At 41.8% G+C, this 55,793-nt stretch overlaps 1 protein-coding gene and 2 long non-coding RNA genes across 11 annotated transcripts; 1 reads left to right on the forward strand and 2 right to left on the reverse strand.

The window, feature by feature from the left end:
- Positions 1–13,263: 13,263 nt before the first annotated feature.
- LOC119012190 lies at positions 13,264–22,390 on the reverse strand. 2 transcript variants are annotated; one of them, XR_005072391.1, is made up of 4 exons: positions 20,195–22,390; positions 18,289–19,449; positions 17,904–18,015; positions 13,264–16,356 (listed from the first exon to the last, which is right to left on the reverse strand). It is a non-coding gene; the product is annotated as an uncharacterized LOC119012190 (long non-coding RNA). The 2 variants fall into 2 exon arrangements; XR_005072392.1 differs by lacking the exon at positions 18,289–19,449.
- An 815-nt stretch (positions 22,391–23,205) lies between these two features.
- On the forward strand, positions 23,206–37,713 carry LOC119012159 (sarcoplasmic reticulum histidine-rich calcium-binding protein-like). Of its 8 annotated transcripts, none has more exons than XM_037085765.1 (12): positions 23,206–27,744; positions 29,326–29,421; positions 29,681–29,776; positions 30,036–30,131; positions 30,391–30,486; positions 30,746–30,841; positions 31,101–31,196; positions 31,456–31,551; positions 31,810–31,937; positions 32,680–35,465; positions 35,553–36,239; positions 36,838–37,713. In XM_037085765.1, exons 1-10 carry the CDS (start codon positions 27,669–27,671, stop codon positions 32,779–32,781), a joined length of 978 nt encoding a protein of 325 aa, XP_036941660.1. In that variant the 5' UTR covers positions 23,206–27,668; the 3' UTR covers positions 32,782–35,465; positions 35,553–36,239; positions 36,838–37,713. The 8 variants fall into 8 exon arrangements, with proteins under 8 accessions (XP_036941660.1, XP_036941631.1, XP_036941614.1 ...); XM_037085736.1 differs by lacking the exon at positions 23,206–27,744 and having other exon boundaries at positions 27,751–29,421; positions 36,838–37,155; positions 37,439–37,713; XM_037085719.1 differs by lacking the exon at positions 23,206–27,744 and having other exon boundaries at positions 27,751–29,421; positions 35,553–35,892; positions 36,122–36,239.
- An 11,944-nt stretch (positions 37,714–49,657) lies between these two features.
- LOC119012054 lies at positions 49,658–51,171 on the reverse strand. Its single transcript, XR_005072353.1, has 3 exons — positions 50,583–51,171; positions 49,949–49,984; positions 49,658–49,769 (listed from the first exon to the last, which is right to left on the reverse strand). It is a non-coding gene; the product is annotated as an uncharacterized LOC119012054 (long non-coding RNA).
- Between the last annotated feature and the right edge of the window lie 4,622 nt (positions 51,172–55,793).

A 55,793-nucleotide genomic window follows, 5' to 3' on the forward strand; every position in this document is an offset into this window, starting at 1 on the left:
TATTTCATACCCTGTATATCATCTGACTATTTATTTACTCAAACACATAATGCATAAAAGACAGAGCAGCACATGTTTTAATGTTGAAGCTCTTTAATCATACTGGACCATCAAACCTCAGCATCCAACATACTGTGGCTTCATTTCTCTCTCGTGGTTTTCATGATCTCCCACAGTAACTCAAAGTGTCTCCGAGCCTCCAACATCAGTGTCCACAGTTCATAAAGTTTTGCTCCAGACGCTCAGCGTCTTGTTAGAGCTGAACATACGCAGTCTAAACCCAGAGGTCACTTGTTGGTTGGAGTTGTTTGCTGGTGAAGTCGGCCTTGATGCTCCGCTCTCTTCTTGCTGTCTGGCTCCACATAAACATCAGAGGCGATTTGTGCCGCTTCGCTGATTCTGTTAATATCTGAGAGAGCAGCAGACGTGTTTGTACTTCAGATGGTCCAGTTTCTGCACCTGTGTGAGCGGTATACATGTCACCTGGTCCTGATGCATCCACCCTCCTTCTGTGTGATCACCAGAGAGCAGCAGGCAGTCAGAGATTCTCTCTGAGCTCAGTTTTCTCCTCCAGGACCAGCAGCTTTGTGAGTTTTAGGGTCATTGGGCCTCCTCAGGGACACAAAGCTAACTATTAGCCCTGTTTCTCTGGAGGACAGAGCTCACCTTCAGTTTATCTGAGCCACTGGGGACAAAGTGAGAGCAGGGTCAAGGAACCAGCAGAGGTGGCTGAGAGTAAAATAATAAATGAATGATGAAAAAAGCAAACAGAATTATGTTTAAATCTGTCTCAGTCTGGCTCTTTCATCAGCCCAGATGGAGGCTGCCAAGCTGTTAAATGATGCCTCGTTCGTCTCTCGCTGGCAGCAGCCTTCATGCTGAGAAACACACAGATTAGCTGTCACACAAACACACAAACGCACACAATTTCATCAGATCACTGGACTCATTAGCCTCTGTTTGTGCCGTACATAGACAGAAACATGTTGCCTGAGTGTTGTGCTCCTGGATCGTGAGGACTTTTAAAGCCGTCAGCGTCGGTGGCTCTCAGGCTCAGTGACACTGTGAGACTCTAAATATAGAAGTGGTTGGATCGCAGCCACACAAAGCTCCGCTGACTGTATCGATCACTGGATACTTTCTTTTACTGGGAACCATTTAAAATGTCCTCGGGGAAAACAAATGACTGTAACTGTCAAACTGCAAACACACGAGAGGCTCGTTGTCTCTAAGAAGCTTTTTATAATCTCTTTACTCTCCCCTCTGCTTTTCATAATTACCTCAAAACACATCGACAAGTACAAACTGGAAGGTTAAGGTTCTTTATTTGTTTCATTTCCTCATTTTCTTTTTCATTTTGTGTGTTTTTTCAGCTTCCAGAGGCACCAACACAGTCTCCAGTCATCACTGCGCCAGATTCATCCTTGAACATGTTATTATGTGTTTTCTGGTCATTTAGCTGCCGACCTTTTCCCCGCCTCCCTCTAATGATCCATGTGTTCCCCACACAGACGTCCTCACCTGAGGCTGCTCTGCACAGCTCTGCTGGAATCTCAATTAAATGTGTCTCCTCAGTTGGATGTTTACCAAAGCTATGAGGCTGAGTGCCGTGCTGGAGGACTCAAAGTTCTCAGTGAAATGAAGGATTTTTATATTGTTTAGCTGCTTGTTGTCTCATTAAAACTACTGGATGAGGTTTGGAAATGAAACAAGTAGAAATGGAGGCACGTTCAGAAACCTTTACTCATGTATGTCTCAGACTAAAGTGTGGTGGAGAGATCCTGCAGGGTCACAGCAGCTGTCTGTGTTTCACTGTGTGTGTGTGTGTATGTGTGTGTGTGTGTGTGTGCCGTCCACACACTGTCAGTTATTCTCTCATGGGTCGTTTATTGATATCACGCTCGTCTTCTTTGCCTCCATCACTCTGCAGGAGCAGATTGAGAGCTGAATTGGCTGTTTTACCACAAATTCATATTTCAGTATTCAGTCATTATTCTGCAGTTGTTTGAAATATTTTACTGATTTCATTACTTTAACAAAAAGTCAATGATCCATTTGCTTTCCACTGGTGAAGCAGCTTTGATTTCTTCACCCAGCAGCTGTAATAAGATCACTGAACATTCACACTTTAATCTGACAGTAATTAGCTCATAACTGGCTGAATGTCATAACATCCTGAGAAGACGAGCTCTTGTAGCGTGAGACTTTTCTCTGTGTAAAAGGTCAGACCTCTCTCTCTCTTTCTCTCTCTCTCTCTCTCTGTTTCAAAGATAATATCAAGCATCCTGCTGTTTTTAACTGGATCAGAAAGAATGTTATTTCTGAGTTTTTCTGTTTCTAGATGTAGTGTTTGTTGGTCGTTATCTGCCGGTCATCACATGAAGGCTTCCGAAAGTTAAATCTGAAGGTTTTCTTATTGTTTAAAATGCACTTTAAAAATTCATGAAACACAAAACACAATCCAAAGATTTGTGTCTCCTCCAGCAGCATCAATTTTAGTTTGACTGACAAGTCTTTTAATTTGAAAATGTTTTCTGAACTTTTGTTGAAGTGATGTCGGCAGTGTTTTTGCACCTTTTCCCAACTCATTATATTTTCATTCAAAAACGTTTTTTCTGTCATTCTCTTTTGAGAAAGTCTTTTGGTCTTGTTCTCACACCAAATGTCTGAGCGTGTCGTCGGGTCCGGGGACAAAGTGAGAGCTGCTAATGTGCTCATTAATCTCTGATTGCTCGGAGGGTCTCAGTTCTGAGCACAGAGCAGAAATGTCAGAGCGGCCGTGATCACTGTGAGCCAGGTTAGATAAATCACATGAATCATTCCTGCTTCTGTCACATTCTCATCTTCAGTTTTACACCTCAGTCTCTGTGCAGCGTTCACACACTTCCTGTTCATCTGAGCCTGAACTCTGAGCTGTCCATCATCTCAGATCAGAATCAGAAGCAGATGCGGCGGTCATTTACAAAGATATTGTAGCTGGATATAATTTCCACTTGATGTGAGTTCTGCGTAAATTGCAGTTGGAACATTTCAGGCTTTGGTGGAGTCACAAAACATGTCATTGCATCGCTGATGAATCTTTTAATCAGTGATGATCTGCTGATAAAACTCATGTGTCAGTTCAGTCTTGGAGCACTTCTTTTCTGGCCTCTCAGGATCCACAACAGACACAAACTCCTGCATGTTGTCGAGGCAGTGACTGCCGTCTGACAGCAGGAGAGTTTAAAAGCAGGCGGAGACAGTCGGGTGGAGGAGACGGAGGCTGTGGAGTCGGAACAGTGGAGTTTCTAATGACTTACTGAATAACAAGCGTGTCTGAACACACCTGGAGCAGCTGCCAGTCAAACCAGCTGCAGCAGCCGTCACTGTCATTTCAACACTAACACACACACACGACTTGTTGGTGAGTTGTGTGTTACACAACAGACTGTTTATTAACTGAGCAGTTAACAGATGACATCACTGCTCAGACAGATCAGTCGTACATGTTAATGGTCATCACTGTTGTTTTGATATAATTGAAGGAACAGACAGCTGCTGTAGACTTACTGGACTTTATCATGCTTATAATAGCTTCATGTGTGCTGTAAATGGCGAGCAGTGTTTCAGTGTGTGTTATACAGTGTCGGGGCTCAGTCGTGGTCACTGAGGCCTGTCTGTAGCTGTGATCTGGTTCACTGGAGGGAGAATCTCTGAGGGTCACACAATTATTATTATTGTTTGCCTCTTTGTCTCAGTTCAGTAATACAGATGTGTTTCCATCTGGAAGAGTCACTTTGTTCCGTCCTACATTGTTTTTTTTTTTCTCTGTCTCAGTCTCTCTCCCTCCTCTTCCTCATCTTCTTCACTGTTTGTTGAACTACCTGCTCCGTCAGAGGTGATCTTTCTCTCCACCCATCTGTCTCGAGTTCCCAGCCCCGCTCTGTCTGCACCACACGGGGGGAGACAGAACAAGCTGAGCCCCTTTTGACTCTGCAGGCTTCACCATTCATCTCCATCTGTCCCAACACACAAAACACACGTTCACACTCTCTTCCAAGGCCTCGGCTGCGTCGGCATGAGAGTACAGCCTCTCCCTTTCTACCCGAGGAGAAGAGACTCCGGGTTCTCTGTGTTTCTGACACATGTTGTGTCTCCATCCTCAGCTCTCTGCTCTGAGTTTAGACTCTCACATCTCAGATCAGACTCAGAGGAAGTGCTCACCGCGCTTCAGATGGACACTCACCAAACACTGACCCACATCACAATGTTTGTGTACCACAGTCTGCTACTGATATGACCACATCAGATCATATGATCCTGCTGTTATGTTTTAAGTGTTTAATATCAATATTATTGTGTGATGTTAAAACTCACTGCAGCACGAGTCGCCGATGTCCAGTCCAGTGTGACGTTATTGTTTAGAACATATAATGTTTCTGCTGGGACAGTTTTATGAGTTCAGCTCCTTTAAATATTTATCACATCGCAGCATGAAGAGAAAGTGAGTTCAAAGGAGGATCGTGCTAATTGGAACAAATGTGTTTTCTCTGCCTGCGAGACAGAAGAGACCTCAGTGAACAGAGCGCTGACTGAAACTCAGATGGTAACATCTCGTTAGATCTCTAATAAAGAAAAGACTTTTATGATGGAGTTGAAGGGAAACATCTCATTGTTCAGAACAGTATCACTGTTTAATCTGTCCTGATTCACCAACCAGCATCACATTGACTCTGAAAGTTTCCACATGTATAGATTAGTTATATATGAACATCCTGACAGTCAGTCTGCATCAACATCATCTGACTCAACATTTTAACACCACGTCCCACTGAGTGAGTTAACTTGCAGTTTATCTCCTGAATAATTCATTGACTTCACAGCACATGCACTGTGACTCCCACACATGAGGCCTGTTTAATGGACCCCAGGGACAGTATTACAGAGAGACTCCACAGAGGAGAATACGTGGTCATTCAGAGACAAGGTCAAACATGTTGTTAGAAAGCAGATAACGTATCTTTTTAAAAAGCTAATACATATTAGATCTATGAGTGCATGAGTCAGAATAAGCACCATTTAAATTGTTTTACCTCCATCAGGAATCATAAAGTAAAAAACAAGATGAAAAAAGCAAAAGCATCAAACATTAATAAATGCTTGAGTTAATAATTCAGGAGGGATGTGGCCTCATCTGTGTCCTGCAGCTCAGTTCACAGCTCATTTCATGCACACGTCTCTGTGCTGCTTGGAAACTAAAAGACACGTTGTTTGATGAGGTGCTGCAGCCCTTCCTGACTGCTGGGTGAAGAGCAGCAGCCCTCGCCCAAAGCAGCACGCCTTCACTTTCACCTGGCACGTTTCTTCTTCTCCTCTCTGTGGAGGCAGAGCGATGAGGTCCTGCCATAAATGACAGCTGGGATAGTAGCCAGCACCATCAAGGCAGAAAGGCAGACACCATCATTCAGCCGTCCTCTCCTTCCTAAAAGCCTTTGTGCCTAAAAATACAGAGCTGTCCTCCTGCTTCCTGCTCACTCATGTGCCCAAGGCAGACTAGATGACGCCTCCACCCAAAACCCCACTTTTGGTGTCTCACTGCTCTGTCAAATTGTTTTCACAGATGAGATCAAACCTGATGACTCTGACTGGATCTCTGAGCACAGACATGTTAAATTATGAAGTCACATGTAGAGGAATAAAACTCTGTGTCCTCATAAGAATGTAAAAAAAAAAAAAAAAAAAAAAAAAGTCCTCAATGATTTATTTTACTGCTCTTTTGATTATTGGTCCTGGAAAGCGTCTGAACCTTCAGGACCAAGTGAAGTACACACTGCAGGCTTCACTTATCTCCTGTAGCCTCCTGCACAGACCCACAGACCCTTAAAGACTCCATCATGAAGATCAATATAACAGAGTCCCCACAAGGTGAAATAATGCCTCGTCTGTTTCCGGGACGTGCTCACGCTGATGTCACTGAAACCATTACAGTATCCTGATCTGGCATCTTTAAATGTCCTTCTGTTAAATGTCAACTCACGCAGCCTCAGAGACAGATATCAGTCTCAGCACCGAGCCTCGTCACGTCCCTTTCTCCAGCAGTGACAGGTCCGAGAGACGTGGTGTGACTCCTGCTGCTGGGGACGAGGCGGATCAGAACCTTTGACAGCTGATTAGATCAGAGCTTCAGGGTGTGTACAGGAGCTTGTTTGTGTCTCTTGATGGAAACACACAGCTGAATGAAGGTTTTAACTCCAGCAGGGCGGATCTATCGTCGTGGACAAAGAGGAGGGTCGGTTCAGTTCTTCGTCACAGTTCACCAGGTTTAACAGCTCCCTCCTCGCTGTCACCGATCAGCTGGAAGAGTTTGTGTGTGTCGGCTGGACAAAGCTTTGTGGTGGATGAGGCTGTGTGCTGCAGCAGGGTGTGTTACTGTAATACACACTGAGTCCTTTATTATGAAGCACACACAGCCGTCCATGCATATTGTCTCTTACATCACACCGATGTGTTTCTGCAGATGAGTTACATGCACTCACTGCGTTCACAGACGTTCATTCTGGTCAGTAGACGATACATAATTCTTTATTATCTGTCTGACAGAGATGATGGAGACAGATTTATTCAGACGTCGTCAGATTTAAGCTCCACAGCTTCAGCCTGTTTGTAAAGTGAGTGAGGATTGATTTCTCTGTGGAGGAGAATAGATTGAATATTTGGGCGGTGATAGATGTGATCACTGCACTTTATGAGATGCCTGTTTGTGCAGTTTTAAATCACAAGATTTGCAGTGAAAAAAAACAGCAGAAGACGAGCGGTCGTCAGTACAGAATCCTTTAACAGGTGTTTGAACGTACAGTAACTGTTAAATGAAGCTGACAGCTGGAAAAATCAAATGTGTGTGGAGAACATTTTCAGACAGTGGATGTCAGGACTTTACAGCAGAAGTTCCTGATCATGTGTAGACGACTGGCTCAGCTGTAAGACTGTCTCCAAAGAGTGTTTAAAGGACAGCTGGTGGATTCAGTCGATTCTTCCGTCTCTCTCTTTGTGTCCTTTCACACAGTGAAAGTGAATCAGCAACACAAATTGTATTCTTCCTGTTCACGAGCCAAGCGGATCTTGTTTGTGGAGAGGCGGGTGGCTGTTAGGGAGATTTAATGGCTCTAATGTTGACTTCGATGATGTGATTTGTCAGAGATATAACTGAAACACTACGAGGAGCCATTAAACTAAACTGTGGTGTAGCTTTTGTCTTTATGGGCGATGAAGGTGAACGCAGAGGATGGATCATGACGGGAGCAGTCCAGGTTAATCACTTTCACTGAACTGCTGTACAGCGACAGGCGACAGACTCAGAGGAGAAACTAAACTCAGGTTGTAACCAGCTGGAAGATTTCTCATGTCTCAGTGTAGTGAAGCTGTCAAACAGCCTGCAGCCTGTGGAAACTGTGCTCACTGTAACAGTGACAATATGACACACATGTTACTGCACATTACATCACACAAACAGTGAGCTGATTTTTCAGTGAACAATAGTCTGTTGTTCATTGATTACAGTGTTAATTTCCTTCCTTGTGGACATGGACTTTTCCATATCAGTGTTGCTCACAGTGACCAGGACAGTTTCTACATCGTTCATCAGGAGTTTGAACCGAAAGTTCTCATGTTTTAGCCTCATGGAGCTGAATACAGTTCTGTTGGCTCATTAACTCTCATCTGTGATCCTCTGAGTGTCACATTAAACCCAGTGTGATGCATTATAGTCATTTCACTTATAACATAACAAGTATCATGTTTGTCCTGATTCAGTTGCCTCTGTGTGAAGAATCATCAAACAGCAGCAAACCACATCAACATATATTTCACTTCTACTCTAACACGTATTTTTGTAACTTTTCCAGAGTATCTTTGGCTTTGATCTGAACCTCAGCTGGTACTTTAGAAACACAGATGAGGAGAGAGATATCCACAGACTGAGGTGTGTGTGTGTGTGTGTGTGTGTGTGTGTGTGTGTGTGTGTGTGTGTGTGATGATATCTCCACAGTGAAAAAGTCTCTCGTCCTGACTTTCTTCCTGCAGCAGTTAGTGTGAGGAGAGAACCACTGCTGGCTGTTTGATCTGGTTCCTCATCTTCCTCCTCCTGGCTCGTCTGCATGTTAAAGCCTCAGGCTGGAGTCCTGCCGGCTCTCCCTCACCTCATATACACTGACACTGATCTGTATGTTGGAGAGGGTTGTAGAGCTTCTGATTAACTCTTCATCTTTGTGGTCATTAACATGAACACATGTAGCTGAATTATTCAAACAAGCTCACATTATCTGTTCCTCTCTCCAGTACTAATGACTACAGTGATGATGTATTTGATTCAAACAGCCACAGACTCTGGATCAGCCTCACAGTAGATTTGAGCTCATGCAACGTCTCTGAGCTTTAGAAGAAAAACGTAGAGGCCATCTTGAGATGAGAACAGCTGTGATGCAAGATGATATGTATGCTGCAGTGAAACACATGAAATGAGAGAAGGAAGCAAAACAGATGAACTGTGCCGGATTTATTCAATATGCTCGACCACCCTCACGTGGTCAAGCTGAGATATCGTTCTCTGAGTTCAGTCACCTTCACAAAACCTCCAGAAAAACCTTTGTTGGCAGAAAATGAGCTGCTTCATCACTCGGCCTGGTGACTTGTTTAGAGAGAAGACTGAAGAATTGATCACATAACTCACTCACTGTTCAGACTGTTGACACTCATGTTCTCATGAAGCCTCTGAGCCCTCGTCACTCTTTATCATTTATCTTGATCAGTTAGCAGTAATGTGCCGGCTCCAGCCAGTTGTGGATTTGATGATAAAAACACATGAATATCTTCACATCCCAGATAACACCTCATACTCATCCTTTGCCAAACGCTGCTGCACTTTTTATTTTGTCCTCTCTGTCTTTCCTCACACTCTGCCTGTAACATCCTCCAGACAGGTTTCATATCTCTCTCCATCTGTTTCCCTCGAGACTCTGCTCAGGTAGAAGAGCTTCTGCATCCACAAACAGCCTCACACACATTCACTCTCACACACACACACACACACACACACACAAATTCACACTCACACAGAGGTTCATGTGTGAAGAGAAATAGAAGAAACACATTTCAGTGCAGAGCGGTGTCAGTGGGCTTCTCCTCATCACTCCGCTCTCTCTTTGCTTCATCCTTCTGACACTTTTGGTGGATGGTGTGATCTTTCCTGTTGCTCTGTTTCTGTGTGAAGTGTTTGTCTCTTTATTTAAAGGATCATTTCACGGGCCACTCTCGTTGTTCATCCTCAAGCAAAAGACAAATAGATAATCTGCAGCTGATGATGAATCCCTTCTATAAACTCCGTCTTTTGGTCTCTTCTCTGAATCCCACTGAGCGTTACACATCAGTGTCTTCAGACTCCATCTGCTACGTCCTTTTCACCTCATGTCAACCTGACCTCAGGCCAGCCTCTCTCAAGCTGCCATGCCAGGCAGAGCTGGCACACACACACTGTCTCAGCCTGGCACAGATGAGATCCTGTCAGCCTCTGTTACTACAGGAGACGTCAGATCATCACTAAATCAGCTAATGACGAAAGACACAGAGAGAGATGAGTTTTCAGCAGCTGGACTGAGCTGCAGCAGAAGCTCTGCTACATGCTGATGTGAAGCTAAATGGTCATTTTGCTGTTTAAAGTCCACATGTGTATAAATCTGTATCTCTGATCTCTTCTGTATGTTTTTCATGCTCCTACTTGTAACATCAGTTTTCTTCCTCTGAAGCATTTTAAAAACACTGCTGCTTCATGTTCAGCCTGGATGAGCTCTGTATCTCTCCTCTCTCCATGTTGTTGCTTCATTTCATAAGTTCAGAGTGTCTCTTGATACTGTTGCACCTCTGAAAGTTAAAATATGAGCTGCCAAAACACACCTTCAGATGATTTAAGAGGACAGGGTGCTGATGGAGGAGGTTAAAGCTGACACTGTATCATCTGGGAGGAGAAGTTGTAAAATTTAACCAGGCAGTGTGTGAGGAAGATGTTTTTACTGCAGTGACTTGAAGCTGATCATGAGTTTGTATATGTTTTAATTGCATTTTTCTTTTTTCTCCGTCTTCTGTTTTTTCTCTCCGGAACTCATTGTGAATCTTCTTCTGTGGATCCTGAAATGCAGGTAAGACATGATCAGTTCTTCTACAGATGAAGTGTGACAGTTCACACACAGGTGTGTCTGTGTGCTGTGTGTCACTGTGTGGTCGAGTGATGGGAGGATACTTGTATTAAGAGGATTTCCTACATCAGTTGGTTGATGCAGGTGGAGATTCACAGGCTGTTACGTGGTGGGAGTGGTGTGTGTGACGTGTGTGTGAATTGAATGCAGTGTGTTTTTACCGTCCTTGAAAAGCAGAAGCTGTTATGCTGCATATATTTGAATTGGGGCACTGCTGAAATACACATATCACCAGATTACATTGGTATTACAACACTCCTGTGCTCATAATGTAGTGAGGTGATAACTCTCCCTGTGGAGTGAATCTGACTGACAGAACAGACTTTAAAGAGGATGTAAAGCAGAAAGCAGCTCTGTAGTTTTGTCACAGTTCTTCCTCCCTGTGTCTCTTTGTCTTTGTAAACTCGAGGACAGATGTCGTGACTCATCAGACCGACCTCTGTAGTGATGCAGCAGACACACACACACACACACACACACACAAGTGGGCCGACACTTCAGCTCTGTGAGCAAGTGCTTTGTAATGTGGGCTCCAGATGAGACAGAGCGAGACAGAAGTGCACTGTCAGCAGTGTCTTTACACACAATCAGGGGATCTTAACTCGTCCAGTGTATTCTCATCTTGCTCAGAACAAGCAGGAGAAATCATTCCAGCCTCTCCACGTTTTCTCCAAATGAAACACACACTATTGACTTCAGCTTCATGGAGCTCTGTGCTGTCAGCAAACCTGAAGCACTTCAGAGAAGCCACATGTTGTGTTTGGATCCCAGACGCACTAAAGAACTGTCTGAGCATTGTGTAGTGAAGCCAAGCTAATGAAGAGCCAGGCATTAGACTGAGCCTGATGTTTTCTATTGGCCACATCCAGCCAGACATTACCGTCAGTATTTCACCTGTCACTGTATTTACTCAGTGTGCAGAGCTCAGCCAGCTGAACAGGTCCTGCATGTGTACGTCCTGCACACTGTCCCTCATCTGTCACTGAATGTAGGTCAGACTTTTACTGGAGTTCTCACAACACAAACAATCCATATAATCAAATACACCAACATGTTTCCTCCTCCAACAACTCCAGTCATGAGCTCCTCCTCAGAAATGAAACTTTTACAGTCAGACAGTTTTCTCACCAACGTTCATCTGGAGGACAGAAACACTGTGAGCTGGACGTTAATTATAAATGAAGACACCTGGAGGTCAGCAGCTCTCAGCCTGGTGTTCAGTAGAAGACGTGAGCACACTGCATTAATGTGAACCTTCTCTCTAATGAGGGAGTGTGATGAGGAGCGCTTGTTTTCCCTCCAGTCATCAGATTGTGATCACAGAAGTGTAAAATCCTGAGGAACTGCCTGTAATCAGAGATTTTACTGGACTGGTAGCTTTGCTGCAGGACTTGTCCTGTCATGGCGACTGTCTGCGTTTGAAGCTTTAATCTTTTGTAGAAAGTATTCTGACACTGTGATCTGTTACCTGCCCTCCATGAGGTGAGTCATTATGAAACTACCTACTGCTCAGCGTGTACCTAAATGATGACACATCATGGCTTTAACATCACAGATTGTCCTCGGGACACCATGAGCACATAAATATGTAAAAGTGAGCCCACACATATAAGTGACTTTCTCCAGAGAAATCGGCTCGACTCTCTCTGAACTGCAGCAGATACTCGAGGCAGAGGAACTCTATAAATCCTGTATTAGCTCTGTGGCACTGAGGGGAGATCACTCTGGCGAACAAACGTTCATCCATCATCAATTTGTGCCGTGTCATGTATTAACAATGGTGGGAGTGATATGTCACTGATCATATTCAGGTTGTTGGTCAAAGGTGACCAACTTCAGTGATTCAGTCTCAGAGCTTGTGTCAGTCTTCATCATGAGATCACATATTTAATATAAAAGCAGAGTGCTGACTCTTCCAGATTCTGGTGGGAAAAGAAAGGCAACGTTAATCAAAACAGATCATGTACACATGCTGACAGGAAGTTGTTTCGTCAGAGCTGAATGTGTGGAGTATAAACCCAGAGGTCGACTGCTGGCTTTAATTGTTCAGTAGTGAAGACGCCGCTCTGCTCTCCTCCTGTCTGACTGGTGTGGTGTGAGGATCAGAGGTGATTTGTGCTGCTTCACAGGTTCTTGGAATAATGTGTGAGCAGAGTCAGAAGCTGTGAGCTGTTCTTGGTTATCTGAGCGTCCTCAGTGTAAAGCAGCTTCAGCTGGCTGACTTTCTTGTGCAGTACACGATGCAAACATGCTGCTGGTGGTGATGAAGAGACTGAAGAAGCTGCTCTGCTGGCTGTGAATGTAGATGGAGTCTGATGTCTGACTGAGAAACAGATCAGCAGAGACATCAAGACAAACTTGATACTGGATGGAGATGATGGAGAAGAAGGAAGGAGGGAGAAAATGGCTGCCAGGAAGCGGGAAGGCTTCATTTATTAGTTGAGAGAGGAATGGAAGTGTGCCTGAGTGAGTGTGTGTGTGTGTGTGTGTGTGTGTGTGTGTGTGTGTGTGTGTGTGTGTGTGTGTGTGTGTGTGTGTGTGAAAAACAGAGAGAGAAAATGTCTCTCTCACAGCTTCTACATTTATTATCTCTGTCCCGTCTTCCCAGACGGATGCTGTCAGGCAGTTTAATGATGCCTGTTTTTCCTTCACTGGTTCTGTCAGCGGTCATCATGCTGAGAAACACACTTGTGGTCTCAAACACACATAAATACACAACTACACACACACACACACACACACACACAGACACACACACACACACACACACACACACACACACACACAAATCATTATCAGAAATAACTCTTTGTTTCTAACGACATGTGTTGTGATGACTGCGATCAGTAAACTCCACTGACCTGTCTCACTTTTTCATTCATACAGAGAACAAACATGTTGTGTGTTCTGACATCACTGCACACAAAGATTCCTCAAAGGTGAGAAAGCATCGACACACCACAGGGACAACAACGAGCAGCAGAACCATTTTTACTGAGTTTCCTTTAGCAGTTTTTCTCGACGTCAGCGAGGTAGAAAATATAGAACAGATGGAATTTACAGCCACACTGGAGACGTCTGCACTGGTCACAAGAAACTGTATTTCTACTGAGAAACACTTGAAATGGCCTCAGTGGCTGTAGCACTGGTTCAAGGCAGCACTCTCAGCATCACACACTCACCACCCACTCTCCCAGCAGAGCACCCACTCTTCTTTTACAGCACCCGGCTCTCTTTTCATTGCTCTCATTCTTGAGCAGCCAGTCTTCCAGTGTCGACCGGTGGGACTCCTCCCAGAAACATTTATTCCACTAACTTCACACAAAAATGTGCCTCGCTCTCTGCAGGAGGTTCAGATGGCCAACTTTTCCTCTGCTGATCTGACGTCACAGCCGAACTGAAATACAGGATGTTGATGAGATGAAACAAACGTTGCTGTCACTGCATGTCTTTGAGTTTGAGGACTCATGTGGAGCGATGTCTGACAGAAACCAATGAGAACTTTTTATGAAGCTTTAATAACAGAACTGTCTGTTGCCACTTTAATTAAAACTGGAACACTGAAAGATGTTGACATGACATTTATACTATTATTTTTTCAGGACATGTTCTATCACTAAAGGTTTTAGTGCTGTTCAGTATTTCAGCCTGCAGTCATCAGCACAGCAATGTGTCTGTGATCACAGTACAGTGAGATCAGAGCAGAAGTTCTACTGTATTCAGTGTTTGTCTCCTTCTGATCTCTGGAGCAGAGCTCCCGCTGGGATTAACACTTCATGTTTGACTGCAGGAAAGAACAAAAACACCTCCAGCAGTCTGCTGAGTGAAGGTTTTCCCCGTTCAGATGAAGACTGAAGGTCAGGAGCACATTCTGTCCTCACTAACTCACCAGTGCCATTTTCCTTGGCAACAGTCTTACCACGACCTTCCTGAGGCTCCTTGTCATAAACACAGGAGAGAATACAATTTAGAGCAGACTTCAGAAAATCAGAAAAAAAAGGTTTCTTTAAACTTATTACAGCAGAAGCAATGAACAAAACAATAGTGTCCATCAGTTACAGTAATTCAGTGATGATTGTGATCGGCTGGATATCTGTAGACACGTAAAAAACAAAACAATTAAATGTGTAAAAATACTCTCTTGTGTGTATTTTACATACTAAACACCTGAACTTCACCTCTGTCACTGTTCTATTTGACATGTAGAGCAGATGAGTCATTTAAAATGTCATTTCAGAGGTCTGTTGGTTATATTAGGATTATTAATCATGCCCATTATAAACAGTGTTTGAGAAGAGGATTTAAAACCTCCCCACAGCACCACATCTGACAGATCAAATGTCATTTTAATCAATCAGACACTGTTTGAACTTCTCTTTACCCTCTGCTGTCCTCCTGTAGGCCGACGTGACCAGACATAATGTATTAAACCTTTAAAACAGACTGGGAACATTTCTGCTTGGTTTTAATCAGCAGTGGTGACTGTTTGACAGTGAAGACAACAACTCCCATAAACCCACACAACTTCTGTCCTCTGATTTCATCAAGAGACTCAAAGCAGCAGAACTTATATACTGTGTGATTACATGATTCAATCAGATCATTTCAGCACAAGAAAGAACTAAAGTAGAGATGAGCTGGTGGAAGTCTTTCTATGTGATCACATGTATAGATGGTTTAAAAAAATGGTACAGATGCTGTAGATTGACTGGAAAGTTAGTTTTAGTGGGGAAGAAAAAAAAAAAAAGATGTTGAGAGTGTGATATCGCTGCAGAGAAGTCATTCTTAGGTTGATGCATTTCTAAGTTATTTCAAGTCAGCACCTCTAAGAGAACTGAACATTAAAGAGTTTCTTTTTTTGTTTAAAGATCGACTCCTCTGGTCTTCACACCTGCATGTTTGCCTTGAAGAGGAACTTGAAAGCTCTTCCAGCTGAAGTGTCGTGCACTTCAGTCCAGTGAAGAACAGACTGCTAATTCCAAAGACACCTCCAGAGATTTCACTGGATGTCTGCAAACACTGTCCATGTTCATGTCCTGATGGACGCTCTGTATCAGATCCAGTCTGTTGTATCACTGACAGATGATGTCCACTGATGACATCAACAGTTCAGAAACCACTGAACATGTGAGATGTAGCTCTGTGTCTGCTGACACTTGTCAAAGTAACAACAGTGAGTGTGGGGACATTATATTGTAACACACACTATGATAGAGGGTGGAGGTTACCACAGTTTAACCAAACGCTTCACATTTCTATCACTGACACAGCAGCTGCCTCTCCTGAGGCCATCACACACCATGTAGACACACAGATGGAGCCCTGAGGGTTAAACATGTCTCCCTGACTGTCTCCTTCTCTAGTTTCTCTCTTTCACACTCTGTCTTTCTCAAGTCCACCTCTGAGTAAATGTTCCCTCCAGGTGAGCTGTTCTGCTCACCAGCCACCGTCACACTGACTTATTATCACAGGACATTAAGAGAGACGTTGCACCTGGAGATCAGGGCTCCACTGACTGTTCTCTGATGAGACAGTGATGAAAGGTTGATGTCACTGTACAGATGCTCTCTCCTCCTCTTGGCTCTGGGTCGGGGTCAGGCTCATTTGATAGGGGTCACCCCTTCAGACCAGAACTGTTGAATCTTCATTCTGAGGTGAATTTAAACTGTAACACATCTGTGGACACTTGATGTGGTTTGACAGATGACTGACACGTTTCGTCATGAAGGCTGCAGAAGTGATGCACAGCTGAATTATTTAACCCAGAGTGTTCATTCTGTGGGTTGTCACTTTGTCACCTGTTGGTAAACTGAGTGATTTCCAGCCACTTCACTGGCTGTCAGTCACTGTGACATCCTAATAAGATCTAAATCCTCACAGCTCCGTTTGAAAACCATCCGGCTGCTGTCAGGAAGGAGAGGACAGGAAGTGCCGCCTCGGTCCGATCCATCCGTCTGTCCGATGTGCACCACGCCTGCATCGGCCTGGTTTAATGCTCCTGCCTCAGCTCAGTGTCACTTACTGTCGGGGCAGTGATCTGATTCTTTTCTGATGTGCAGCGTCGCTCCATGGATAGATGTTGGGATGTCTGATTGTGGAGCTGCTCTTCTGTCGTTTCCTCCACTCTGTAGAGCTGGTGGAAGAAAACAACGTGCAGAGTGAGAAGTGACGGAGCTCCAAAACCTGAGGCTTGATTCAGACCACATCAGGTGGTGCAGAGAAACTTCAGCTGGCTTTGTGTAGACAGAGAGGAGGTGATGAACAAAGAGAGAAGTTACACCTTTAACCATTTCCCTGTGTCGTCTGACAGACTTCTGTCTCTCAGCTGAACGCTGAGTCATGCTCTGCTGCCAGGCACCAGTCAGCATTAATAATGAGTGAATATATCCAGAGACTCCCACTTCTCCCCTCTCTTATTAAACACACAGCTCCTGGAGCTTGTGTACGTCATGCAGAGCTCTCCAGTGGCAGTAAAGCTTTGTGGCAGAACAGCTGGATATTATTACTCACTCACAAAGGGAAAACACTGTCAGCTGTTCACTCAGCAGGACCAGGTCTACATTTACATGTGTAAGTCAGGAGGCTAATGTGAGCTCATGTGCTTTCCACTAGAAAATCTAATTAGTGCTTATTATTGTCCTCATGAATTCATTGTCTGTACAAGAAAGAGCTTTAGTGACTGAAGAGCTGCTGCAGGCTCAGCTGCTCCTGGACTGAGTTTGGTTTGGATTCTGAATGCCATTAAATCATTTCTCTGTTGTTTGAGGCTCATGTTACTGTGGCTCTGTGTTCAAGTTAATTTAACAGATGTGTCGGCTTCTTGAAATCATTGTAAAATTATGTAAATTGTTTAAATCAAGAAAACAACATTTGTTCATCCTATGAATAAAAGTGTGTTTTTGTAATTGAGCTGACTCAGTGAACAGTCTAATATTATCACCACATCAGAAAACCCATGAATTAAAGCTCAGCTAGTCTTAAACACAAATCGTCCTGTGAGGATGCGTGTTGTGTATGTTTATTGAGAGTTTAAGCACTGATCTCCATTTCAGACACTTGATCCTTTTTTAAATCCACAGTAAGTTCAGGACTTAAATGTCTTCATGGAATATGGATGCACTGCGTGTTTTCCTCCGGCCTATGTATCCTCCCACACGACCCACAGCCTCTAAAATCCTCCATTATTAATATTGATGTAGCAGAATCTCTCACCAGGTGAGATCATGTCTCATCTATTATGCCAGGTCTCGCTGCTCTCAGCCATGTGGGACTAAACTGTTTCTTATTCAGTCTCAGTCAGTTTCCCATTTTCACTGGAGATGAAAACCCACATAAAAATATTCATCTGAACATCCTCTGCTTTTTAACTTGTGCTGAAGTTATTTGTCTCTCAATCAAGCACCACATTCTTGCAATAATAGCAACTCTCTGCTGTTAGAAACACAAAGTTGTCATCCTCCCTCATTGTTGTGTTGTTTACCAGGACAACAGAACTCAGTGACGGTTAAAGCAGTGAAGATCTGACCTGTACATGAGCTCCTACATGAGCAGGGACAATGTAACCAATCAGTATTAAAGGACTTGTTCTGTGAGACGTGCTGAACAAGTCTGATCCATGGAAGCTCCACCATGGATCAGACTTGGCTCTGACCACAGAGCTGTTCCTGTGTGTGGTCTCACCTGAACAGCTTCATACTAAAAGCTCTAATTCAGACCTCCATCTGAACCGCTTGACTGTGATGGACAGCTGAATGAATAATAACCTGGTATTATAAACAGCTCCGCCTCTCTGCTGGAGTTAAAGAGAGAGAAAATGTTACAGATCTGTCAGCTATCAGTGACCTAACATACAGACATTACAGAACCAGCCTGGATCATCATGTGACAGGACACGTCTTTGTGTTTTAATGAACTTGTTCTGCTTCATAGAGATGATTATATTCTGTGTCATCTTGGTAATAATTCTTTGATGGCGTCACATCAGCAGCTGTCAGGCAGCAAAGAGTTTCTGTCCAAAGTCAATGAAAGGCATCTTCACAATCCTCTTAAGAAGATTAATGCTGACCAGTGATTTATTTTTGATGTGGACTGAAGCTGATTCTGGCTCTGCTCTCTTGGCACAAGACTGGTTTCCTCTTAGATGAGCTGGAACAAGTTGTCTGGCTCAGAGGATGAGTTCTGTCCAACAGCTTTATGTAGCTGCTTGTTGTTCATTGATGACATGGTTGTTAATAGATGTAATATTCACTGAGGTCAGAGACACAGTCACATGCACACAGCTCCCTGGAAGTTGCAGCTTTGCTGTGCATTGACCTCTGGACGGTGTTATGATCTTTCTTATGACTGAAAACAAGAGATGCTCTTCTGGATGCTGAAGGCTGTGCACAGTCAGAGGTGAAATTAAATTCTGTCTGTCTTAGTAAAGGCCACGCTGGGAACAGGGAGCGAGCCAAGAGCAACAATCTGTCCCAGAGGTGAGATACGAGAGTGGAGAGGGCACAATGATAAAGGTTTACAATGACACCCTGGCACTGTGGATGGGACTCTGTGCTGTAGGAGAGAGACTGGCTGAGAGTTGTGTTACAGCTCTCTGACTGACAGACAAAGACCAACGTTGTTGGCATCCTGCCTAGAAGAACACAAAGCTTCAGGCAATGTGACTGTGATTTTGGGCTGTATTCATAAAGTCGAGTCTTCTTGACTTTACAAAACTTCCTGCAGGTTTCTGCCTCTGCTGAGATTCTTCTGTCCCACTGAGACACACACACACACAGCGACATGGACCAGAACACGCTGATGTGTGAGTCAGTGCAGCAGTGTGAGTCTGTCTCCATCAGTTGTAGAGCAGCACACACTGTGTGTGTTCGGGTGATGGAATCACACACCCACTGCTCTTATTAACATGGTGACAGCTCAGCCTGCTGATCTGTGTGAGGAGACTCATGAGGATCAGATGCAGAAGAACACGATTCTAATCATTATTCAGTCCTCTTAGATTTCTGTCAGGGAGAATAAAACAAGGATTTTAAAGTTTCATTCTGCTCATTCTGTTCACACTGAGTGCTGATTCAGGTGAGCTGCTCTGCACAAACTCTTTAAACCCCAAAGGAATAAACTGAAGGTGTCTGTGCTCTCTGACTCTGATGTGGCTTCTGAAACTGCTGAAGTTGTTGTTGTCAATTCAAGATCAGTTGATTTGATCTGACTGTAGAAGAATAAACTCCATCTTAACGAGTCTGTTTTTCATTACATTAGTAAATACCAAGCACTCAACACTAATTGTACCCATCCAGTCTACACACAACAAAATTAAACTCAACACTTTAGCTCTTGTTCCCATTTTTCACAAGTTGCAGTAAAACACAAGACTTCCAAAACAAGTAAAATGGTAGTTAACACTCCTTTTTTTCAAGATACTCCATCCACCTGACAGATGTGGCATATCAAGATGCTGATTAAACAGCAGGATTAGTGAACAGGTGTGTGTTGGACTGGTCACAATAAGAGGCCACTTTAATATGAGCAGTTTAATCACCCAGTATCATTACACAGATGTTGCAGGTTCTGAGGGAGGATGTTGTTGGCAGGCTGACTACACGAATGTCACCAGAGCTGTTGTGTATCTCGACAAACGAGGAGAGCTCACTGATACAGATTTTAACCAGTTTGTGCTCAAACTCTGAGTTCAAGAAAAAGTCTCAGATCTTTAGATGACAAACAGATGTGTTGAGTTTATGTTTTCTTAATTGTATTGTAGGAAAATGTGTTTTATTAGAAGATACTTGACTAAATGCTCGATAGAGGGTGGCTGAAAAATGTGTTGCTAGAATCCACAATTTTGAGTGTTAAACACAATGTCTAGACAAACAAAGTATAAAGCAACAGAAGCATGATAAATATAGTTAATGGAGATTTTACTAACAGATTAAACAGGTTTACATCCTGCAACAGGTGAGCAACGTCAAACTTACCTGAGGATGAGAGAAGCAGCAGGCAGACAGGACACAGTGAGCTGAACAGTAAATTGAAAGAATGTGACGACGTGCTGAAGGAAGAGTTAGGACTGGCAGTCTGACAAGCCAATCAGGTGCAGCTGGGGAGGCGGGTGCTGTAACAGGTGGTCAGGAGGCTGATGGACAGGTGAGACATGACTGATCCTGTCCAACATCACAGACATGAGACAGCAGGAGAGAGCAGCAGGAGCACAAACAAATATGAATCAGCGGTAAACATGTCAGACAGAGGAGACGGTAAAATTCAGGGTAGATTCTGGAGGGTTATCTGGTCGATCAATGTGGGTGAACAGTTTTCCTTTCAGATGAATCGTTAAAAATATCTCTCACCTTCTCTCTCTGCATCGCTCACATTCAGTGGGATAATTACAACAAGCAGAAAGGTGGAAGCAGAAAACCTCCACCGGCCTCCCTCATACCTCGTCATAAATATTTATGAAGACATTTGAATAATGTGATTTTGTAACAACAAAATATCATTTGGAGGGAGGAAGAGTGGAGAGTGGGAAGGTGAAGAATGTCAACAAGCAGAGGAGGAAGAATCTGCCAGAGTCAGAGTTTGGTCTTCTGGGGCTGATGAAGGAGACACAGTCTGGAGGTGAAATTCATTTGAGTTTTCGTGGTGACACACTTTGAAACCTGTTCCCCATCTGATCTGCTCCTGACGGCCTGCTGTGTGTTTACAGCCGCTCTCCACTTCCACTGACTCTGTAGTTTGAAGGTTGTAGACACTAAAACTCTACAACAAGTTCTTTTCCTCCGAATCAGCCTCAGGAAACTAAACAAAACTCTGACACATGAGCTGGTGGTCAGAGGACATGAGAACAGAACAAACATGGTGTGAATGGTAATTATCCACGGTCTGTTCTATTTGTTTGGATAGAACAAAAAGTGAATACATAAATAAAATCATGACATGTTGTACGAGCTGATGTCCTGGTACAGACGGTACAAACAAATTGATTTTCAGAGCCAAGATGACTGTCTTTTTTAAACATGTATCATATGTTCCCCCTGTTGAGAAGTGCTGTTCCTCTGTTTGTATCTGTTGACTGGAACTGGAAAAGGTGCACGACACCGTGAATGTTACTGAGTTAGGACCTCACAAAGAAAAGGTCATTATGTCAGTGACTCACAGTTTATTTTTGCATGTCAACATTAACGCTGTATTTTTTTATAATCATCACTCAGATGTGTGAGTCCTCTGCAGATGATATTAATACTGACAAAATGAACAAACTCAGGATTCATATCAGAAAGATGCCTCTCTGATGGTTCAGACTGTCTCCACTCACATTATTCAGGATATAATGACAGATGTGAGATTCAGTGTGTTCCCTGACAGAATGTCAAATAGATGGTGGAGGAAAAAAAAGTTCTGCTGGTGTCTTTGAAACCGTCACAAGAAGAGGAAGGACAACTTTCATCACCATGACTCATACAGAGAGAGAGAGAGAGAGAGAGAGAGAGAGAGAGAGAGAGAGAGAGAGAGAGAGAGAGAGAAAGGGGAAGTGAAAAGACAACTCTGGACTTTTGTGGAGCTTTAATGGTAACAGATGATCATCAGTCTGAATGATTTCATCTGGTCATTAATGTCTCATTAACATGTGTGACAGGATGTTTCTGTGTGTTGTTGTAAATCCTGTATTTATTGTGTTATGATGAAGTGAGGTTTTGTGGTCTTTCTTCTTCACTGTGCTCATTTATATCCCTCAAAGGTGTCGGGCTGCCATGTTTCCTCCTGTTCTGCGAGCTTGGCACATTCTGTAGAAAAATATGTGTAATTTATGTATTAAAGAGAACCATTTGGATGATAGTGTTATCTTGGGAAAAGCACAGATACTAATTTCAGTGATTAAAATCATTTTGATTACTGGAGCTCCTGGATAATACTCTGATGCAGTCATCCATTAAGCACAGTGAAATTCCCACAGAAACTAAATGTGGTTGTGGCCGTTACACAGAGCGGTTCTGCTTCTGGAACAGAAACATGTTTGTTTGTGATCCATTCAGAGCTTTTAACAACATTTAGCTTGAGTTTTGTTGTACAGGGCGGTCTCAGTCGAGTGGTTTCATTTGATTTTCAGTGGTGGATTGATACAACAGAGAAGTAAATAATTAAGTGTGCCAGTGTTTCTCAGCCACTAAGCTGGTATTCTGTCTGCAAACTCTGTAAGATATATAAGTAGGTGAACTATAGATATCCCAGCAGTGAAAACATGTTCTATGTGTTCTAACACATGCGTGCTGCAGATTCAGAAGCAGTAATCATGACAGTAGAGATGGACAGTTTCAATGTGAAGCTGTCAGTCAAAGCAGCCACATTATGTCTGCTGCTGTGAATCAGATCGAGCACACAGGACGGTGTGAAGATGAAGAGTCACGGCAGCAGGATACAAACACTGGAGAAGGGATACATGTTGGTATTAATAGCACACACACACACACACACACACACACACACACACACACACACACACACACGCACACACGCACACACGCACACACGCACACACACAGACACACACACCAATTTATTTCTGATAGTACCTGAAGACAACACTGGATGCCAGGTTTTCAGAGTCTATTTATTATTAGAACAAAGAATAAATCTTCAACACAAAACCACCTGACAATGCTGAATTATTAATAGGCCTGAATCAAATGATGGTGAGCCTATATGATGAAAACAAGTCATTTATATGAATTGGGTAAACCTGTGTTTAAAGTCTTTTTACATGTATTCAATTCAACTAGATGATAAGACAACATAACATAACATATCACGAGATAAGCATGTTTGATCCTTTACTGGGGAAATACACAAAAAACAAAGAAGGAAAGAAGGAAATACCAGATATATCTAATGAGTGGTTTTGAGACACACACACACACACATATATATATATATATATATATATATATATATATATATATATATATATATATATATATATATATATATATATATATATATATATAAATAAGACATGTCTCTTCTTGCACTCGCTAGAGTACTCCAGTTCATTCAGCTGGTATATTCTGTCTCATAAAACTGCTCTTGTTGTCTCTGATAAACAGATATCATCACCTTGTTCCTCACTTTTCTTTCTCACGTTAACACGACTGTGACTGCGCTCGATGAAAAGTCAGTCTGAAGAGCTGTTGTCCTGTGAACCTGCCCTTGATATACGTAGGCCCGGAATGGAATGTTGCTGTGGAGGTTCTATTTGGCTTTGATTGTTGCTTTGATTTCACACACACACACACACGCACACACACACACACACACGCACACACACACACACACACACACACACACACACACACACACACACACACACACACACACACACACACACACACACACACACACACACACAGAGTTACCTAAACCATGAAATGATCTCCTCTGAACACTGTGACAAATCAAACTGTGTCCATCTGGTGTCTCAGTGCAGCATCGACTGTTGACACGTGTAGGAGGCTGGTGTTGTTGAGTCACAGATGTTACAGAAACAAACAGCTGTGAATTGATGCAGGGTGTCTGTTTGTGTGTGTGTGTGTGTGTGTGTGTGTTCTTGTACTTACCACATACTGAGGACCAGAATGAGTTTTTAACCAACAAAGTGAGGTCATTTTTGGGAAGTGAGGACATTTTGGCCGGTCCTCACTTTGTTTTCACTGAAATCACTTCCTAAGGTTGTAAACATGCTATACTCCGTTTCTCTCAAAAGTCCTCATTTTGGTGCAAGAATCCGTTTTTCCACTCCTGATTTTCACACAGTTTTGCTCTCTGGCTCCCACTACAGGCGATTTTCTGGTACTGCACCCAAATTATTCCACAACTGCAAAGCATGTAGTCCTCTGTTATGTTGTGCTTACAGCTATAATAAATAGTTTTGTACTTGACATTTGCAATTCTTATTGTTTTTTGAAAATAATTAAATGTAGATTAATATATTTATTGAGCTTACTAGGTCCTGAGCACTGAAAGTGCATGGACCCTCTTGAAATTGCTCTGATTATCTTTCCTTCCATCTTTCTTTCTTTCCTTCTTTCCTTCTTTCTTTTCACCTTAAAGTAAGTGGCTTTTGGGAGAGACTAAAGATGCTTGTCAACTCATGAAACTTTGCACAAAATTTGATGATTGGAGAAATGTTCATTTAATATGGATTTAAGGCACAGGCATGGCAAAATGGGTGGATACTGAACCCTAAGAGAGTGAGCTTTACATGAAAATAACTTTGTTGCTAACAAATGACATAACTGGCATTAAGGATTCAGATTTAGATCTGTGGCAAACCAGCTCTCCTCAGCTTCCTCAAGAAGAGATGCTGTTGTACCTTCCCAATGACAGTAAATGTATGACAGGCCCAGAGAGTTCTTCAGTACTGTTCACCCCCTGAAATTTAAAACTGGAGACACTCTCCACTGCTTCACTACTGATTAAAATTGGGTTATGATTTTTCCACTTCCTCCTGAAGTCCAGTATAATCTCCTTTGTCTTCTTGTTGTTCAACATAGATAACTGGTGGAACATCAAATTGTCAGGTTTTGCACCTCATCTCTGTGTGCCATATCATTGTTGTTATGGATCAAGCCTATGATCTTCAAGTCATTTGTAGACCGAGTCCCTCTGTCCCTCACCCATCACAACCTATTCAAAATATTCTGGTGACACACTGCTATACTTGCATTCCTCAGTGACGATAACTCGTTAAGCTATCAAAATTTCCATTGCCCACTTCACACAGTGATGTATGGACAGCTATGTACAGCTGAAAAAAAACAGAGAACTGGTCATTAATACTTCCAACACACACAGCACAGTCCACCACTCCACCCTCAAATCCATCTGCATCAATAATTACTGCTGAGATTGTGGAGAGATTGATTTGAGTGCAGTGGACAAGCAGTAATCCTAACCCCCTAACTCAAACTGGAGCTTAGCCCTAAAACACTGGGCTACAGACCTGGTTCTGACAAATGTTTGTAGAGCTCCTGGAGGGTTTTCAAGACCAGTCTGATCCATGTCCCTAGCCCCTTCAATTCCTAAGTTATGGGCCTTTATGTTTGAAAGGTCAGGAGGTCATCATGCAAAGTGAACCATGAAAACTTTTACCTTCATAACTCCTGAACCACTCAAGTAAGAAGGACACCCAGGGCACTGTTGCGTTCAGTAAAATGATGGCTACGTGTTGTCGTGAAGTGAAAAATATGCCCTCACATTTCTGTGGAATGTGCCATCATAAGAGGTCAAAAGTTGGTCAAAGCTTGAGATTTTGTTGAAGGGCATGGGTGGTGAACTTTGATGTTTCGCAAGCAAAAGAAGGAAGCTGTTATAACTCAGCTGTACATGGTGGAATCTGCCCCAAAACTTACAGGTATGATGAGACTCCCACCCTGAAAACATCTCCATGCCAATATTCAGTTATCATGTATTTACCTCTCCTTGTTTCAGATTCCCCCTTCCCTGCTTGTGTGGTTTTGTCCTCCTCCCTGATTGTCTTCCCCCACCCTGATTACTTTCACCTTATTACCTCGTGTGTATGTTTAGTCCCTGTGTTTCCCGTGTCTGTTGCCAGTTTGTCTTTTGTCCATGCACCGAACTTTGCTGCCAGTCAACGCTGTTACCTTGCCTACTCTCTGTCAGTTTTGCTTTGGAGTCTGCACCATCAAGTATCCCAGCCGCAATGCATTCTCATAAATGAAATGAACAGTGTGTGAATATTTGAATGATTTCTAAAATCAGCTAAAGGATGAAATGACGTGACCTAACAAATTGGGAAAGAAAGCCCATCTCAAACTGAGGATTTTAGTTAAATAACCCACTGTAATGAAGGAAGCTCTGTCAATCTAGTCAATTTGGTATAAAAAATGAATGAATTACATCATCGATGAATACTTGATCTGAAATAATGTGATTTATACCATATAGGGCTAAAGGATGAAACAACGTGATGTCGTGACCAGTATGCTTGAATGCAGGTTACACAAAACAATTACTACTAAGGAAATAAGGACCTTATAATCAGCTATTTGTTATGTAACAATCTGATCAATTTTAAAATCAATCTGGAACAATTCATTATGTAAGGGGTCATTAACAGCTGTTTAACATATATGGCGTTAGCAGCAAGTGTGTGTCGCAGGATGACTTCCTTTTGCAGTGTTTCATACAGTTGAGTCCTGGCATTTATCAAATGTAAAGTCTTTTTAAAAACAACGCACTGTCAGTGGCAACTCTGCAACAAGCAAACAGCAGGTGACTTTGACATCATGCCCTGCTCTCACCATATATGAAGTGTTACACAATGTCATCAGACAAAGCATAGTTACTTGCACGAGTTTGACAGCGGGTTTATTTGCCAACTGCCAGAATACCATGACGTACATTAACTGTTATCTAGTGTGCAACAGCAGAGTCTGTGCTTGTGTTCACAGCAAGTTAGCTAATTGAAATTAACCAGAAGATCCGGATGTTATTCTCCAGTGTCTTTTCCCCCACTCCACTCCAGCAGACCCAACAGAGAGTAGAGACAGACAGTTGGGGAGCTGTGGAGGACAAAGCTTTGGTAGAGGAGTCTCCCCCTCCTGAAGCTTCTCTCTGCAGCTCCCCGACTGTCAGCTCTGTCTGTGCTGGCATCTGTCTCTCTGCTCCACTCAGCAAAGTAATAGGCTGTACTACTCTGTGATAAAAGTAACCACACAGCAAGCTTTGTTATTTGTTCAATATTTGCAGGAAAAATTATCCAAAAAGCACTGACACCACTAAAATGCTGATGAGTACTCCTGGTTAGCATTGGCTTGGTGAAACTGCGACGCTCCTTATTATTCAGAACCTTAATATTCATCCTTAATATAATTTAAATGAGTGAGTTATAAAATAATTTGTGTTCTAGAGACCAAAAACATTTTTTGTGCTAGGCTGTAAATATATTTATTTCTACTGTGAAGTTGGGCATTTTAACATGGGGGTCTATGGAAATTGAATTGCTATTGGATGCTGCTTGATTAGAGCAAGATTTTTTCCTGTTTTGCTCAGCTTTGGTGAAATGAAAAAAGCCCAATATTATTGATACTGTTATCTAAAAAATAAAATAAAATAAAGTTAAAAAAGTAATTCTTCTGAGATAAATATTTGGGTCTATTTTGTACAATCTGGGCAACTTTATCTGGTTTTGGGAAAATGTGATTACATTTTATATTTATTCAAAGCCAGAGAAAAATCTAAATCCTTCTCAAGCTTTCAGGCAACTCTCTTTTACTGAGCAAGAGAAAAGGGCATGCTCTGCTCATGCTTCTCCTACCCCTCCCCCCACTTCTGGAATGTGCAAATTAAGATTCAGCCAATCAGAGCTCTCCATGAGCCCAAGTGGCAAGGTGAAACTTCGGTCAGCAGCAAGACTATTCTGTCCACCTGCACCTCATGGAGACAGCCAAACGGAGGATAAAAACTAAGGAGTCATCACCAAAAATGCAAACTGAATTATGCAGTAATCGAGGTAAGCCTTTTTTTTTTCTTCTGTCTGGCTGTTTGCAAGTGGTGTGTTTGAGATGAAAGTGAGATTGTGGTTAACGAGTATAACTGCGTGGTTCAGCGGTGAGTGAAGAGAGCATGCTAGCCAGATGGTACATTAGCATAGCTGATGCGAAGCTAAGCACAAGGCTAACAGGAACTGTGAGGAAGCTACTACGTTAAGCAGTGTTAGCACAGCCAGACACAGGTCAGTTCGACACAGGTCAGTCTTCATAAAATCTGACAACTGCACTGTGGTAAAACTGATGTGCACATGAAGGCAACATGAAGCTCCAGGGCTTATGTGAACTGTGAAACTCAAACACAGACAGCATAGGAGAGATTGAAATAGGAGCTTATAAATGACACCAAAACAGTTTTTATTCTCTACACTGTGGCGTTATTCTACAGATTTTCTCACATATAGTGCTTGGTTGGTGTTAATTTTGGACCGTGCAGGCTTTGTCCCCTGACTGGTTCTTCTGCTTGGGCTTCATATGAACCAACAGTTAAATAATGTTGTCAGATAGTGTTATGTCATATGTTAGATTCCACTAATAAAATGCTTTTCTTTTTATGAATGGTAGGGGAAACAGTGCTTTTTAATGAATCATACTTCGTCTTTACGCTATATTATTTTCAAGTCTTATCAAAGGCTGTTTTACTTGAAAATGTAACAGTACTGGCGTATTTACTGAAATCCATTTGCTCTGTGTTAATTTTTTCAAACATAAAATTTGGGTGCACCTCCTGGAGGAGCTAAATATGTTCTGTCCCAGGCTGCAGTCTCAGCAGGGACTCACTCAATCATCACACAAAGGCTGGAAAGTTGCTGTTGTATTTTATATAATTTGTTCACATGTTGCTGGTCCCATGCTGTGCGCACGGAAGGTGTGTGTGCGAGTTACTGTGGTTACTGCATCCTGTCACTCTGACACCTTCTCCTGATTTAGTGACACGCTTTTAGTACAGTAGCTCAGCTTGAGCATTCATGACTCTCTCTTAGCAAATTTCAGGCTAATTCAGCAGTTTTTATTGTTTAATTCTGATGTTACTCTGTTACTCAGTTACTGTTCAGCTTAGCAGTTTGCCAAGTGATTTGATAGCTTGTAGAGGATTATAGTGTTAATTACTTATTACTTGTAATCAGACCACAGATTGGGCAAATAATGACATGCAGCTGCATTACAGGCAAAAGAAGAATCACATCTAGGTTATTCTCAATACATACAGTACCTTCAGTAATGCAGACTACTGTGATACAGAAGTATCAAAAAAATTTCTCCAATCAGAAGTATTTCGCATGGCATCCTATAACCTAGGTCTCCACTGCTATTCTTCATGTTAAGTGGGCAAGAAAAAGTAGTCATTCAAAATCATAAGTGCAAGTGGACTAATAGCAGATGTCTCTATACTCATATCTGTTTTACTTATTGCCAGAGAGTCACTAAATATATTGCTGAAATGTTTGATGCTTATGATGGTGTTGTAACCAGCTCACAATGGATCAAATCATGTGCTCAAACTGATTGTATATGTCGCTGTACTAATATCTGCTGTCTTACAGATGGAGATCTGCCAGATCTGATCCTTATAAGTTCTCCTGTTGAGCACCAACAGGAAGCTGTAACTACACGAAGACATGAGGGTGATGATGATGAGGGTAAGTGATGGCTTTGTGAACACTAGACAGAAAAAGCACATTACACCAGTTTTCAGGTCTTTACTCTGACTTCCAGTCAGATTTGCTATCAAATTCAATGTTTAAGTTATAGCCCAGTTGTCACTAAATGGTCTGGACCCTAAATATATTGCTGACATGTTTAATGCTTACGATGTTGTTGTAACCAGCTCACAATGGATCAAATTATGTGCTCAAACTTATTGTATATGTCGCTGTACTAATATCTGCTGTCTTACAGATGGAGATCTGCCAGATCTGATCCTTATAAGTTCTCCTGTTGAGCACCAACAGGAAGCTGTAACTACACGAAGACATGAGGGTGATGATGATGAGGGTAAGTGATGGCTTTGTGAACACTAGACAGAAAAAGCACATTACACCAGTTTTCAGGTCTTTACTCTGACTTCTAGTCAGATTTGCTATCAAATTCAATGTTTAAGTTATAGCCCAGTTGTCACTAAATGGTCTGGACCCTAAATATATTGCTGACATGTTTAATGCTTACGATGTTGTTGTAACCAGCTCACAATGGATCAAATTATGTGCTCAAACTTATTGTATATGTCGCTGTACTAATATCTGCTGTCTTACAGATGGAGATCTGCCAGATCTGATCCTTATAAGTTCTCCTGTTGAGCACCAACAGGAAGCTGTAACTACACGAAGACATGAGGGTGATGATGATGAGGGTAAGTGATGGCTTTGTGAACACTAGACAGAAAAAGCACATTACACCAGTTTTCAGGTCTTTACTCTGACTTCTAGTCAGATTTGCTATCAAATTCAATGTTTAAGTTATAGCCCAGTTGTCACTAAATGGTCTGGACCCTAAATATATTGCTGACATGTTTAATGCTTACGATGTTGTTGTAACCAGCTCACAATGGATCAAATTATGTGCTCAAACTTATTGTATATGTCGCTGTACTAATATCTGCTGTCTTACAGATGGAGATCTGCCAGATCTGATCCTTATAAGTTCTCCTGTTGAGCACCAACAGGAAGCTGTAACTACACGAAGACATGAGGGTGATGATGATGAGGGTAAGTGATGGCTTTGTGAACACTAGACAGAAAAAGCACATTACACCAGTTTTCAGGTCTTTACACTGACTTCCAGTCAGATTTGCTATTAAATTCAATGTTTAAGTTATAGCCCAGTTGTCACTAAATGGTCTGGACCCTAAATATATTGCTGACGTGTTTAATGCTTACGATGTTGTTGTAACCAGCTCACAATGGATCAAATTATGTGCTCAAACTTATTGTATATGTCGCTGTACTAATATCTGCTGTCTTACAGATGGAGATCTGCCAGATCTGATCCTTATAAGTTCTCCTGTTGAGCACCAACAGGAAGCTGTAACTACACGAAGACATGAGGGTGATGATGATGAGGGTAAGTGATGGCTTTGTGAACACTAGACAGAAAAAGCACATTACACCAGTTTTCAGGTCTTTACTCTGACTTCCAGTCAGATTTGCTATCAAATTCAATGTTTAAGTTATAGCCCAGTTGTCACTAAATGGTCTGGACCCTAAATATATTGCTGACATGTTTAATGCTTACGATGTTGTTGTAACCAGCTCACAATGGATCAAATTATGTGCTCAAACTTATTGTATATGTCGCTGTACTAATATCTGCTGTCTTACAGATGGAGATCTGCCAGATCTGATCCTTATAAGTTCTCCTGTTGAGCACCAACAGGAAGCTGTAACTACACGAAGACATGAGGGTGATGATGATGAGGGTAAGTGATGGCTTTGTGAACACTAGACAGAAAAAGCACATTACACCAGTTTTCAGGTCTTTACTCTGACTTCCAGTCAGATTTGCTATCAAATTCAATGTTTAAGTTATAGCCCAGTTGTCACTAAATGGTCTGGACCCTAAATATATTGCTGACATGTTTAATGCTTACGATGTTGTTGTAACCAGCTCACAATGGATCAAATCATGTGCTCAAACTTATTGTATATGTCGCTGTACTAATATCTGCTGTCTTACAGATGGAGATCTGCCAGATCTGATCCTTATAAGTTCTCCTGTTGAGCACCAACAGGAAGCTGTAACTACACGAAGACATGAGGGTGATGATGATGAGGGTAAGTGATGGCTTTGTGAACACTAGACAGAAAAAGCACATTACACCAGTTTTCAGGTCTTTACTCTGACTTCCAGTCAGATTTGCTATCAAATTCAATGTTTAAGTTATAGCCCAGTTGTCACTAAATGGTCTGGACCCTAAATATATTGCTGACATGTTTAATGCTTACGATGTTGTTGTAACCAGCTCACAATGGATCAAATCATGTGCTCAGACTGATTGTAGATGTCTCACACTAACGTGTGCTGTCTTACAGATGGAGATCTGCCAGGTCCAACCCCTACAAGAACTCCTGTTGTGTACCGATGGGAAGCTGTAACTACACGAGGACATGATGATGATGACGATGAGAGTGATGATGATGAGGTGCTGCTGTTAAAACTGGTAATTCTCTAAAAGCAAGAATTTTCTTTTGAGAACAACCTCAAAATTTGAAGAGATGAAGACGTGGTAATGATAATATCAACCATGATAAGAGATTAGTTAAAGATTGAATGTCACAATTATTACATGAAAGTTAGACATTTTAGGTATAATCTAAAGTTATGATAAAAGTGAGAGGAGATCAGACTTTTATATTCATGAATTAAAAACATAAATTGGCTTAATATATTTTACTGGTTGTCTTTCCATGTATCCACTCTGGTTTTAAAACAAAGCTTTTAACAAACAGAGGAGATATTCCCACTCTTGATAGCTGCATTATTACTTATGTACTTCACTGTATGAATCAACTACCTCCTATGAGCTTTGTTGAAATCTCTGCTGAAATTTTGTAGCCCTTTAATTTTGACATAATTACACTTATAAATAATGCATATGTCTCAGTAACCCATGTACAGTAAGAATTCTGTTCTTGATCCACTAATGGAGATGAGGAGGTAGGGATCAAACAGTGACTATTTCTCCAACTTATTTAGAGAAGATACATGTTGGATTGATCACAGAGGCTTTTTATTACCTGAGCTCAGCTATTAGCTTTGATTTCTTTAAAATAGGCCTTCTGGTTTATTTTGCTTTGCTTTGCAAATTAGCACTTACATATGTTGTGTGACTTTGTTTTAATGAAGGATGATTTTAAAATGGTAAACATATCCAACAGTTAACTCTGTGTTCCCATTTCTAGGTGCTTCAAACGTGCACAGAAAGAGACCCTGTTCTGCTGAGGAGAGAACTGCTGTCAAGCGGCATAGTTTGTAGCTCTCAGGAAAGTACCAGCAAAAGATGACTGCCTGCTCTGCACTGGTAAAGAGTCTCCTGTATTTAACACCAGAATATGGGTAGACATTAAATACTTTGTCTATAATGAGATAGTTAAGTGGCATTCTAAAAGGAGTCTATGATTCATAAAGTTACCTAGTGTTAAGGGATATGATGCAGATCTGTTCACTAAGAACCACGCTGCTGGCTACAAGTTGCCAATGTTGAAATGTTGTATGGAGTTGGCAGACAAACAATTTATGTTTATGTTATTTATAAGCTTTTCTTTGCAATGTTTTGCAATAAAATGCACATTTATGTGGGGCCTTGCTGATTTGTCCATTTTTTTTCATGAATATTCAGCAATCAAATATCAAAAATAAACCCAATTTAAAAATTTGCTTAATGACAGTAAATTTATAATGAACGAAATTGGCTATTGAGGATTATATGTTCTAAAATTAAGCATTTCATAACTTCATAAGGTAAAAACAGAGTATTATACCATGGAATTATGCCAAATCTGTCCTCAGTAGGCCTAGAGTAAGCATATCTCAGTTAATAATCCCAGTGAAATACTGTAAAACAATAATCTCACAAACTAAGTTTCTGGTCCCCACTTTGGTGGTTAAAATCTTTTTTCTGAAACTTTGTCTTTCGCAAAATCTAAGCTGGTGTATAGGTTAAGGGTGCCCTCTACTGTCAAGAAATGCTATTTTTATGTTGGTCTGTAGAGTGGAAGTGCCGGTCCTCGCTTTGTGAGTCTTTTTCATCGGACCTCACTATGCAGCAAGTACAAGAATGTGTGTGTGTGTGTGTGTGTGTGTGTGTGTGTGCGTGTGTGTGTATGTGTGTGTGTGTTATTTTTCCATCTTCTCCACTACTGAACTCTGTGTCTGGTAGTCGACCTCTGGCAGTCATGTGACTAATAACTGTCCTGTATAAAACATGACGCTGCTTTGCTGTGAACAGACATCCAGCAGCTGTGATCTGTATTCACAGAGGAGGAGGAGGAGGAAGGCAGAGATGATTGATAGACAGTTAGAGGAGAATAGTTGTATTTTCACTGGTCTTTGCTTTCAGTGTTTCACCGTCTGCAACAACAACAACAGAAGAAGAAAACCAGCCACTAATGTGACGCTTCATTCATTTAAAAACTGCACTCAGGAACTGGATGCTGTTACATTACAAACACCGTCAGACTGTAATATGAAAATGCATATCCAGGAGAAATGAAATGGCTTCAAGCCATTCATTATTCAGCAGCAGATCATTAAAATGTACAAAGGTGCTCTTTGTACATTGTAATGATCTGCTGCCAGCCCACATGTATCAGTATTTACTGAACTGTGGTCCAGCTAATATCAGGGAAGATGTAGACGCTCCTGGCAGAGATGGATTTTAATAACCTTCTTCTAGCTTATAAGTAACATCAGCATTAAAATCTGAGTTTTACATGACATCATTCACATCGAATAGTTTGGCTTATTAACCTTAAACTGTTTGTGTGCTGAGCCGTCAGACCCGTAAATAAAAAGATAAATAAATGAGTGCAGGTTTGTTCCAGTATTTGATGAGTCAGCTCCAGAGGTGAGATCTTCTGGGAGTGAACACTTTCTCATCGTGACCTTTTGACACTGTTACTTATTTATGACTCACTCAAAACTCTGCTTGTGTTGTTATGAATTTATACAATGAAATTAGAGAAATTATATTAGACACTGGCTCATTTTCATGTTCAGGATCTTTCACTTTTTACTGCACTTGATGAACATTAATATCTGCAGCATCAGGCTGTAATGAGGAGTTCATAGAAGCATTGGAGAGACAAAGACTAAACATGGAGATGAAGAATTGAATCACAGCTAAAGATAAAGGCATCAGCTCCATCAACCAGGACCAGAGTCGGTCCAGCAGGCCTCAGTGTGTCTCCTGGTTAAATGGCCACACGGCGCTGTGACACACACTCAGCCTTTAGTCCAGTCTCTGTGGAGGACAGTAAGCTATCAGCTGACATCTCAACAGAGCCAACACAGGAAGCTGATAACAGACCTGGCTGATGGAGAGGACTGATGATGGAGGAGGAGAGATGACTGTGGAGAAAATGGTCAAATCCAGCTGTCTGCCAGCGGAGAAGAAGACCAGCTGCTGATCGTCTGAAAAGCGAGTGAAAGGGTGGAGTGTCACACAATAGATGTCTTAGTCAGCCTGCTTCATCCGCTGGTGCTGCCTGTCATCTCAGATGGATGCTGTCACAGAGTGTGTCTTTGTGTGTACAGTATATGTGTGAACACTGTCACAGAATGGAACAGTCAAACATGTGACTGTTGTATTTGTTCTCTTGTTCGTGTTGTTTGTTGCAGTCCAACATAAACTGATGATCCCAGTGAGAGCTGCTGTTTAAACGCTGGGTTGTCTCCGTCCTCTGTCACTGTTTCAGCCACTGAACTCTGATCAGATATTCTTTATGCGATGGCCACAGATGAGCGACGAGATAATTGCTTCCCTGATGGAACCAGGGGATTGTGGGTAATCAGATAAGTATTCTAATCAAAAGGTTTTAAAGGCTGACCACCTAATTACACGCTGGGTTACGACTCCATTATTGTCTATTAACTTCTATCAGATTGTGTACTGAATAACAAGCTGGTGGTGAACAGTGAGGATGAATACAGAGGCTTTAGTTTCAGTCGGGCACCAACACTCAGCAGTGTGAGTAGAACAGAGAGCAGCACTTTGTTTCACTGTACAGCAGGTCGGTTGTTGTTGAGTCATACAGTGGTTTGTGTTTGTGATCAGAGGCTGATGATGGAGACGAGATCTGCTGCCGTGTCCTCAAACAAGACACATTATGAGGACATGGATCACATCAGAAAGAGTCTGTGTTGGGAATACAGTATAGATTTAACATAAAGAGCACCGATCTCTTTTCTTCAGTGTGTGTGAGCTGCTGGAACATCGTGTCACACTCCGTCTCTCTGTGGAATAAGAACCAGCAGGTGACACAGACCATCAGCTCCACTACATGAGTGTAGAAACCAGAGGAGCTCCGTCAGTGGAGCTGAGCTGAGCCTCATGTGGTCGTTCAGTCCAGACTGGACTCGGTGCTCGTGTCCTCCGCTGGACTCTTGGCAGTCAGGTTGGTCTCAGTAGCAGATAACAGCTGGCAGGGTCACAGTAGCTGTCTGTTTGTGTCTGTAGCTGCACTTTGTTTCCATCACACTTAAAGCCGTTTGACCCTTTTGACTTCCTCTTTACTTTTCTCAGTGTGACTCTTCTGACTCACTGTCGTCAAACTCCTTCATGAACTTTTCTTGGTTAAACACTCATGTGATCTTCATTCAAAGGCTGAATTTATTTCCATCCAGGCTTTTCAATGACATTTGATAGATGTCAGTAAGTCTTCATCCTGTATGTTTATATGTTGATCAGTCTGATCGTGTTTCTGCTCCAAGAGGCCCTTGAATCTTCCAAAGTGTCATTCAGGTGTGAGAAAGATCTGAGACTTTGTTCTCATCATTTTGTTTTTGACATTAGTTTACAGTGTGACCAGCAACATGCTGTTAGTTCATGCTGAGAAAACAGTTTCAACAAAACACTGATGCTATTAACTATGTGCAAAAATGTCGTCATTTTGCTGATTTGACACATAAATATTAGATCAAAGAGAGAAATTTCACCAGTTTCAACAGGAAGTGAATGTTTATCTCAGCGTGTGCAAAAATAGTTTAAAAACGTGTTGGACTCATTTTACACATGTGCACAAACATGAATACGACATCCTCCTGTCTCTCATACACACCATCGTATTTGACATTACTGTGTCATGTATAATAACATTTCAGAGATTGAGTTTATTAGTTTAATATATTCTGTCCATGAGGAAGAGAGTGTACAACACCACATCTTCAGCTTCAGTGTCATTTTAATGATCCAGCCACAGTGTGAACCTCCACTCGTTAACCTCTCCTGCCCTCATTTTATCTCTCATGTTTCACTGAAGATAAAAAAAACAAAGATGAAATGTTTTCTACAACATGAAATCATCTTGATTTTGTCCACCTTTATCTTCCCATGTCTACAGTAACTACTTCTTGACTAAGCTGCTCTCAGTCAGCAGTTCTCCTCAGATCAACATCACAGTATCTGAACACAACTGTGTGAAACATCAAGGACCAGTGAACATCTGACTCGTTCTGCAGCTCGTTTCCTTTGTACCAGACTGTGAAGCTGCAGCGCTCTAACTGAGACAAAAGGCCTGATGGGAAACATCTTCACCAGATATTCATTTAGAGTCTTCTTCACTTTCTTCAGACATCGTTCAACACGGTTCACCAAAATGCAGTGTACCAATACTGAGAGGGTTGGATCTGTGAAACAGAATATACAGAGTGATATCAGAGTGAGGAGGTGGATCCTTCTGGGAAACACTTTGTTCAAAATGCATTAAGAGAAAACTGCTGATCCTCTTAAACCAAGATTCATTTATAATGAGTAGGAACAGAAGAAGGAACAGGAAGTTGTTGACAGATTTAAACTTCACTGACAGAAAATCAGGAGTTGAACTTAAACGTACATCAACTTCTAATATTCTGTTTGTGTCACTCTGAACCTGCTTTACATCATTAATATATTTATCTCACTTCATCCTCTGCATTTCTTTTTGATTCTTTTCTGAAACCGAGATGGAAAAAAACAAACACATTATTCCACCTGTCAGCCTGTTTCCTCCTCTCCGGCCGTGGTTTCCCTCCGGTCACCATCACAGCTGCTTCCTGACGTAGTTCGATGATAATGAGACATAAACGTGGATTAAACAGCTCTCAGCATGTACAGTATACATCCCAACGCTCCAGCCTCTGGAATACAAAATAGGATGTTTGTGTCTCTGGTCTGTGATTCGTCTCGCTCTGTTGTGTTGTTTCTGTTATATTAATACAATGTTTTACTTTGTGCAGTCGACTGAGTGTCTTTATGACTAATATGCTTCGTTACACAACACAGCTTTAGCACGTGAGACAAACCTCTCCAGTCACTGTAAGAGCTGTTTGGCTCAATCTTTGTGTATTACATTCTCACAAAGAGAATCAACTTAAGCAGGATTAGAGTTCATGTTCTGTAATTATAAGTCATGAAGTATCAGAAGCTTCTGCTAATGTTCTCTCTCTGGTCTCCGTTAGAAAATCTAATTAGAGCTCAATCTTTGCCTCTTGAAATGATTGTCCTCATCAGAATGAGCTGATGTGATTAAAGTGTGGGGAGCTCAGTCGGGTCTGGACCAGGTTTGTTTTGGTTTCCTGAGTCTCATGATGTCACTGTCATCTGGTTAAAGCTCAGATGTGATTGGCTCATTTTGTCCCACAGCTGCATTTCTTAACGAAAATCTGTAGATCTCGTCATTATTTCCCATAGAATAAAGATATAAAGTGACTGGATGCTGTGCTCTGGAGCGTCTGTGTTTGGATCATAATGGTGTGTTTCAGTTGTTTCTGCTGCTGCTCGTCCAGCTGATGATGCATCTCACCTCCCACCAACAACCAGCATCCATCTGTCAGCTGTTTGCTCCTCATCTCTCTGTGATGTCACTTCCTTTAAATCACAGCCTGTAGTTAATGCACTAAACGCGTTGATATCTAACATATCAGCCATGCAGCTGTGATGTTGTCTTTTAAAAGCTGAACTAACAACTTGAACTCGGTCATATTTGATGTTGAATCACAGTGTTTCATCCAGTCACACACTGATCACAGAGCAGTTGTACCTCTGGAGATCTGCAGTGCTGTCACTGAGTAACAACATGTTTTTGCTCCATTGATCTCAAGCCGTGTTCTTCCACTGTCAGACGTGTCTGTGTTCAGCTTCAGCTGCAGTAATCCCTGTATTTACAAAGTCGTCCTCGTGTTGAGAGCTTTGCTCTGTTCAAGGCCACTGAGCTGTTGACTTCAGCCTGCAGGGACTCCACAGTGTCGTGTGATGGAAAGAAAACACATTCAGCTTCATTAGAGACCGACACAACTTGTCAAAACCAAACTATCAACTTGATTCCTACAAAAGCTGATCAGTTATCAATAATTTTTTGTTGAGTTTTTCTAATTTTGGACTGCAGTTCACCATGTTTACCAGTTTGATGTTTATAAATAATATACTTTATTTGTTTTTGACACTTTTCTGTACAGCTACAAACTTCTTTACCAAACACGATAAGTCCTTAAATACTTATAGTTTAGACATAACGTTTAGTTTATAACAGTTATCATAACTAGATAAAACTATATATTTATCTATAGATAAAACTTTATAAGATATTTCCTATATTTCTTTAATCTAAAGGGAGAATACATTAAGAACAATAACTGTCCTCTCATCATAAGCAACAGGAAACTGTTCTGCCCTGTGAGCATGATACGATTATATTTTAAGAGCAGCCCTTTATATTCACTTAAGATTCAAATATTGAAATTTAAACTCCAGCCTCGAGCTCAAAAGACAACTGAGAGATGAAGGTTACAGCAGCTCTACATTTCAATGAGGATTCCTCATTTCAAAGGTCAAAGTCAGACTTGAATGTAAATTGAGTTTTCCATCAGGGAGAACTCTGAAGAAGGAAACAGATTCCTCAAGTCCACAACAACATGAACACACTGAAAGTTTCCTCCCTGAGAAGATTGGAAGAGTCCGGTCGACACGTTTGGCTGCTATTGATCAACTCTTCATTAAATCTCCACTCCAGATGTTTTCTCTCTTTTAAAGCAGGTGTTGATTAAACCAGCCGGACCTCTCAGGAAGCATATTCTCATTATTCAGAGTTTTGTTCAACAGCAAAGTAAACATGCTCTTATTGTAACAGAGAAACATCTGGAGACTCGTCCACCTCACATCTGGAAGATCCATCTGGAGCAGAGAGTCATTTATATGACAAAGGACAGACACACAGTTGAACTTTTCATGCTGATATTGTGCTGCTCTAAAAAAGTAAATACATTATAAACAGCACTCTCCTGCTGATACAGCCATATTCCCTCTGTGTATCACAGGTAGACCAATGAAAGCTTCTCACATGATCACACTGTCTTCTTTCAACATATTAAACACTCGAGCACTCTCGAAGTAGACGAGACTGTATTCCTTAAAGTCCTCAAACTAATGTACCACTAAACTCTAATGAATCAAATATTCAGCTCACATACTGTGTATCACAGCTGTAATCATGTTGATCTGTGAAGTCACTTTTCTGCAGGAGTTTAAGTTATTTCCTCCTCTCATATGAAACGACTGTCAGACTGTCTGCAGGTTGATAATAAGGCTGATAATAACCCTCTCAGGTTGTTACACCACAGCTGTCACAGTGAATCACATCTTAATGGAAAATTAAAGTGGAAATCTCAGATTTAGGTTTAGCTGTGACTTCTGATCTGCTTATTATCTGCAGAGTCACACACACACACACACACACACACACACACACACACACACACACACACACACACACACACACACACACACACACACACACACACACACACATTCATACAGTATGTTTGTGTCAGGTGGACTTTCTGTCACTTTGGAAGATTTGTTTTCACTTTGTGGGGAAAACGATGAAGGTTGTGCAGGATGTGTGTCTTTTATTAGATATCTGACCTCTGACACAAGACTGCATGTGTTTCATTCATTCATTCATTCGTTCACTGGCCTCATCATGTCTACCAGAACAAAAGAGATGATCATAGTTTGTCAGAGACAAGATTCAACACACAGTTCTGAAGCCACATCTGTGTTGTTCAGTTCAGCAGTGTGATATCTCTTCTTCCATAACTTCACTGTGTGCAGCTGGCAGATGTGTTTCCTGTGAGGCAGTGCTCTACTGAAATCTGAACGCACAGACCATATTCACAAGGGTTTTTTATTTATTTATTTATTTTTTTCCGCTAAAGTCGTACAGATGTGATCCTGAGTGCAAGTCCTATAAACTTAGGACTTTTGATAATGATAAAGCTTCCTGATTGATCACCAAGTGAAACACAACAGACAGTGAACATCCTGAAGGACATCGAGCCATATTTCTATCTGAAACAATGTATTTGATGACCTAAACAACAGTTAGCATTCAGTCACGTCCTAGCTAACTTTACCATCAGTTAATGTCACACAATATGATAATTAAGGTATAAAATGAATTCTAAAAAATTAATCATTAATTAATTAACGCTAGTGTTAGGAAGTGGTTTAATGCTAATGTTAGCTAATATGTTGTTTTAATTGAAATGTGGCCCGATGTCCCTCCAGATTTTTGTCAGTGAACACTTTTCAGCTGCAGATCACTCAGGAAGCTGTGAGATTAACAAATGAGGCTGATTCTTTGTTTTTATTCGACTTATAGCCTGAAACACAGCAGCTTAACAATATACCAGCATTCAAGCTTCACACCCTGAGAGTGACTTTGGAGGAACAAGGCTGCAGTGTGACTATGATATTATATCAAATATTGTTTTATATGTATGTAGTCTATTGCATGATAAAACGTGTCTTCTGGAGACTCCTGCTCAGCCCACAGCTGAACCACAAACTGCTCTCTCTCTCTGAAGAAGTGAGAACATGTTTTTTTCTCTCCCCTTCTTTATTTTATCTCCTGAAACCTTTACTATCACTTTTAAAAAAAAATGTTTCGTGTCAGATTTTACTGTTAAATCTCCTCCCTCCAGCTAGAGAAGCTTATTATTCTCAGCACTGAGACACATGACATTTATTTCTTGGCTTTCTGCAGACGTGCGGCAGCAGATGTGAGAAATGTGATTGGACTCCTGCTGCAGGCGGAAAGACAAACAGGAAGCAGTAAAAAGCTCTGGCAGCGGTTGTGCAGCTGTAGACGTGTGAAGAGAGAAGAATGAGTCTGAGTGGAGGTCTCATGTCACAGAGCAGAGGACGGAGACAGCAGCAGGACCACCACTGTAGACCAACATGTCCTGTCTGCTCATACGAGAGGCTGCTAAACTGTCTGATGGACTGTTGATGAGGACCAGAAGAAATACACATTTACACTGAGATCAGATCACTGTTACAGCAAAACAAAATAGGATTTTCCATTTGAAACAAACTGGTGTGTAGTGTGTCCCTGAGTGTTACCTAGAACATAAAGAAGTAGAGATGTTGGTGTTATGGAGATGAGGAGAGAGGGAGAGACAAAGGACTGGTGGAGAAAATAAACATTGTTGAAATGCTCCTTTAAAGTCCTTTTCCTTGAAGTTAATTGAGGAGTTCTGGTTGAGAAGGAGGAGACTCAGGTCATCTCTCTGTCACAGCTCTGCAGGTTTAACAGCTCTCTCCTCGTCAGCTCTCAGCTGAACACTTTGTGTTTTCGCTGTGACAGGGCAGATCTACTGCAGCTGTCCATGGAGACATTTCTTCTGGACGTTGTCATTGTTGGTTAGAACTGGTTGGTGGGCTGCTGGAGGCTGAAGACTGGATGCTGCTTCTCTCAGTGTTCATTCAACACTCACAGTCAGTTTATCAGTGACGATGTTAAAGCATCTTTAATCTATTTCTACACCAGCCTTTGTTACAGTTACTACAGAAAAGACAGAGACGTGCTAACAAGTGTGATCTCAGTGGAAACAGTGTCGACTCTCTAACTGTAAACGCTCTGCTCACATTGAAGCTCATTATTTTTCTCATCGCGTGATGATGATAAGATGGTAATTTTCTCTGTTGCTGAGCTGAAAGCTCTGCAGGTTTTGTTTGTCACTCGGTAATGAAGGATTATTTTACTTCTCAAGTGGAATACTTTGAATATTTACACACTGATTGACACAGCAGGAGAATTATGAGAGCACTGCAATCAGATTAAAGGATGATTGCTCAAAATAACAGATTTAATCACAACAGATTAAAAACAGTTCACTTAGACAATCCTCAGACTGTGATGGAAATGTGTATTCTAACCTCCATGATTTTATACAAGTGTCTCTCTGAGGCCGACACCCTCATCTGTAATATGTCATTAACATGTGCTAACACTACAGAGAGCAGTGTTCACAGTTACTGTACAATCATACACAAACCACCTTTATATTTCACTTATGATCTCAATAATACATAAATCTTAATGCTCGTGTGACTATTGACTACTGAGACTGCTGATTCATCAGAATTAATTTGGTGGAGCACTGACCAATATTATGAAGAGGAACCTTTTAGAGACGCATGACTGAACCACCGGACCACTTTAATTACCTTCATCATAGACGGTACATTTACCACCCGTTCATTTATAACGAGAACAATTCTGTGTTTAATTTTCCAGTCGAGCTGTTCCACATGCAGGAGGCACCTGAACATTTCCATAATGTCAGCTTTTATTCAGACTGGGGTCTGTGAATCATCTCGGCTCTGACTGATAGCTGAATAAATAATGAGTCAGTGTTTAAAACAGGATGCTGGGAGCACAGCTCCACCTCTCTGCTGGAGCTGAACACAGGGAGGACAGAGGAGACGGCAGACAGCTCCCAGTGAGTGAACCTGTCCTCCAGCTGCAGGTGTTGAAGCAGCTCAGAGGACAGGCTGCTGTGGCTGCAGAGCAGACGGACAGCAGTGAAATCAGAAACTGCAGAGAGACGAGGGAACAGACAGATAGTTCCCAAAGAGACTTCAACAGAGACAGTGAGGAGATATTTTAAGGACAGTTTCTGCTTTTGTTCAATTTCCTCCATTTCCTGTTGTTATGAAGTCACTGTAATGTTGTTAGATTCAGACTTCATCTCATGTTTCAAGTCTCACAGTGGTTTAAAGTCAGCCTCATGGAGCTGAGCTGCTGAGATCTGTCTAGTGTATCATACTTGCTGCTGATTTGATCCAAAACTACAAGATGAGAACCATCAGGTTTATCTTCCACTGTTAATAGTTTAAAGTAGATGTGTCATTTATGTTTGTTCTAGTATTCTCTTAAAAAGAAGACGCAGGTCAGAGCTGAACTTTAAGGCTCTCTACCTTGAGATGTGAAGTCTTAATGCAGTTTGTCTCCATGTTAATGTGAAGAAACATGCAATAATGTGGAAGGTTTGAAGTTCATTACTTTGACTCCACAGTCAGACAAAGCATTTGTTTCCTGATGTGAGTGAATGTCACTGATGGTGATTCTTCAAATGGTCCCTCCTGTTTCTGCCCTCTGGTGTTGTTGGCTAACAGATGCTCTTTCACAGGACTGTCACCACTGGCCTCCCTCACAGTTCCCCTTTAAAACCACATCATAATGATTCATCAAGACATTTAGCAAAGAGTTTTTCTAATGACAGAAATGTATCTGGAATATAGAACAGCAGAGAGCAGAAAGACAGAACAGATGAAGAAGAGCTGATCTTTTAGATGAATATATAAGTTCCTGGTCTGAACAACAGAACTAGAGTTCCTCTTATTGAGTCAGTGTCTTGGACTGTGTGAGCTGGAAATAGTTCAGTTTGTTTTTTATCAGCCTCTCCGCTCTTGTTCTGTCTTTGAGCCTCAGTTACACAGTTCAGGAGACAAAATGACTTCATGGCTTTGTTGAAGGGTGGATGGAGAGAAAACACCACAGAGCCACAGCTTCTCTCTGAACCCAGAGCAGCAGGTAAAACTGTTCACAGAGGGAGATATCATCAGCTCTTTCTTATATCCACTGGATCCTCTGGGATTTGATCAGCTAAGTCTCACTAAAGACAAAATCATCTTCACATGGACCTGTGAACAGAATCAGAACCTCACAGTTTAACTTCAGAGACTGATGAGAAGAAGGTGATCGATTGTCTCCACCTCCACACAGTCAAGTAAGCCGCTCCATCAGCTGGATGGAGGTGTGTGTCCCCAGGAGTGATCCCATGAGGGAGAGATGTGAGTCTGGGCAGAGCTGGAAAATGTGACTCATGAACTCCGTCCTTCAGGGAAAATGATAAATGGGATCAACAGCAGTGTGTTGATGTTGTTCTGCCTCAGTGACACAGTGACTCAACAGCTGCTTGTATCGCTGAGAGCCGCTTATCAGGCTGACTGCCCGCACACATATTCACACACACACACACACACACACACACACACACACACACACACACACACACACACGTACACACACACACACACACACACACACACACAAACTCACCTCTCCAGACTCCCTGCAGAGGACGCTCACACAGACGTCCGATCCCAGAATGACTTTTGTTATTTCTTTAAAGAACTCTTATCAGAGCCGACGGTTTCCTCTCTAATCTGAATTCAGTTGATCCGATCATCAGTCAAGTCTCATTTCTATTTAACATTTACAATAAAATATGAATTTCAAGTCCACAGAGTTCATCTGTGTGATCATGACAGAGAGTCAAAGTAATAATAAAAGTAAGTTGAGCTGAGTGTCAGCACTGGATCACTTCATAAAGTGCTGCTCCAGTTCTGCACTGCTCCCAGGTCAGTCAATAGATTGTGTATTGTGAGGTCCACAGGTCATGCTTTGACATCTATGAGTCACCGATCAGTCCAGATATATTTCCTCTATGTTCTATATCTCAGTGCTCTGGCTCTGCATCACACATTTATTATTCTCTTTATCAGTTTCATATTAGAGTGGATGGAGGCAGGGGAGTGTTTGAGAGCTCCCATAAGGCCTGTTTGTATCTCACACAGCTGATGGAGCTCTTACTACATTAAAGGAGGCAGCATCACTCCTCTCCTGCAGAGCAGCAGGAGTAGTTTGGTGTGAGAGCAGTGTGCATGTGTGTGCTGAGCACAGCTGGGTGGAGTTTTGACACCCGGGCAGCTGTTTATTTGAGACATTAACAGGCTGTTTAATCTAGTTATCAGTTTAAGTGTGAAAGTACATGTTATCTTTGTCACTAAAGACTGTGGAGAGAAGATGTTTTCTCTTCTTTCCTTCAGGCAGAATTCATTTTCAAAGCAATTGCACAATGCAGATTTGCTGAAACTGAATGAGTCTAAACTAGGACAATTTAAATATGAAAATCTGGAGTTTATACTTTGTTTGCTGTAAAAGCAGAGAGCGTTCAGACACCAGCGTCTGTCTGTGGATCAACAGGAAGGTACTGCAGAAGAAAACAGTAATACAGTTCATTTATTTCCTCGTGACTTAATGAGTGATAATTTCCAGCTGAGACAGCAGGTGGTTGTGATCAGCTGCAGTAGCTGACATGATATTAAACCAACAGTATTCAGACTGAGGACAAGAACAAGAAGCCAGTGTGTTACAGGTCAACACAGTAGCTGATGATCAACGACGTGTTTTCTCATTCGTTAATAAGCTGCAGAGTTTTCCCTCAGTTCACTGGTTCTGTCCATCAGCCCTGCGGGTAAACTGCAGGGCTGATTCTGTTTCCATCAGAGAAGCAACACGAGGGATGGAAGCCACCTGTCTCCTCTTTTCTCACACCAATCTCTCTCAGTAATTATCCTGTTGTCTCCTGCACTTCCTGCTTCATGACATCTTCCTGCTGCACATAGTTTACTTCCATGGAACATGTCTCCATATGAGGAACACTTTTCTGCCTGTTGTTGTAGTGAAAGTGTTATCAGGTTCTCTCTGCCTCTCTTTCTTTCAAATCAAAGCTGAAAGGAATTTATAAAAGCAGACATTTTTCAACTGTGAGTAATTTTTACAAAGCGAAACATATTTGCATATTTTCTCCACACTGTTAATGTGCTGATGAATCAGTTAAACACTCAGTGATTTCAGCTTTTAAAATATTCATGCTAAAATATCCAGCACTTCAAATGTGTCTGTGATTGGACATCATTAATTTGAAGTTACTTTGTGCTGCTGTCCAGCACACTTCATCCCAGCAGTGTTGAAGTCATCTGTTCTTGTACAGAGGCTGAACTGGGCTGCGTCTCTTTGACAGAGCGAGGTGAAGAGGCCTTCTGATGACTGTTTGTCTGCTGCCTGCTGCTTGAAATGACCATCAAGTGTCTCTGCAATCCATTCAGTCCATAATGAGCCCTTTCGCATTCAATAACAACTGCACAGGGGACTTTTTGGAGGATGTGCAGTAAAGTGGAACAAGCTTCAATCAACAAGTAATCATACAAGATGAGATGTTTAAAAAACAGAGACATATTTCTGAATATCTCTTTAATTCACGTGTGAAAGACTTTGAAGACTCACCAAGTCTCCAGGCTCATGTCTCTGCAGCGTGTGGACGGAGACATTCACAGATATTATGTCCACAGGTGGAGTGATGGAGGAGACGAGTCTTGTTCTCTGCAGTGAATCTTAACACCAACCTCGACTTCACACAGTGTTGAATTTGATCAAATCATAATTTTCTTTGGTGCTGTTTTATTTGTACTGTATCTGGAAGGAGTCTTTTTAGTCTTTGTAATGTTTATAAGTATGAGACATTTTATGGGAAAGTCCTGTGTTTAAACTATATCAGTCTTGTTTCTATTTGCTGGTTTGGTTTTGTTTTAACACATAGGATGTGAAGACAGTGTGTAAATGGAGCAGATGCTCCACACTCTGTGATTCTGATTTGTTCTAATTGCAAATTACCATCAAAGTTTATATGTAAACAACAAATTAACACACAGTGTTGTGACAACTGTTAAAGTCCTGAATCTTTTTGTTGGCTCTCATGAATATTTGGTCCACAGTAGTGAGGTTGGTTGGTGAGGTCACCATGAGGATCCACTTACACCCTCTCTTTACTTTGATGAAGCACACAGTCTATATCTGCTGAAGATCCAGCTGGGAGCACATTACACATCACCTCTGTGTTCACACAGAGCCGAGCCAGAGCAGCAACACTGCTGTGTTAATGCTTTAACAGCCACCACAGACTCAACAGGCTGAACACAGCAGGCAGAGGGCTGCTGAGGTGGAAGCAAACTGTAGCAGAAGCAAGTGAAGGAGGAACAAGTGTGACAGGTCAGGTCAGACATACAGTCTAGTACATGTGGCGTTCATGTGTTCACTGACACATTTCCTGTCAGCAGGAGCCTTAAAGAAGACAGCAGTTTCTTTAGGAGAGGAAACAGGAAGACATTTATCTATTTTCTCTTTTCATGCTCTTGAGAAGAGACGCAGTGATTCCTGAGTGAACTAAAGATTGATTCACATATGTTGAATGGAAGTGAGTGTTACAGGAGCTTTCATAAAGGACAGAAGCTTCATCATTTTTAACATGAACAATTAAAACAAAAACATCAAGGTCCAATGATTCAGTACCTGCATCTTTACCTCTTAAGACATTTTGTCCATCAGTACTTTCAGCACGACATAAAAAAATGAAGACTTCCTTTAGTTTTGTATAAAATATACAGTAATGTCTCAGTGTGATGCTTGTTTCTGTGAATATTAATCTCGTATGATGTAAAAGAAGAGAGACGTTTCTTTCAGCAGAACATTTGACCAGAGAGGCTTTTATCTCTTTCTGACAGTTTTAAAGGGAAACATGTTTCCTGTTCATGCTGAGCTGCCAGTGGCTGTTTGTGGCTGTGCTCTGTCTTCTCCTCTGCTCTGTCTTTGCCTCTCACAGTGTTCACAGCAACATTCAGAACAGTTTGTTTCCTCCATGAATGCAGAGTCACTCGTGGGCTGTGACGCTCTCACCTTTCCATCCTTGTTCTCCTCCCTCGTTCTCTCCTTTCTCTCTCTTCAGCTCCGAGATGTTCAGTCTCATTTGCATTCACCTTCTCCCTAAAATAAGTGCAGTGTGTGTGTGTGTGTGTGTGTGTGTGTGTGTGTGTGTGTGTGTGTGTGTGTGTGTGTGTTAGTGTCATCTCATCATGCACAACAACTTGTTTGCACAGCTCAACATTCATCTGTCTGTCTTCACACACTGTTGATGCTTCTCTTCACTCACTCTATATAATAACAGTTAGACACACAATACTTGGTCAGCTCTGCCCATCACACCATCTCTACAAGGTGTGTGAGCTCTCTGAGCAGAGACAGTATGACTGTATGCTGACTTCAAGTTACACTTCACAGGGCTTCACACAGCAGATGACTGAGGAAACACAGACAGTACTTTCATAATGACATGTCTCAGCAGGTCTGGTACATGACTCTGAGAAGTGTTTTCCAGGTGAAACAGAGTGTGAACATGTGTGAGTTTCATCCTTCATATTGTGAATAAAGACAACACAGTAATGGATGTATTGTGTGTGTATGGATGAACTCTCACACTGCAGTCTGTAAACAACATTATAAACAAACATATTTATGATGTGATCCTTTTGTTTCCATATCAAACAGACTGAAAACTCAGTGAACTGAACCTCATTTCTAATCAGACCATCTGATGCAAACTGTGGATCTCATGTCAAATGTCAGATCTGATCTAACAGCTCTCATGTTAAATCATCTATTGGACTGTTTGTGTCTGATGGAAACGTTGCTAAGGTGAGTACAGAGCAGCCCTGTCACTGAGCTGTTTCCTCCTAATTACAGTTATTTGAACAGCCTCCACCTCAGCGGCTCAGTGGGGGGTCGAGGACGGACCACACACACACACACACACACACACACACACACACACACACACACACACACACACACACACACACACAGACTGCAGCTGAGCTTTTCACTGCCTTTAATTTGAACCAAAGCAGAAACTGAATGAATGCTGTGTTTTAGTTTCACACTGATAACAAACAGTTCTTCAGTATAAATTTGGGTTGAAGTCAAAGTACTAATGTTTTGTTGAAACTGATCAGTTATAATGTTGTCAAGTCTCTGTGTAATACTAAATCTCTACTGGCCAAAATAAAAGTGAATGTGGTATTTTGTTATAGTTTAAAGCTTTAGGCCATCATCCAGGTCACACAGCCTCATTCTCATCCTCTCTCTACAACTTCGGCTCCTCTTCTTAGTTCGTTCTTAAGACTTTGATTATGAGCTCCTAAACCTGACGTCTCCTCCTGCCTTGACCATGATGCTGCTTCTCAGCAGGTTGTTTATTTCAGCTGTTGAGCTGTTTTTCTGCTTTATTCTGTTCAGGAAGAGATTCCAGTCTAGAGAAACCCGGAGTCAGTTACCTGGGTGAAGGCCAGACATACAAAACAAAACATACAAAGTGTGACATTCATTACATCAGCCACCTCCTGCTGGTGTCATCTCTGCTGGTCAACAGCTTCTTCACCACAGGGTTTTTAAAAACCTTGTTTGGTGTGGTGACCTTAAAAACACTGAATAACATGACAGTGTTGTTCCTCACCGTCTCTCTCCTCCTCTGCTGCTCCAACAAGCCGGTCTGATGGGACAATGATGTAAAAAGAGATGGAGAGGTGATGGACAATAAACTGGGAGAGGTATCAATATGACTATAAATTCAGATCCACAAGACAAATATGTGCAACAAGCTGTAACATTTGAATAATAGAAGAGGAAAGAAGAACACCTTACTGGTTATGACTAAAACATGCAGGTGTTCCATCTCATTTCATAGATAATAATAATGAGACAACTTTTACAGGAACAAACACATCAGGATGAGGAGTGACAGATGAATTTTCTCATGTATTGAGAGAAGAACTCAGCAAACACAGTTGAATCTTTCACCAGCAGTTCTGTGACTTTTGCATGGCTCATACTGTGAGACGTGGCAGCAGGAAAGTGTCAGGTGTCATTAATGACACTAACGCTGGTTGCTGGGCTCTGTTAGTGTGTTTGCTCTCTCACTGACTGAACCACATACTACAGTGGAACAGAACCTCGTTAGTGTGATTAATCACACCTGTGCTTCTCTTGCTGTGACCAGTAGAAACGTCTCCAGAGAAACAAACATTCTGAGAGCTGAACAAAAGTCCCAGACAAGGAGAACTTTTTCACCAGAGCTGTTATTTAGTTACATCAGGCAGGCAGAGCAGGCTGTCTGTGTGCAGGGCAGGATGTCTGCAGTAGGAGGGTTCAGACATACTGGGTCGTCCAGAGTGCTGCTGGGTTCAGGTGGAGTTTGCTGCACAAGCTGTCAGTACCTGAGAGGTCCAGAGTTCCAGTGGAGGGTCGTCCTCAGGGTCCTGGTTCTGACCTCTGTTCTGTGGAACAGCTTTAATTTTACATGGCAGCAGAAACATGTGGAGAGCTGCTGTACTGCAGCATCACCTGAAGTAACATGTGGGAGACGAGCAGCAGTGTAACGCTGGTGTTCCACTTTTTATTGTGTTCACAAAAGCATCACTGATCACTTTTTTTTCACGTCTCACCTTTTTTCTTCAGTTCTCAGCGGCCTGCTGTGTCTGTGAAGTTTAGAACAGATAACACATGAAAAAGCCTTTGAGTCACACCGGCCCACATTTTAATGATGTGTTGTTTGTGTTTTTCTAAAGTGAGGTTTTCTTCGTCTGTGTGAAAATAGAATTCCAGTCCATTTCTGACAGAGTTTCTGCTGTGACATCATTAATGTGCAGCTTTAAACGAATGAGCCTTCACATCAGCGACTGTTTATCTAAACCTGTTGATGTTTCAGATGACTGAACACTGAGACCACAGTCACAGCAACATCCCACTATTCTCCTCTCAGTGGCTATCGATCATCTTCTCTCCTCCGTTCTCTCCTTTATGAAGTGATGCAGCAGCTGTTGGTTCACTCACAGCAAAGAAACATCACGCTGTAATTTAAAGGCAGTGAGGCAGAGATTTATTATTCCGTCTCTGTTAACTCACATTGTTCTCTTCTTTAGAGACACCAGCCCTCATGTCATCCAGTGAGATTTCTTCTTGTGTCCAAAGTCAGATGTCAACACTCCCTGTGGACCAAAGTGTTCCACTGTGCTGTGAATCATCTGTTAGAGTTAGAATGAGTCAAAAACGTCACAATGTCAACAGTTAACATGTAACTGTGATGTCAGAGCAGCACAAACTCTGAACATGATCACGAGACCTGAACTGTGCTCAGAATACAAATGGAGAGCTGATAAGATTTTTGTTTTGTAAAATGATTCCCACACCAGATGATGAGACGTCCAACTGTGCCAACATACAAAAGCTGCCACCTGCCTCCAACACACACTCATTACTGTGTGTGTTACTCAAAGACAGCAGGGTTCATATAACCACTTGTAACTGTCACACTGGCTCCTTTCAAAATAAAACCATCATGTATGTGTCGTAGTAAACATCTGTGTGAACCAGTCTCTGTCTGAGAAGCAGCATCTGCTTCACTCTTTGATTCAGCTTCACTCTGGTCTTTTAACTTCTCACTGAAGTCAACAAGCTGCTCTCATTGTTCTTTTTTCAGTGTGTAAGTGCTCTTCATCTGCTGAGTATCATTATAATCACAGGTAGCTGTTCCACCTCCTCTGTCTTCCTCTAACGAGGCTGCTCATCATTTATCATGGCTGCTGTGTTTGTCAGAGAAGCTTTATGAGAGAGAAACAAGTGGAGGAGATGAATTAGAAACTGTCTGTGATGTGACAATAATCACTTTGTCACTGTAAACAAATGGAGTAACATAGTAACACAAATCAGGAAGCTGTGTATTCCTGTATGACTTGAATCAGATTTTACTTGAACATGAAGTGAATCAGATTACATGAACATACGGCTTCATGAAGGAGTGATGAAGAGAAAAGATGAAAACTGGACGCGTCATCAGTCGATGACAATATAAGACTGTTTGACAGTTTCACTGAGTGTGTGCAGAACAGGATGAAATATTCATGGAGGGAAGTGAACATGCAGTCAGAAGCTCCTGCTGCTGTATACATGCAGTATTGATTATAACTGTTGAGTCCTCCTCCTGTGTGAGTGTCTATGATGTAATACAGGCCGGCAGCCATCCAACAGTTTGGCTCTGTTAAACTTGTCTGGCTGTTCTATATTTCTCATGTCAGACTGCAGCTGGCTGAGTGTCTCGACAGAGGAAAAGTAAAGCAGCATCAGTTTGTCTCAGAGATCAGCATGTGTTTCCACTATATGGACCTTTGGAGGTGAGGAGATACAGTCACATACAATGAGTTAAATGTTAGTTTTCACTGGAGGTTGAGATAAACTGCACTGGGGTTAGGGTTAACCCTGACCCTGAAATGTAAACTTCATGAAAGTTCCTGCTAGTTTTAGGTTTCAGGTAGTTTAACTTAGTTTACTAATGGTCACTAGCTTCATCTGAGGTCTGACAGTCATCACTCTGTGATTCACACACACAGTATCCATCCTTTGTTTGACTCTCATTCTTCCAGTGAACAGGAGGATGAAGGATTATTATTCAGTCACAGCCAAACATTTCTCCTGCAGCGCTGCATTGATCCACACTTCTGTGGTTAAAACTGTCAGATTCCAGTAAATACAGAACACATGCAGGCAGGGAGCATCTGCTGTTTGTGATTAAAGACAACAGATACATCCATCTATCTCTCGTCCACACTCGTGTCATTTAAGGATGAACAGTGTGCACAAAAAATCATCTATCATGAGGCAAATTATGAAAACTGTTGTGATGTCATCAAATAAAATTGTTGGAGCAGAAAGAAAATGGAGCATTTTTGATCTTTACTTCAGTTGATGTGCTGCAGTGACTGATGTAGACACTCTTTTGTCCCTGAAAGACATTTATTGACCTTTCTGTCTTCAGCTGTCATGCAGACTGGTCCTGAAGGTGAGTGCTGCTGTTCATCAGTCTCAGCAGCAGCTGGATGAGGAGATGTTGTGTCTCTGAGACGTTTGAGTTGATTTGAACTGATACAAACTGGGATCTTTACTGCCATCAGTGTTACATTTTCTACTTTCTAAACATTTTCTGTATGATTGGAGAGCTTGGAGAAAACACTCTCACCTTGTGTGGTCAACACAAATCGTCAGCTCCAGAAGCAACATTGATCTTCTGTGTACTTCAGTTCTTTGATTTATAATTTCAGACATTCACTATATGTCATCGTAACGTCTTCTTTTTTTTTCTTTGCTCTTTGCCTCGAGCACTTTATCTCACTCACTGCTCCTCCTCCTCAAACTAATTACCAGAATCAGGTCTCATTTTTCTATTACCTTTAACCAATGTTTGCTTAGAAAAATATATATTATAAAACAGTCTGAATGCAGCATAATGGATGTGACTGATGAGATGGAACTGCAGCAGGACTGAAAGTAATGAAGCCCTGATACATCTATCTATCACTGGAGAGAGAGAGGGAGAGAGAGAACGATGGATACAGAGAGGGAAAGATGGAGCGAGAGAGAAATGTGAGACAGAAGAAGAAACAAAGAGAGAGAAGGAAGATAAAATCTCCCCCAGCAGAGATCTGTGTCCTCTGCACACAGTCCAGTAGTGGAGTACTGAGTGTCTGTCTCTGGCTTTTCCTCTCCCACTCTCTGTTAAACAGCTCTGGACTTGTAGAGCTGAGAACAATGACTGGCAGAAGAAGCTTTTATTCTAATGTTCACCTTTTGTTCAAACATGATCAGCTTTCTCAACAAGGAAAACAAGGAGAGTGTGTGAAAACACAATCAGGGAGATTTGTGCTCTGCTCTCCTATATTGACCTGCTGACAGTCTGAGTCTGAACATCATGGAGAAGAGTTTTACTGCTCGACTCTCAGTGACATGAAGAGTCGCGCACGTGTTCAGCACAGACACACAGATACTTGTACATACTGAACACTCCTGCAGTGTTTGAGCCACAGTGATTCTGTCTGGTTGAAATGGAGTCCAGCGTCTTCACAGTTGTTCTCTCTGCTGCTCTGTGACTGACGGAGCAATTAGTCCATGAAACGGTTCAACAGTACATCCTCCCCCTGGTCTTTATGTCAGACTCTTCAGTGAAACACACCTTATGATCATCGTTCTGCAGGCCGACAGAACGACACTGACATGAACATTTCCTCTTCACCCAGCGCTCCCTGCTGTCGGGGTGGCTGGTAGGACGGAGCTTGTAGTGATCATGTGAACAGGAGCATCTGGTCCTGTGACAGGCGTCAGGAAACAGCCTGGCTGTTTGCAGCAGAGCAGAGAGAAGAGCTGGCCTGAACTCCCTGCAGACTGACAGCTCGCTGACAGTCACACACACTCTGGCTGGAGACAGAGAGCAACTGTTGGTTAGGAAACACTGAATGTCTAAATTCATTATATATGCAGTGTGACTGTGTTTGAGGACAGTGAGTTAAGGTTACTGTTTAAGATATAATATCTGTAATGTCGTGCACATTTGTCTTCCTCGAGAGAACTTTAAATGAGCCACACTGAAGGCTTCATGTGCTCTGAGCTCCTTTGGATTCAGTGTTAATTAGACAGCACATGAAGCGTGGCAGACAGAGGAGAAGAATCTCCTCCTCCAGGTTTCACCACCTCCACTGAACACAAGCAATCATCGCAACAAATGTCGGCACCTCAGTGAATATTCATTTGAATCACGTGTTCACAGAAATGTTCGTTTTCCTTCACATGATGTTGATGAATCTCACATTCAGCAAAGGAAACTCCTTCAGCAAGGTCTTCACATTTTCAAACAACTACATTAATAAATCAATAATATATTGTTCCAACATTTACAGTCCTATAAACTACAGTGTGAATTGTATCAGACTTCATGTTGCTCACATGTTTAGCAGGAATGATAAAAATAAACAGCATCTTTTCTTCAGAGTTCAAAAGTCATTTTCTGTCAGGAGGATCTGTTTATCTTCATGCAGTAGGACTGTTTCTCTACGCTGCAGAGCTCTGCTGATATTTTGCATTTTAACACAGTCAGGATTATAAATTACCAAGACAGAGAGAGAAAGACACAGTGAGAAAGAAACAACACGGGCCAGCACCCTGAGGACAAACAGTAGAAACTCCACTTGACAGAGATTTATCTGCACTTCAGACGGTCGAATTCAATTGACTTTCCCAAAGAGAGAATTATCACAATCCATCATTTCCTAAAGTACACGACACCATCGATGATACCTCCATGGAGAACATGATGGATCCTCTGGTTAATGCATCTGATTGGATGCACTTTGGGGTTCAACACACCCTCAGATCCCTGAAGCATATCCATCACTACAGTTTTTTACAACAGCAAAGCTGTTTGGACTCTGGTGCTCTAACTGTGATAAAAGCTACAGTATGAGTCATATTTCCTTAAG

The sequence above is a fragment of the Acanthopagrus latus genome, chromosome 2 (assembly GCF_904848185.1).
Source record: "Acanthopagrus latus isolate v.2019 chromosome 2, fAcaLat1.1, whole genome shotgun sequence".
NCBI lineage: Eukaryota > Metazoa > Chordata > Actinopteri > Spariformes > Sparidae > Acanthopagrus > Acanthopagrus latus.

What these genes read in the sequence shown, in the direction of transcription:
- LOC119012159 (XM_037085704.1), top strand. Translation starts at nt 29,100, where the DNA reads ATGTTAAGTGGGCAAGAAAAAGTAGTCATTCAAAATCATAAGTGCAAG. An exon ending in TGAGGGTGATGATGATGAGG is followed by an intron (nt 30,132 to 30,390) that starts GTAAGTGATGGC and finishes GCTGTCTTACAG; the next exon opens with ATGGAGATCTGCCAGATCTG. An exon ending in TGAGGGTGATGATGATGAGG is followed by an intron (nt 31,197 to 31,455) that starts GTAAGTGATGGC and finishes GCTGTCTTACAG; the next exon opens with ATGGAGATCTGCCAGATCTG.